This window comes from Salvelinus fontinalis, chromosome 34 (genome assembly GCF_029448725.1).
Source record: "Salvelinus fontinalis isolate EN_2023a chromosome 34, ASM2944872v1, whole genome shotgun sequence".
Taxonomy (NCBI): Eukaryota; Metazoa; Chordata; class Actinopteri; order Salmoniformes; family Salmonidae; genus Salvelinus; species Salvelinus fontinalis.
Genome location: NC_074698.1, coordinates 26,922,018 through 26,994,106, shown reverse-complemented (window position 1 = coordinate 26,994,106; position 72,089 = coordinate 26,922,018). Strand labels below are relative to the sequence as shown.

At 41.9% G+C, this 72,089-nt stretch overlaps 3 protein-coding genes and 1 long non-coding RNA gene across 5 annotated transcripts in view; all 4 read left to right on the top strand.

Moving 5' to 3' along the window:
- Positions 1 to 3,806, top strand: part of LOC129833638 (sterile alpha motif domain-containing protein 9-like) — a 5,336-nt gene extending 1,530 nt beyond the window's left edge. Inside the window, exon 1 of the mRNA XM_055898339.1 lies at positions 1 to 3,806. This exon is cut by the window's left edge and continues 1,530 nt beyond it. Within this exon, the coding sequence (XP_055754314.1) occupies positions 1 to 3,265 (3,265 nt within the window). The 3' untranslated portion in view covers positions 3,266 to 3,806.
- An 11,888-nt stretch (positions 3,807 to 15,694) lies between these two features.
- LOC129833637 (uncharacterized) lies at positions 15,695 to 17,642 on the top strand. Of its 2 annotated transcripts, none has more exons than XR_008756089.1 (3): positions 15,695 to 15,790; positions 16,821 to 16,965; positions 17,288 to 17,642. It is a non-coding gene; the product is annotated as an uncharacterized LOC129833637 (long non-coding RNA). The 2 variants fall into 2 exon arrangements; XR_008756088.1 differs by lacking the exon at positions 15,695 to 15,790 and adding an exon at positions 16,062 to 16,234.
- Positions 17,643 to 44,602: 26,960 nt separating this feature from the next.
- LOC129832775 (serine/threonine-protein kinase/endoribonuclease IRE1-like) lies at positions 44,603 to 65,106 on the top strand. Its single transcript, XM_055896771.1, has 11 exons — positions 44,603 to 44,703; positions 56,523 to 56,576; positions 56,997 to 57,245; positions 57,868 to 58,116; positions 60,650 to 60,721; positions 60,936 to 61,013; positions 61,548 to 61,629; positions 61,761 to 61,965; positions 62,762 to 62,864; positions 63,233 to 63,426; positions 64,954 to 65,106. The coding sequence occupies exons 2-11, from the start codon at positions 56,558 to 56,560 to the stop codon at positions 65,104 to 65,106; spliced, it is 1,404 nt and encodes a 467-aa protein (XP_055752746.1). The 5' UTR covers positions 44,603 to 44,703; positions 56,523 to 56,557.
- A 3,749-nt stretch (positions 65,107 to 68,855) lies between these two features.
- On the top strand, positions 68,856 to 71,237 carry LOC129833636 (serine/threonine-protein kinase/endoribonuclease IRE1-like). The gene is made up of 4 exons (XM_055898338.1): positions 68,856 to 69,061; positions 69,273 to 69,396; positions 69,684 to 69,754; positions 69,975 to 71,237. Exons 1-4 carry the CDS (start codon positions 68,966 to 68,968, stop codon positions 70,224 to 70,226), a joined length of 543 nt encoding a protein of 180 aa, XP_055754313.1. The 5' UTR covers positions 68,856 to 68,965; the 3' UTR covers positions 70,227 to 71,237.
- The last annotated feature ends 852 nt before the right edge of the window (positions 71,238 to 72,089 follow it).

The following is a 72,089-nucleotide window of genomic DNA, read 5'->3' as shown; positions in this document are numbered from 1 at the left end:
AAGCTGGATATTTTGCAATGGACGAAGCGATTACAAAGGGAATGAAATGCCCTGTGATCATGATACATGGATCCAAACAAAAGTTACACTCCTTAGGGATTCTGTGTCACTGATCTGCAAACAGATCTTGCCAAAAGGAGCATTCCTGGTGGTCTTCCTTCTCACATCCCCAGTTGAGAAACCACTTTCGGCCACCTTCTATGAGTTCTTCACAGATATGGAAGGCCATGAAGACATCATTTGCATCTCAGAATCTGAGGATAACTATCAGAAATGGCAAAGTTTTGCAGAGGGTTCATGTGGAACAGAAACTGTGAACCGTTCCAGTGTTGTCGGGATGAAAATGAGCCATGTTAATGCGACACTGCAGCGAATCCAACCTGTAACATCTCAAGCCACCAAATACTTACCTGTCTACCTGAAAGGACAGTGCCTTCTTGAAACTCGTAAGGAGGAAAGAATGTATTCCTTGGAAATCCTGAGTGTCAATCATTGTGATGGAACAAGTGACGATTTCATCAAATCAGACAAAGAAAACATTGAAAGACAGTTTTACCACGGGGGAAGAGTGACCTGGTTGAATTTCTGGCTTGCAGAGAAGAAGTTTGTTGGAGAAGTGATTCAAAGGGATGCATACAGGGATGTCTCCGGACTTCTCACTGACGCTATGAAATGGGGTGTAGACAGACCTGTGAACAGTATCAACATCTACCATCACCCAGGAAGCGGTGGAAGCACAGTGGGAAGGCAGGTGCTGTGGAACAAGAGGACAGACCTAAGATGTGCTGTTGTGAAGCCGTCATACTCAGCAGCCACTGTATCTGAACATGCTGTTCAACTCCGAGAGTATGAGGAAAAAGATCCTGAGAAATGTCTCCCAGTGCTCCTGCTGATTGAGGACTGTGACAAAGAATACCTTGATGAGCTGAGGAATGAATTAGAGTTTGCCATCAACACTAAGAAAATCAAACAAGGAACACCTTGCTTCATTCTGTTGAGCTGCAGACGATCACATACCCCAGAGAAGATGTGCAAGGACTCACCATTGCAGAATGTAGCTGTCACTCACAAACTATCAAAAAAAGAGAAGAGACAGTTTGCTGGGAAACGGCAGAAGCTTGAAGAAAAGTACCAGCCAGAATTCATCTTGACATTCGTCTTGATGAGTGAAGAATTTCAACACCAGAAGATTGTTGAGTATGTTGCGCAATTTGTGAAACATCTGCTCCAAGACATTGATCATGGAGCGGTTGTCACTCGCCTCATTCGGTATGTGTCATTGCTCAACACTTATGTTCAGAAGTCATTCATTTCCCAGTCCCATTGCGAAGCTCTGATGAAACTCACCATTCAAAGGAATCGATTCCACGAGCATGCTTTTGAGAGTTCACTGAGCAAGCAGGCCAAACTTGTCTTTATACATCTGAGAGATGACAAGACACACATTCAATCAATTCGAATCATTCATCCACTTGTTGCAAAGGAAATCCTTCAGCAGCTCCTTGGTGACCAAAAGCAGCAAAGTGAGTTGGCCATGGAGCTTCTCCACGAGGATGGGCTTTTTAATCACAGATTTGGAGAAGAATATTATGCTAAGTTTTTGCGAGCCCTGTTCATGAGACGTTGCAGAGTAATAAGTAAAGGTGATGAATCGAAAAGCTTTTTCTCTCCTCTCATTGAACATGTGAGTGAAAAGGAAACCCCTGACAAGGCAATCGAGCTCCTCAAGGAGGCATACAAACGCTTCAACAAAGACGCGTTCTTTGCTCAGCAACTTGCTCGCCTGAATTACTCCCATGAGAAGTTTGAAGAGGCAAAGGATTGGGCGGAGATAGCAGCAAAACAATTGCCAAACAACTCTTACATTCTTGACACGAAAGGCCAGGTATACAGAAGATGGTTCAATGCCAAGTGTAAAGCAATTGAGAAAGTAACAAAAACGGCAGAAAATACAGCAGACGCTGTTGAAACTGCGCTGAAAGCAATGGAGTGTTTCAGAGAATGTGAGAAATCTGCCAAATCGGACCTCGAAAACATGAACAACAGTGGCTTTTTTGCTGAAGTTGAAGTTGGCCTCAGCCTGTTGAAGCTTTTATTCTCATTGTCTGTTTTCTCAAGCAAAACGAATGGCCATTCAGAATGTATGAACTACCTGCTCACCGGATACATTCCTGAGGAACTGAAGAAGCCCTGGGAGAATTTTCACATCAATTTGAAAGGCCTTCAAATGACACTGCATGATGCCCTGGAGTGGATCTCGGAGGACCTGAGTTACTTCCAGACAGACATCAGTGCAGATGAGGAGGAGACAATTGAAAGCTCTGAGATGAAAATAAGCCATCCAATGACATGGTTGGTAAGAAAATCCTCTGAGTATGGTAAATATTTCAGTGGTTACTCTCTCAGCATTGCCCCAAAGCTGTGCCCGTCGAACCCTGGCAGTTTAACTCCTTTCATGAAACGCATGATCATTTACCAGCTTGGTGGGGGGAATATAACTTCAATCTTCTCCCTACTGACTGACCAGAAAGAAAAAGACCAAGTCAAAGTCCTAGAGACTATCATATCGCTCTACCCCAGCAACCCTCTGATGGCCAGGCTGGATCAAATGGATCAAATGGATCTCGTCAATTACATAGCAGCTCATATTGCTCTGAGTTGCCTTACAACCCAATCTCCAAAGTTGGCTGCTCTGAAAGACCTTCAGAAACTTAGTCAGCAGTTCCCAAAAGAGAAACGGAAGTGCCTGTCCAGTGCTCTGTTCCTGCTCATCTTGCTCTTCTGGCCAGAAGATCATGACACAGACCCTGAAAAGGAGACCAAATACAACATTGTTCTATCAGCTGTTGAGTACCTCAAAAGGAGCTACTGGACCAAAATGAAGGATATACCACAAAGGAAGAAAAGGATTTACACCCACTTTTTCCTAAGTAATGGAAGTGGGTGGGACAAGATTGTTCACAAAAGCAAGGTTGAAATGAATACAAAGTTCCTCTCCATCTCAGAAAAGAGAATGAAGTGGTTCAGTGGGGAGGTGTGGAAAATACCAAAGATTGCAAAACTGCTCAGGACTGTGTCTGGGTGGACAGAAGATGGAAAAGTCTACCTTGAGGGCCCAAAAGAGAAGTTCACTATTACACATCTGAAAGCATTCTCCGTGCCCTATGACAATGAATTATTACTGGACAGCAATGAAAACATCACATTCTACTTGGGGTTCACATTTAGAGGACCTGTTGCGTACAACATTACTGTGAAAAAGTAGGGTCGCAATAGAAGGCAGAGAGGTCAGTTAGACAGATGCTGCCAGACAAAGCAATCTGCTTTTGAATATTTCCTTAACATTTTGGACCAACCTAGAAATGAATGAGCATGTTTTAGAGGGTATTGTCAGAGGAATATGTCACATTTTGTGTGTGTGTGTATAAAATTCAGTTTAGTGTCAAAAGACTGAATTAAATGCTGCATGTAAAAATGTTTTTAAAGGCAATTGTGTGGATATTTTTCATACCGTAAGTGTAAAGTTATTTCTGTTTGAATGCTTTGTTGCAAATGTAGTTAGTCCATTTGAACCACATTTTCAACCATTATGTGGACTGAAAATGTTAAGGAATGTGTAATCAAGTTATGCAGTCATGAGATCTGTTGTTTTTGTTTCCTTCTTGAAGAATATTGCATATATTTTTTAAATACTATATCTTGTCTTATGCAGCAAGCCTGTGTAATATTATATATGTATTGTGCACAAAATGTGGTATTTGATGACCAAACAACTTTGTACTTCTCTCATTAATGTATTGATAGTTTTCCCAGTGTAATGTCCCCCTCTATTGGATTTTCAAATTTTTAATTTTATGTATTTTTTTCTAACTAGTTTTAATAATGTCTTTTTGTATGAAGAATGACTAGTGCAAAGTTATAGTTTTCATCATGTAATAAAAACTGATGTTTAATAAAGTTGCCATAACTTTTTGTTTGTTTTGAATGGTTATTGTGTGACTGTTTAGGAAATGTGTGAACAATGTTAAAATAGTAACATGAAATTCATGCATAAAAAAACTACAAAATTAACATTTTATTGGTAGACCAATGAACCCATAGGACCACATAATAAAAACAGTTGAGTTCAAACTACCCACAAGCAGGTATGTAGTCAATGCTTCTAACATACTTAGAACTGTGATGGACAGCGTACATTTTCTGTACAATCGTGGCCAAAAGTTTTGAGAATGACACAAATATTAATTTTCACAAAGTCTGCTGCCTCAGTTTGTATGATGGCAATTTGTATATACTCAAGAATGTCATCAAGAGTGATTAATTGCAATTAATTGTAAAGTCCCTCTTTGCCATGCAAATGAACTGAATCCCCAAAAAACATTTCCACTGCATTTCAGCCCTGCCACAAAAGGACCAGCTGACATCATGTCAGTGATTCTCTTGTTAACACAGGTGTGAGTGTTGACAAGGACAAGGCTGGAGATCACTCTGTCATGCTGATTGAGTTCGAATAACAGACTGGAAGCTTCAAAAGGAGGGTGCTGCTTGGAATCATTGTTCTTCCTCTGTCAGCCATGGTCACCTGCAAGGAAACACGTGCCGTCATCATTGCGTTGCACAAAAAGGTCTTCACAGGCAAGGCCAAGAACACAGCCATGAATAAAGAATGGTACCAACACATCCTCCGAGAACAACTTCTCCCAACCATCCAGGAACAGTTTGGTGACGAACAATGCCATTTCCAGCATGATGGAGCACCTTGCCATAAGGCAAAAGTTATAACTAAGTCGCTCGGGGAACAAAACATAGATATTTTTGGTCCATGGCCAGGAAACTCCCCAGACCTTAATCCCATTGAGAACTTGTTGTCAATCCTCAAGAGGTGGGTGGACAAACAAAAACCCAGAAATTCTGAAAAACTCCAAGCATTGATTATGCAAGAATGGGCTGCCATCAGTCAGGATGTGGCCCAGAAGTTAATTGACAGCATGCCAGGGCGGATTGCAGAGGTCTTGAAAAAGAAGGGTCAACACTGCAAATATTGACTCTTTGCATCAACTTCATGTAATTGTCAATAAAAGCCTTTGACACTTATGAAATGCTTGTAATTATACTTCAGTATTCCATAGTAACATCTGACAAAAATATCTAAAGACTGTGGAAATTAATGTTTGTGTCATTTTCAAAACTTTTGGCCAAACTGTACATTGTGTAAAGTCTACTGAAATGAACTTGGGTTGTCAACATAACTTCAGTGGTCAACGTCAACTAGATGTCCCATTCCTTCTCTGAAGAACTAAATGGCATGAAGCCAAGGTGTGTCCACGACATTTCAACAACACATAAGTGAGCATCTCATCATAGTGGCATAGCTGGATATTTTACCCTCTTGTTGCAAACTCAAGTATATTCAACAGTAGTCAAATATTTTCCTCAATATGAGTCATGCAGATTAAATATAGTAGATGTATGACCAATCAAATCAAATATAGTAGATGTATGACCAATCAGATCAAATATAGTAGATGTATGACCAATCAGATCAAATATAGTAGATGTATGACCAATTAGATCAAATATAGTAGATGTATGACCAATCAGATCAAATATAGTAGATGTATGACCAATCGTATCAAATATAGTAGATGTATGACCAATCAGATCAAATATAGTAGATGTATGACCAATCAGATCAAATATAGTCACGGCCCCTCTGCATTGCAGGGCGGTTCCTCCTGCAGGCAAAGGAGGGGTCGTTAGTGATTGGAGCCACCTGGGCTCAAGGTATTTAAACTGCTTCACTAATCCCTTTTGTCTCTCGCTGCTCCTCCAGGTATGATCCTGTTTTGTTTGTTCCTTCATAGTTTTCACACTCACAGATTCACGCATCCCTGCACTTTACATTACTTCCGGCGCCGAACCGAGATGGCCGCCTCGCTTCGCGTTCCTTGGAAAATATGCAGTATTTTGTTTTTTTATGTGATATTTCTTACATCGGTACCCCAGGTAATCTTAGGTTTCATTACATACAGTCGGGAGGAACTACTGAATATACGATTAACGTCAACTCATCATCGTTCCTACCAGGAATATGACTTTCCCGAAACGGATCCAGTGTTTTGCCTTCCACCCAATACAATGGATCTGATCCCAGCCGGCGACCCTATGCGACGCCGTAAAAGGGGCAAACGAGGCGGTCTCCTGGTCAGGCTTCGGAGACGGGCACATCGCGCTCCACTCCCTAGCATACTACTCGCCAATGTCCAGTCTCTTGACAATAAGGTTGACGAAATCCGAGCACGGGTAACATTCCAGAGAGACATCAGGGATTGCAACGTGCTCTGCTTCACGGAAACATGGCTAACTCAAGAGACGCTAACGGAGTCGGTGCAGCCAGCTGGTTTCTTCACGCATCGCGCCGACAGAAACAAACATCTTTCTGGTAAGAAGAGGGGCGGGGGGGTATGCCTTATGATTAACGAGACGTGGTGTGATCATCATAACAACACACAGGAACTCAAGTCCTTATGTTCACCTGATCTAGAACTCCTCACAATCAAATGTCGACCGCATTATCTACCAAGGGAATTCTCTTCGATCATAATCACAGCCGTATATATTCCCCCCCAAGCAGACACATCGATGGCCCTGAACGAACTTTATCTGACTCTTTGTAAACTGGAAACCACACACCCTGAGGCTGCATTCATCGTAGCTGGGGATTTTAACAAGGCTAATCTAAAAACAAAACTCCCTAAATTCTATCAGCATATCGATTGTGCTACCAGGGCTGGAAAAACCCTAGATCATTGTTATACTAATTTCCGCGACGCATATAAGGCCCTCCCCCGCCCTCCTTTCGGAAAAGCTGACCACGACTCCATTTTGTTGATTCCAGCCTACAAACAGAAACTAAAACAACAAGCTCCCGCGCTCAGGTCTGTTCAACGCTGGTCCGACCAATCTGATTCCACGCTTCAAGACTGCTTCGATCACGCGGATTGGAATATGTTCCGCATTGCGTCCAACAACAATATTGACGAATATGCAGATTCGGTGAGCGAGTTCATTAGGAAGTGCATTGACGATGTCGTACCCACAGCAACGATTAAAACATTCCCAAACCAGAAACCGTGGATCGACGGCAGCATTCGCGTGAAACTGAAAGCGCGAACCACTGCTTTTAACCAGGGCAAGGTGACCGGAAGCATGACCGAATACAAACAGTGTAGCTATTCTCTCCGCAAGGCAATCAAACAGGCTAAGTCCCAGTACAGAGACAAAATCGAGTCGCAATTCAACAGCTCAGACACAAGAGGTATGTGGCAGGGTCTACAGTCAATCACGGATTACAAAAAGAAAACCAGCCCCGTCGCGGACCAGGATGTCTTGCTCCCAGACAGGCTAAACAACTTTTTTGCCCGCTTTGAGGACAATACAGTGCCACTGACACGGCCCGCTACCAAAACCTGCGGGCTCTCCTTCACTGCAGCCGAGGTGAGTAAAACATTTAAACGTGTTAACCCTCGCAAGGCTGCAGGCCCAGACGGCATTCCCAGCCGCGTCCTCAGAGCATGCGCAGACCAGCTGGCTGGTGTGTTTGCGGACATATTCAATCAATCCTTATCCCAGTCTGCTGTTCCCACATGCTTCAAGAGGGCCACCATTGTTCCTGTTCCCAAGAAAGCTAAGGTAACTGAGCTAAACGACTACCGCCCCGTAGCACTCACTTCCGTCATCATGAAGTGCTTTGAGAGACTAGTCAAGGACCATATCACCTCCACCCTACCGGACACCCTAGACCCACTCCAATTTGCTTACCGACCCAATAGGTCCACAGACGACGCAATCGCAACCACACTGCACACTGCCCTAACCCATCTGGACAAGAGGAATACCTATGTGAGAATGCTGTTCATCGATTACAGCTCAGCATTCAACACCATAGTACCCTCCAAACTCGTCATCAAGCTCGAGACCCTGGGTCTCGACCCCGCCCTGTGCAACTGGGTCCTGGACTTCCTGACGGGCCGCCCCCAGGTGCTGAGGGTAGGTAACAACATCTCCACCCCGCTGATCCTCAACACTGGGGCCCCACAAGGGTGCGTTCTGAGCCCTCTCCTGTACTCCCTGTTCACCCACGACTGCGTGGCCATGCACGCCTCCAACTCAATCATCAAGTTTGCGGATGACACTACAGTGGTAGGCTTGATTACCAACAACGACGAGACGGCCTACAGGGAGGAGGTGAGGGCCCTCGGAGTGTGGTGTCAGGAAAATAACCTCACACTCAACGTCAACAAAACAAAGGAGATGATTGTGGACTTCAGGAAACAGCAGAGGGAGCACCCCCCTATCCACATCGACGGGTCAGTAGTGGAGAAGGTGGAAAGTTTTAAGTTCCTCGGTGTACACATCACGGACAAACTGAATTGGTCCACCCACACAGACAGCGTTGTGAAGAAGGCGCAGCAGCGCCTCTTCAACCTCAGGAGGCTGAAGAAATTCGGCTTGTCACCAAAAGCACTCACAAACTTCTACAGATGCACAATCGAGAGCATCCTGTCGGGCTGTATCACCGCCTGGTACGGCAACTGCTCCGCCCACAACCGTAAGGCTCTCCAGAGGGTAGTGAGGTCTGCAGAACGCATCACCGGGGGCAAACTACCTGCCCTCCAGGACACCTACACAACCCGATGTCACAGGAAGGCCATAAAGATCATCAAGGACAACAACCACCCAAGCCACTGCCTGTTCACCCCGCTATCATCCAGAAGGCGAGGTCAGTACAGGTGCATCAAAGCAGGGACCGAGAGACTGAAAAACAGCTTCTATCTCAAGGCCATCAGACTGTTAAACAGCCACCACTAACATTTAGCGGCCGCTGCCAACATACTGACTCAACTCCAGCCACTTTAAAAATGGGAATTGATGGAAATTATGTAAAAATTTACCACTAGCCACTTTAAACAATGCCACTTATTATAATGTTTACATACCCTACATTACCCATCTCATATGTATATACTGTACTCTATATCATCTACTGCATCTTGCCATCTTTATGTAATACATGTACCACTAGCCACTTTAAACTATGCCACTTTATGTTTACATACCCTACAGTACTCATCTCATATGTATATACCGTACTCTATACCATCTACTGCATCTTGCCTATGCCGTTCTGTACCACCACTCATTCATATATCTTTATGTACATATTCTTTATCCCTTTACACTTGTGTGTGTATAAGGTAGTAGTTGTGGAATTGTTAGGTTAGATTACTTGTTGGTTATTACTGCATTGTCGGAACTAGAAGCACAAGCATTTCGCTACACTCGCATTAACATCTGCTAACCATGTGTATGTGACTAATAAAATTTGATTTGATTTGATTTACATACACCCTACATTATGATACTTCCACACCTCATTCCTTTTTCTTTGTTTAAAGTTAATAGTTTTGGTTTAGAATAAATAACTTTTTTAATTGGCCTATACCTGTTGTTCGTGTCCCCTTATTTTTGTCACCGGCTATGAGCCGGCCTGTGACAAGTGGGGGCTCATCCGTAAGTTAAAGTTAATTGTACTTTAGTCTTACTTTAGTATTTTAGTTTTAACATTTTGTCATAGTTGGTTTTGTCTAGATTGTCTTTGTCTTATTATTGATATGTTTGTTGCCAATTTTTTTTTTTTTTTGAGGGTATGTTTTGGTTGGGCCAATATTGATGAAGAGAGCGTTGAGAGCCGTGTGTTCTTTTGGTTCAGTTAGTTTGGTAACTAAGCAATTCACTCTGTGTTTTTCTGGGTTTTGTTCAGGTGGGAGTCCTCTCCTGTTCAGGCTTATCAGCGAGTGTCAATAGGAGGCTTGTGGTGTTTTTGTTTTAGGTGGCAGTGAACGTGGGTAGAGCATCCCTTTTCCCCTACATCGGCTTGGGAGCACCTCCGTGGTTTTGGGGGGGGCCGCCAGTTTCTGGTTGTCTTTTCCACTCCACTGGTTTTGTGTGCATAAAACCCCACCACATGTGACTGCACGAAGACCAGGGCCAGTTAGTTAGTTGTTTTTGGAGGATAGTGGGGTGTGGCTCCTGTTCTTGAACCCAGACTGACAGCAGGTGAGTTGTTTTTTTTGGAGCATTTGTAATAGTTGTATTGGTTGAGGGAAATGTCTTCCGTTTTGTTCAAGCTCCTTCAGAGGTAGCCTTAGAGTTGTGTACTAAGGAGCAGTTAATTGAAATTGCTAAAATTATCAGATTTAGATTGTTGATAAAAAAAGACTTAACTAGATTAAAGCAGGGTCTTAGGGAAATGGGTGTTTTTGGGGGTCAGTCTGCTAGTAGTGAGGGTGCAAGTTTTCAGTCTAGCCCTTCATTAACTGAATCCTACAGACGAAGAACCATATATGTGACTATCTTAAAATGGAAAAATTATCAGTTATTTTTATATTATTCATTGTGTGTACCACATTAGGTGTTTTATGGTTGACAAATAATTCACCATACCTATATCTTCCAACAACAATTAATATGTTATTTCAAAAAATACTTTTTTTTTTATTGTCGTTTTAATTTTTAGAATGTGGAAGAACAGTATATCTCCAGTGATTTCAGTTTGTGGAAGAACAGTATATGTGACATTTTGCATGAGTCTTGTAAGATGTCCTGTTTTAACACCTGATATGATGTTTTAAGTACTTTCAAGTACAGATGCCCTTCATGTAAATAACTTAACTGCAATATGTAGTTAATTTATTTGTATGGAGGTTCATTTAAAGGTGTTCTATCAACTTCAGCACTGATGACTTTTCTTAAAAGTTGAGTCATGAAATCTTAGTCTCATTTAAAATGAAGCCCTCAATGTGAACGTACCATAGAATAACTACACAAATAGAATACAATTAAATGAATTCAATCAAAACAAGCACAACTTGTACATATCAAATATGGATCAATGTGATGTGCCAATATGCATGTCCATTATGCAGGTCCCTACGGTCAATATTACAAAACGTTCAGAAAACCATTCACTTTGCGTTTAACACTATGATCATCAATTAAGTTTTGAATTGGATTAAACCCATGCTAAAGGCAAGAAATGTCCTTCTGTACTAAGGTGACGGCAGTAAATAAGTATTAACTGCTTAGAGTTAATGCTAAATCTGGTGACAGACGTACTGTATATTGTAATGAATAAAAAAAGGCAATCAAGATCAAATGAATACTCACATACTGTATGTGATGACTTTGTTTTTAATTCATTCAGATTAAAAAAGGTTAAAATGATCACACACAAAATCATTCTCAACAGAACACATTGTACATAACATTTTCTACACTAGCAACATCTTAAAATTAAATGAATTCAATATATTGTGCTGGTTCAAATCCTACACAAATTGATTCACATAGAAAACACCTACTATACATTTAATTTCCTACAATAGGGGTGACATGTCTTCTGAAATGTATTCAGATTCAACATACTATACAGGTTCAGGGGATCATAAACTCACAGAAAAAACAGTTAATTATGTAGCTTGGTTTAACAACAAATTATTCACTCTGCAGTGATTTATAAAAAGAGCGTGCAGCAGCTGGCAAGTAGTTGAGCATGGTCATCAGATCTTGGTACTTGTTTTTTTTTGATGGGCAGAGGACTCTCATATGCTCTAGGGTAGTGGCTTGCAAAATGGGGTGGTTGAGGTGTAGCTCCTTGTTTTGGTTTCGAGATCAGCCACGATTTCCATCCCTCAAATAGACTGTGGCTCTGCTCTGTATGGCGTACAGATTCCAAGGATCAACTGAAATTAGAACAGAAACATGTTAAGTTCCTGACATCAATAAACAACTTTCATAGTCAAGCATTAGGATATTTTATTGTTAGAACAACATTTTGCATGTTGATGGGATGTTAGTAAACTATTCTCTGTGCAATACCTGTGACTTTTAACCACCTCACTGAGGTGATCTGTAGTCCAGCTGGTCGCTTGAGGACAGAATCTGGGAGGTGCCTGAAGTCTTCACATTGCATCCTCATCACCTTGAATGGTTTTGCTGGTTGTGCTTCAAGTATCATCTTTGAAACATCATCAGGTGTATGAAGGACTGACACCATGCGCCTCTTCTCGATGGTGGCAAAAGATCGATCACGAGGAAGAAAAGAATGACCAGAGACCATGAACTTCTGCTCAACTTGGGTAAAGTAACCCATAGAGACGAGCATCGACATCAGATTGAGCATCCGCCAGTTGTTATTCTGCCCACAGCATCTGTCACTGAAGATGATCAACTTGCGCACCTCTGGTTTGGTGAGTGGTGTGAATTTTGTCTTCACCCACTTCAATATGCAGCTTGCCACCTCAATGAACCCTCGGTGTGCAATCCCCTCATGCCAAACACACATGTATGCAGGATCTTTTCCAAGTTCCTGGATGCAAAGGTTAAAATTTGACAGCTGCCGCTGGTAGTAGACATTGGAGTGGGTCAGATTAGGGGTGTACATCACCCCTGTAGATCCACAGAAATTACATGGCAGTCAGTATTGGCTTTAGCCCACTCAGTGTCACTTTGAAGCTGTGTGTAGGCCTTTTCGATGGTGCAACTCACTTTCAACTGCAATCTTCCTCTTCAGATGTTGCCGCTGACATCTTAGTGAAGAATGCATCACATTTGCCACAGGTGTCACTCCTTGGTTGGCCGAAATTGAGACTCTGCTGTTAAATGCTGTGGTATTCTTCTCTATTCATATTTTCACTTGCCTGAAGACGGCTGTTGGTTAGCTGGAACACAGACATGAAAGTGACCTTGCACACATTCAATCTCTGGCCTGCTTGCTGTACATGGTATTTGAAGGATTTGTTTCCGTCGTTTGTTCTCCTTTGTATCCTCAGGTGTACGTCTCCGCTTCACCTCATGCTGCAATAAAAATTGACAATGATAAATTCAGAATTGAATATACTGTAGCACATTCAGGGTATTGCTTGATCAGGACCTCCATCTTTCACACACTCCCAACCTATGTCGTGGAACACGCTCTTCTTCCCTGCAGGTTACAGTGTAACGTTACATATAACTAGCTAGCTACAGTAGCCATGTCGAATCATCCGGTGGATGAAGGAAAAAGTAGCTAGCTATGTTTCTTCTATAATCTAGCAATAACATTTGTAACGATAATGTTTAAGTCAGTAGCCAACGGACTTGAGCTAATGTTTTCTCTATAGTTACAAATTAGACAACCCATAACATACATGTTAGTTACTGTACTCTATAGCTAGCTTGATTGCTTGATATACTGTTCTTCCACATACCTCTTTTGGACAGCATTTCCCAGTTTTTTTCTTTTTTTTTCTTGACCCTTAGGATTTGTATAGGGTTTTCCCGCATCCCGTAAGATCTTCCTTTGCCTGTCTTTCCATTCTTTTAGTTTTGTTTTACGTTTCTTTCCCACATTTCGACGATTTATCAGCAACAGTAAAGTTGCGCGCTTGTCCGTCCATTCTGAGTGGTGCACATAAATTGTTATTCCACGAGCCTATCTTTAAATTTAAAATTATTGTTAATTAGCGCGTGGAAAGCTTGTGTAACCGGTTCACTATAGAAAAAGGGTGTCCAATAATGATTTTTCAGGTATATCTCTTATTTTTTGTCACATATATGGTTCTTCGTCTGTAGGATTCAACTTTTGAGCAGCAGAGGGAGCTGTTGCAAATGCAGTTAGACATTGAGTGCGATTGAGAAATGCAAATAGACAGGAAGGACTACCAGTTTGATGTTTCACAGAATCTTCGTTTGTTGCCAAAATTTGATGAGTCAGCTCCAGACACATACTTTGCTTTATTTGAGCGTATTGCGGAAGCTAGAGCTTAGTCATGCCCAAATCTGACCATGTTGTTGCAATGTGTACTTACAGGTAAAGCACGTGAGGCTTTTGCAGCACTGAGTGTAGCTGACAGTAAAGTATTTGCTTAAGTTAAATCAGCAGTTCTGAAGGTCTACGAGCTTGTGCCAGAGGCATATCGTCAACGTTTTCATTACAGGAAAAAGTTAGATTCACAAACCTATTCTGAGTTTGTTCGTGATTTGACTTCTGCATTTAATTGTTGGTCTACAGCTTCTGAAATTAGTATTTTTGAGGGTCTAATTTGATTGTAAAAGAACAGTTCAAAAATTCTGTGTCTGACCAGGTTGCTACATACATGAATGAACTTAGTTAAGTCTCCAAGTGATGCAGCAATCCTTGCAGATGCTTACAGGCTAACACATAAAAGCCATTTTGAGTCAAACAGTGACAGGTACCATAAAAATAACTTTACTCCTAGGAATAGGTCACCTTTTTTTGGAGCTTCTTTCCAAAGGCCTCAGCAGAAGTTTTGGTCTGGAGGACTTAAAGCACCTGTTAATGCTAATACCTGTCGTTACTGTTTAGTTGAAGGACATTGGAAGAAAGATTGTCCTCTGCTTAAATAAAAAAAAAGTCAGGTCAAGTTAAACCTGCTGTGATGGCAGCTCCTGTTACAGCCTCTGACCACCAGGGTGAGCTGTTTCAGCCACTAGTTGAGTTTGATTCTCAGTCTTCCCACTGATTTTCAGCTTTTATTTCAGATGGTGTATTGTCCCTGGTAGATGGCAACCAAAATGTTTCAATCAAGAGCTTAAGAGACACTGGAGCTTTAGATTATTTTATTCTGGAATCTGTTTTGCTGTTCTCTAAAGAGTCTGATACTGGCAGTTGTGTAATGGTACGTGGTATGGGTTAAGTTCCATTCTCTTGTCCTTTACATAAAGTTACCCTAAAATGTGGTCTGGTAGAGGGTGATGTAGATTTTGGGGTTAGACCCCAGTTGCGAGTAGAGGGAGTCCACATGATTTTGGGGAATGACTTAGTAAGGTGTGGGCAGATGGCAAACTAAACATCTGTAAGAAGCAACCTTCAGTGTCCCCTGCAAGGGAATCTCCGGATCAAAACTGTCTCCTGAGGTATTTCCAGTTTGTGCGATTACCCGCGCGGCCTCTAGTAAGGAGATTGAGAGTAAGCCAGAAAGTCTTGAGTTGCCAGTCAAACTCCAGACAGAACAGTACAGTTGACTAGTTCTAGAGATTAATTGATGGCTGAGCAAAAGGCAGATACTACCTTGGCTGATCTGTTTGATAAAGTGGTTCCTGATTCAGTGGTGAGGAATAGTGCTCAGTGTAATTTTCTTCTTGATGGCTGTTGGTCAGGAAATGGGTTGCACACTATGATCAGGGTCTAGCCCTTTCATAATTTCATGCGTGAGTTCCAAATATCTCTAACGGTCGCCCCAGCGTGAGTTAAAAATAAATAAATATATATTTTAATTTTTAATGCACGTGATGTTAGAATGTTCTCTCCATTCCAGAATGTGATTGATACGTAACAGTACATTTTATCCGCGCTGCCCTCAAACCAAAGCACGCAGCCTGTTTATATTTATAGGCTGTTTCAACTTCAATTTCAAATTATTTTCTAACAAGTTTTTATTTTCTAAAAACAGTTTGAATTTAGGTGTGTTCCGCCTCCTCATTCATTCACATAAAAATAGTCATTTTTACTTTGGCGGACAATTACATTTGTGGGACATTTCTGACACGGACAAAATTCCCCCAAGCACTTCCCAATTGTTTGTGCAGTTCACGTCTGCAGACAATTGCTCATCTCCAGTCAGAACATGATCTGCACACGTGTTCACATTTTCTATCTGTTGCCCTCATTGCAGTCGTTGTTTTCGTTAATAATAATAACTTTGGAAATGTGTGCGTTTCTATCAAAGTAAGTGCATTATTACGTTGTAATAGTTTCTGTATGTCGTTTCTATTGTAGCGTACTGTATGTATGGAGCATAATATATTTGTGTATATTCTTTATAACCGCGGACACGTGAGGTAACGTTAATCATTTTATAACCTTTATGGTGTTATAGTCAATCGTGCTTATGTAGCTACATTATTCTATTAGCTCTGTAAAACAATGCTAATTGCGTCAGAAGTACTATCTTGTGTTGTATTTTGAAGCTACATGGACTTATGACTCCCAAGTGGCGCAGCGGTCAAAGGCACAGCACATCAGTGCTACAGGCGTCACTACAGACTTCCTGGTTCAAATCCAGGCTGCGTTTCTATCAAAGTAAGTGCCTTATTACGTTATAATAGTTTCTGCTGTAGCTCACTGTATGTATGGATCATAATATATTCCTTATAACCGCGGACACGTGAGGTAACGTTACACATTTTATAACCTTTATGGTGTTCTAGTCAATCGTGCTTATTATTCTATTAGCTCTGTAAAACAGTGCTAGTTGCGTCAGAGAACTATTAGCTTGTGTTGTATTTTGAAGCTACCCTGACCTTATGACTCCCGAGTGGCGCAGCGGTCTATGGCACTGCATCTCAGTGCTAGAGGCATCACTACAGACACCCTGGTTCAAATCCAGGCTGTATCACAACTGGCTGTGATTGGGAGTCCCATAGGACAGCGCACGATTGGCCCAGCGTTGTCCGAGTTTGGCCGGTGTAGGCCATCATTGTAAATAATAATTTGTTTTTAAATTACTTGCCTAGTTAAATAAAAAATATGACCATGGTTTGTTTATTTGGTCTATTCAGCATAGCTCTGTTCTGCCCTGCCTTGCCCCCTTGTGGAGCTCAAAAGTTAGTTTCTTACTGTTATAACTCAAATTTGTGATTTTGTCAATGCAATAAACTATTTTTTATAGCAGTGTTTGTTACTACTTTGTAGTATTGTTTTATTGCTATACCCTTATATTGTATTCTAATTAATAATTCCTCTTCTGTACTTTCAGAAACCACAAACATTATTTGCCAATATCATAACTGGAGCTGGACATCTTTGGAGCAGAAGCACGAGGACAGCTTTTGTATGCTAACGTACACTCCTTAACAGTCTTACTGGATGAAAACACAGCAAGAAAACACATATGCCAATATGTAATAGTCTATTTTATTGCAGTATTGGTAGTTGGTTCAACAACTTGTTATACTAGAGGACAAAAAACTGAATATGCATAACCCATATTTAATATTCATGCAGTGACTGAACAACTGCATTCCCCCCCCCCCCCCTCTAAAGGCATAGTATCATGGCAGGTCACCTGTCAGGTCAGTCAGTCACTTATTGCTGCAGATGTGCTCAATAGTGCTTGAGCATATGATACTCCTCAAAGCATGGTGAAATACATAGAGGTGTATCACAAGCTAAACACATGTATTTTGTCATCTTCCTCTGCTTACTTCTCCTGGTGCCAGACAGGCAGACTTTGCAGTGCCTCCTTGTGCGACTACCTTGAGCAGCAGTTTGAGGGACTTTGCAGGGAAAATGCCGTGAGGCGTAAGGGATTGTTTACAGCAGGACGACCCCCAGTGGATGGGCGCCGAGGGGTGTGGTGCTCCTCCAGCAGCTCTCTCATGAGGTTCTCTGTATTTTTGGTAGGTAATTACTTTACCTAAGAGGGAGTGGGGAGGATGAAGAAAGTTAGAGGATGAGGCAGTGGGTAGGTGGGTGAGATATTGTCACTATAATTGCATAATGGATTTGTATGTGAACTGTACATCCAATTACAAAAATAGCTTGTTCAGTAATCATCTCACCTGTTAGTTGGCGGTGAACTATGCTGCCGTTGAGGGCAGCAGTGTCGATCAGATGGAAAAATATCTTCTTATACCACTTGGTTGTTTTCCGAGTGCATTCCACAAAGCTGTTTATCATGTCTGCCTTATCCACTGCCCCCATTTTGAGGTTATAGTCAAGCACACAATCTGGTTTGATCTTTCTCTCTCCCGTCAGGTGGTCCACCTTCCCTGTGGCCGACATAGTTGCTGTATGGACAGTGGAGAGGACATGGACGTCTCTTTTGTCATGCCACTTTACTGCCAGCTGTTGACCATTCTCCTGGAACTCCACCTCCCCTCTCTGCATCTTCCTGCATCCGAATGCCGGCATCCCCTTCCTGTTCGACCTGACTGTGCCACAGGCCCCTGTGCTGTTTGGAGAGCAGATGCTGGAAGAGTGTGGGACTGCTGTACCAATTGTCCACGTACAAAGTGTGTCCCTTGCCGAGATGAGGAGCCAGCATGGTCATCACTACGGACCCGGACACCCCAAGCCCCTCATAATGTTTGATGTCAGTGGTGGACCCTGTGTAAACTACACTGCTCAAAAAAATAAAGGGAACACTTAAACAACACAATGTAACTCCAAGTCAATCACATTTCTGTGAAATCAAACTGTCCACTTAGGAAGCAACACTGATTGACAATAAATTTCACATGCTGTTGTGCAAATGGAATAGACAAAAGTTGGAAATTATAGGCAATTAGCCAGACACCCCCAATAAAGGAGTGATTCTGCAGGTGGTGACCACAGACCACTTCTCAGTTCCTATGCTTCCTGGCTGATGTTTTGGTCACTTTTGAATGCTGGCGGTGCTCTCACTCTAGTGGTAGCACGAGACGGAGTCTACAACCCACACAAGTGGCTCAGGTAGTGCAGCTCATCCAGGATGGCACATCAATGCGAGCTGTGGCAAGAAGGTTTGCTGTGTCTGTCAGCGTAGTGTCCAGAGCATGGCGGCGCTACCAGGAGACAGGCCAGTACATCAGGAGACGTGGAGGAGGCCGTAGGAGGGCAACAACCCAGCAGCAGGACCGCTACCTCCGCCTTTGAGCAGGAGGAGCACTGCCAGAACCACTGGAAAATATGCAGTATTTTGTTTTTTTACGTGTTATTTCTTACATCGGTACCCCAGGTAATCTTAGGTTTCATTACATACAGTCGGGAGGAACTACTGAATATACGATTAACGTCAACTCATCATCGTTCCTACCAGGAATATGACTTTCCCGAAACGGATCCAGTGTTTTGCCTTCCACCCAATACAATGGATCTGATCCCAGCCGGCGACCCTGTGCGACGCCGAAAAAGGGGAAAACGAGGCGGTCTCGTGGTCAGGCTTCGGAGACGGGCACATCGCGCTCCACTCCCTAGCATACTACTTGCCAATGTCCAGTCTCTTGACAATAAGGTTGATGAAATCCGAGCACGGGTAGCATTCCAGAGAGACATCAGGGATTGCAACGTGCTCTGCTTCACGGAAACATGGCTAACTCAAGGGACGCTAACAGAGTCGGTGCAGCCAGCTGGTTTCTTCATGCATCGCGCCGACAGAAACAAACATCTTTCCGGTAAGAAGAGGGGCGGGGGGGTATGCCTTATGATTAACGAGAAGTGGTGTGATCATCATAACAACACACAGGAACTCAAGTCATTCTGTTCACCTGATCTAGAACTCCTCACAATCAAATGTCGACCTCATTATCTACCAAGGGAATTCTCTTCAATCATAATCACAGCCGTATATATTCCCCCCCAAGCAGACACATCGATGGCCCTGAACGAACTTTATCTGACTCTTTATAAACTGGAAACCACACACCCTGAGGCTGCATTCATCGTAGCTGGGGATTTTAACAAGGCTAATCTAAAAACAAAACTCCCTAAATTCTATCAGCATATCGATTGTGCTACCAGGGCTGGAAAAACACTAGACCATTGTTATACTAATTTCCGCGACGCTTATAAGGCCCTCCCCCGCCCCCCTTTCGGAAAAGCTGACCACGACTCCATTTTGTTGATTCCAGCCTACAAACAGAAACTCAAACAACAAGCTCCCGCGCTCAGGTCTGTTCAACGCTGGTCCGACCAATCTGAATCCACGCTTCAAGACTGCTTCGATCACGCGGATTGGAATATGTTCCGCATCGCGTCCAACAACAATATTGACGAATATGCTGATTCGGTGAGCGAGTTCATTAGGAAGTGCATTGACGATGTCGTACCCACAGCAACGATAAAAACATTCCCAAACCAGAAACCGTGGATTGACGGCAGCATTCGCGTGAAACTGAAAGCGCGAACCACTGCTTTTAACCAGGGCAAGGTGACCGGAAGCATGACCGAATACAAACAGTGTAGCTATTCTCTCCGCAAGGCAATCAAACAGGCTAAGTCTCAGTACAGAGACAAAATCGAGTCGCAATTCAACAGCTCAGACACAAGAGGTATGTGGCAGGGTCTACAGTCAATCACGGATTACAAAAAGAAAACCAGCCCCGTCGCGGACCAGGATGTCTTGCTCCCAGACAGGCTAAACAACTTTTTTGCCCGCTTTGAGGACAATACAGTGCCACTGACACGGCCCCCTACCAAAACCTGCGGGCTCTCCTTCACTGCAGCCGAGGTGAGTAAAACATTTAAACGTGTTAACCCTCGCAAGGCTGCAGGCCCAGACGGCATTCCCAGCCGCGTCCTCAGAGCATGCGCAGACCAGCTGGCTGGTGTGTTTACGGACATATTCAATCAATCCTTATCCCAGTCTGCTGTTCCCACATGCTTCAAGAGGGCCACCATTGTTCCTGTTCCCAAGAAAGCTAAGGTAACTGAGCTAAACGACTACCGCCCCGTAGCACTCACTTCCGTCATCATGAAGTGCTTTGAGAGACTAGTCAAGGACCATATCACCTCCACCCTACCGGACACCCTAGACCCACTCCAATTTGCTTACCGACCCAATAGGTCCACAGACGACGCAATCGCAACCACACTGCACACTGCCCTAACCCATCTGGACAAGAGGAATACCCATGTGAGAATGCTGTTCATCGATTACAGCTCAGCATTTAACACCATAGTACCCTCCAAACTCGTCATCAAGCTCGAGACCCTGGGTCTCGACCCCGCCCTGTGCAACTGGGTCCTGGACTTCCTGACGGGCCGCCCCCAGGTGGTGAGGGTAGGTAACAACATCTCCACCCCGCTGATCCTCAACACTGGGGCCCCACAAGGGTGCGTTCTGAGCCCTCTCCTGTACTCCCTGTTCACCCACGACTGCGTGGCCATGCACGCCTCCAACTCAATCATCAAGTTTGCGGATGACACTACAGTGGTAGGCTTGATTACCAACAACGACGAGACGGCCTACAGGGAGGAGGTGAGGGCCCTCGGAGTGTGGTGTCAGGAAAATAACCTCACACTCAACGTCAACAAAACAAAGGAGATGATTGTGGACTTCAGGAAACAGCAGAGGGAGCACCCCCCTATCCACATCGACGGGTCAGTAGTGGAGAAGGTGGAAAGTTTTAAGTTCCTCGGTGTACACATCACGGACAAACTGAATTGGTCCACCCACACATACAGCGTTGTGAAGAAGGCGCAGCAGCGCCTCTTCAACCTCAGGAGGCTGAAGAAATTCGGCTTGTCACCAAAAGCACTCACAAACTTCTACAGATGCACAATCGAGAGCATCCTGTCGGGCTGTATCACCGCCTGGTACGGCAACTGCTCCGCCCACAACCGTAAGGCTCTCCAGAGGGTAGTGAGGTCTGCAGAACGCATCACCAGGGGCAAACTACCTGCCCTCCAGGACACCTACACCACCCGATGTCACAGGAAGGCCATAAAGATCATCAAGGACAACAACCACCCAAGCCACTGCCTGTTCACCCCGCTATCATCCAGAAGGCGAGGTCAGTACAGGTGCATCAAAGCAGGGACCGAGAGACTGAAAAACAGCTTCTATCTCAAGGCCATCAGACTGTTAAACAGCCACCACTAACATTTAGCGGCCGCTGCCAACATACTGACTCAACTCCAGCCACTTTAAAAATGGGAATTGATGGAAATTATGTAAAAATGTACCACTAGCCACTTTAAACAATGCCACTTAATACAATGTTTACATACCCTACATTACCCATCTCATATGTATATACTGTACTCTATATCATCTACTGCATCTTGCCATCTTTATGTAATACATGTACCACTAGCCACTTTAAACTATGCCACTTTATGTTTACATACCCTACAGTACTCATCTCATATGTATATACCGTACTCTATACCATCTACTGCATCTGCCATGCCGTTCTGTACCACCACTCATTCATATATCTTTATGTACATATTCTTTATCCCTTTACACTTGTGTGTGTGTGTAAGGTAGTAGTTGTGGAATTGTTAGGTTAGATTACTGTTGGTTATTACTGCATTGTCGGAACTAGAAGCACAAGCATTTCGCTACACTCGCATTAACATCTGCTAACCATGTGTATGTGACTAATAAAATTTGATTTGATTTGAAGGTTGGGGGGCAGCTCCTCACTGTCACTGTCAGAATCTGATTCCTGACTTTCATACTCAGACTCATTGTCAGAATGTAAAAAAATCTCCAGAATTTCCACATTTTGTGAGTTGTCTCCTTTTGAAAGACATTGCTAATGCTACAGCTTAGCTCACTAGCTACATACAACAACACTGAATGGCTCAGAGTGAGAGGGTACGTGTTTGACAACCGGCACGCGCCACTTGTATCAATAAATCACTATTAGAAAATGTTTCGTGTGGCAATTATTTGTGTATTTACGGTTTTATTCACATGTTTTCAATTCTAGGTGACAAATCTTGCATTCCGATTCTTGCACAGATTGTAATGGGAACATATGTGTGTAAAATACTTTTTTTGAAGGTTGTACTGATTATAATGAGCTAAGCTAATTCCAGCTGTGTAGCCATGTTTGTTGACATACAAGGCATTCTGGGTTTCACGTAATCGTCTGTTTGACCAAAGATGTTATAACAAAATGAGGTGAGTAAGAGTTCACATTCTTTGAGGACTTCCGGAAATGAATGGTGGGATGTGAACGACGGTAGATGACACACCCCTTCAACATGCATACTATAAACACCAAACTCATCTCCTCTTCTCTTATTATCTTCGGTTTCTGTGAAAAAATGCATGGCTGCGCGCTGAAACTAATCATCAGATTACTTTCGATTTCTATAAAGTGTTTTACCTAATTATTTCGATCAATGGTGAGCTCTTCCGTGATTTGATTAATTATACATAGTAATTGCTATTAGCTAATTTATATTGTAGTTTGTGTCAGCCGACAGTTAGAAAATATGACTGACTGCTTGTGTTGGGTCAATCTTTCCTCAGTGCTAGTGTAACGGATGTGAAATGGCTAGCTAGTTAGCGGGTACGCGCTAGTAGCATTTCAATCAGTTACGTCACTTGCTCTGAGACTTAAGTAGGGTTTCCCCTTGCTCTGCAAGGGCCGCGGCTTTTGTGGAGCGATGGGTAACGACGCTTCGTGGGTGTCAGTTGTGTGCAGAAGGTCCCTGGTTCGCGCCCGTGTTGGGGCGAGGGGACGGTTTAAAGTTATACTGTTACACTAGGACAAATGTAGCCTACATTTTCCCGGTTAGGATGATTGTGGTATGCTATATATACTTCTGTGAATATCTGAACATTGAATCCAAAAATAAACTACTCACATTCTGGACATAACTTTGTAAGGACTGTGGTTGTGTAAATAGTTTCTGAAAAAAGTGTGGCCAGCTCAAACGCTGATTGTTGCGTCATTCGAAACTGGGCGTTCTAAATGAGTGTACGCTTCAGGGACCACTGTAGAACGATCACACCCGTGTGATGGTACGTGTGAAAGGGTTCTAGGAGAACCAATCTTTCAAGTAGTTGTACCTACTACTTTGCGAAATAAAGTGTTGCAAACTTCACATGGTGATGTGGCAGGTCATATGGGTGTTCTAAAACTTATGATCGCATACTCCATAATTTTTTTCTGGACACATTTAAAGCGGGATGTAGCTCAGTTTATTAAACCTTGTCATACGTGTCAGCGCACAAGTAAACCGAACCAGGTTGTAAAGCCAGAACCTTTGTATCCAATACCAGCCGTAGGGCAACCTTTTGAGCATCTTATTGATTGTGTTGGGCCATTACCACGGTTTAAGTCAGGTCATAGCTACTTATTAACTGTTATGTGTCAAGCAACTAGATATCCGGCAGCTTTTTCCTTGCGTACCATAACTTCAAAATCAGTAGTTAAAGCGTTAACTCTATTTCAACATTTGGGATTCCAAAAACCATCCAGTCAGATCAGGGGTCTAACTTTACCTCCCATTTATTTGCTCAGGTTCTCAAACAGCTTAAAGTTAAACACAACAAGTCTACTGCGTTCCATGCCCAGAGCCAGGGAGCTTTGGAACGTTTTCATCAAACTTTAAAATCCTTGCTTCGTGCATACTGTACAGAACTGTCTGCAGATTGGGAGGGGGGGGTTACCTTGGCTGTTACTAGCTGCTTGTGAAGTAGTGCAGGAAAGCACAGGGTTTAGCCCAAATGACTTAGTGTTTGGTCATAAGGTGAGTGGGCATTTAGCAGTGTTGCAGGATGGTTGTTTGCCTGAGGAACCACCTCGGAACCTTATTGACTATGTTAATGGTTTTAGATTGAAGTTGTATAGGGCTGGTGAACTGGCGAAAGAAACTAAAATTCTCAAAAGAAAATGAAATTGAAATATGGCGGACAGGCTGAGCTGCGTGAGTTTAGTCCCGGTGATCGTGTACTTGCTCTTCTGCCTCTTGTAAGTTACCTTTTCAGGTAAAATACTGTGGTCCTTTCACTGTGTTGTGTAAAGTGTCAGATTTGAACTATCTTATTGAAATGCCTAGTCATAGGAAGTCCTCGATTATGCCATGTGAACCTGTTAAAATGTTATCACTCCCGTGATCTAAGCAAAGTTGAAGGCACTCTAGCGGTGAGGTCAGCGTTGACTGCTGCTCCAGTTACTGCATCTTGTGGCTTTAATTTGGTGGAGGGGAGAGAAGAGGAAGTTAGGGTTTCGGATGAGGTCTTACAAGGTCGGTTGAAAAACCTTGGTTTTGGTAGATCATTTAGACTCTGAGAAACGTGATGAATTGGTAGGTCTAATTAGAAACTACCCTGTTTGGGTTTCTGACACTCCATCGCAAACCCACTTAATTGAGCATGATATAGACATCGGAGATGCTAAGCCTATCAAACAGATTTTATTGTGTATCTGAGGAGAAGAGATTGAAAACAGAGGTGCAGTATATGTTGGACAATGGTATTGGGGAGCCATGTTCAAATTGGGCTTCACCCTGTCTTTTGGTCAAAGAGTCTGATTCCACTTTCAGACCTTGCACTGATTATAGAAAAGTTAACACTGTTACTAAAGATCTTCCTAGGATGGAGGACTGTAATTGATCAAGTTGGGTCAGCAAAGTATGTTAGCAAATTTGATCTTTAAAAGGGATATTGGCAAGTACCCCTTACCAAAAGAGCTTGTGAGATTGCTGCCTTTATAACTTCATCTGGTTTGTTCTCTTATACAGTGATGCCTTTCGGCTTGCGGAATGCTCCAGCCACCTTCCAGAGGCTGATGAATCGGGTGGTCTCAGGTCTGGAAGGGTGTGCCGTGTATTTGGACGATGTGGTCGTCTACTCAGACTCTTGGGAGGAGCATGTTCGGAGAGTGCAAGCCCTGTTCGAAAGACTGGTGTGGGCCAGGTTGACTATCAATTTGGAAAAATTGAGTTTTCCAAAGCTACAGTCACATACCTAGGCAAGGTTGTTGGTCAGGGTTTTGACTGTCCCGTGGAAGCCAAGGTCCAGGCTTGTGTTTGGCACCTGTTGGCAGCACAACATTTTGGTTAACTTTTCAAATTGCAGGTAGACGCCAGTCAAATCAGTGCTGGGGCTGTGCTTCTCCAAGAGAATGACAATGTTGAGTGTCCAGTCAGTTTCTTCTCCCGGAAATTTAACTTATGGCTGAAGGGGCAGTATTACGTAGCTTGGATGAAAGGTGCACAGAGGTGCCCAGAGTAAATGGCCTGCTCCTATGTCATAGTTGCTAATATATGCATATTATTATTGGTATTGGATAGAAAACACTCTGAAGTTTCTAAAACTGTTTGAATTATGTCTGAGTATAACAGAACTCATATGGCAGGCAAAAACCTGAGAAGTTCCACTTCCTGTTTGGATATTTTCTGGGGGTGCCAGATTTTCAACCAAGCTCTCATTGAAAATACAGAGATATGGATGGGTTTTCACTTCCTACGGCTTCCACTAGATGTCAAAAGAACTTTGTCTGACTCTAATGTGAAGGGGGGCCGAAGGAGACAGGAATGAGTAATCACTTCCATGAGGTGCCCACGCATTGAACTGGCGCGTTCACGTGAGAGTGAGCTCCGTTCATATGTCAATTGAAGTCGATGTAATTCTCCGGTTGATTGATTCAGTACATCGTTTGACATGTTTCTACTGACTAATGGAACTTTTGGACATTTCGTCACGTTATAGTGAACACGCTTTGAGACTTTGGTTAGGGGGTTTGGTAAACAACTCGGAAGTAGCTAATTGGACATAAATAACATTATCGACATTATCGAACAAATCAAGCATTTATTGTGGACCTGGGATTCCTAGGACTGCATTCTGATGAAGTTAATCAAAGGTAAGGAAACAATTATGTATTTTCTGGGTTCTGTTGAGTCCAACATGGAGGCTAATTTGGCTATTGTTCTGAGCGCCGTCTCAGATTATTGCATGGTTTGCTTTTTCCGTAAAGTTTTTTTTAAATCTGACACAGCGGTTGCATTAAGGAGAGGCATATCTATAATTCCATGTGTATAACTTGTATTATCATCTACATTTATGATGAGTATTTGTTGAAACGATTTGGCTATGCAAAATCACTAGTGAATCTAATGTAAACTCAGATTTTTTTATATGAACTTTATCAAACAAAACATGCATGTATTGTGTAACAGGAAGTCCTATGAGTGTCATCTGATAAAATTAATTACTAACCTTTGATTATCTTCATCTCTTTCTGGTTTTTGTGAAAGCTATCTTTCGCTGGAAAAATGGCTGTGTTTATTGTGGTTGTGGTGACCTAACAATCTTTTGTAGTGCTTTCGCTGAAAAGCATATTTGAAATCGGACACTTTGGTGGGATTAACAACAAGATTACCTTTAAAATGATTTAAGACACATGAATGTCTGAGGAATTTTAATTATGAGATTTCTGTTTGAATTTGGCGCCCTGCACAATCACTGGCTGTTGTCATATCGATCCCGGTAGTGGGATTGCAGCCATAAAAGGTTTTAATAAGTATCAGAAAAACTATTCTGTAATTGAAAAGGAGGCTTTAGGTCTCATTTGGGCTTTACAGCACTTCGAAGTCTGTTGGTTCTGGTTTGACCCCTTTAACTGTGTTCACTGACCACAACCCACTTATTTTTCTGAGGTCCCTGCAAAATCCCAACCAGCGCCTGATGCGTTGGGCTTTGTTCTTGCAACCATTCAACCTTGATATTAGACACATTAGTGGTAAGGATAATATCATTGCTGATGCTCTGTCCCGTGCTCCTTTTAACCTAGTTTGTATCTTTTCTCTGCTGACCCCTACGGGCTGTCTGCGCCTCTTTCCTCTTAAATTGCTCCCCAGGTACCAGGGCTGCCGCGTTTGAGGGGCGGACAGTCAGCTGGGGGACACAGGGCTACTGCTAGGAGCCGGGACTGGTATCCTTTTCTGTTTGGGGAAATTTGTATTGTTTTGAATATGTTGGAGAAATTTGGGTTGCGGGTGGGACCCTCATTTTAAGGAGGGGTGTGTCACGGCCCCTCTGCATTGCAGGGGCGGTTCCTCCTGCAGGCAGAGGAGGGTCGTTAGTGATTGGAGCCACCTGGGCTCAGGGTATTTAAACTACTTCACTAATCCCTTTTGTCTCTCTCTACTCCTCCAGGTATGATTCTGTTTTGTTTGTTCCTTTGTAGTTTTACATAGTTTTCACGAAGTCATATTCGCACACAGATTCACGCATCCCTGCACTTTACATACACCCTACATTATGATACTTCCACACGTCATTCCTTTCTTTGTTTAAAGTTAATAGTTTTGGTTTAGAATAAAGAACCTTTTTGATTGGCCTATACCTGTTCGTGTCCCCTCATTTTTGTCACAGGCTATATAGCCTGTGACAATACCCAACATCTTTTATATAGTAATGGTTGTATATCAATTACAACTACTGTAGTTGAAAAAAGCTTGTCCAGTTTTCCAGTTTGCAGGTTTTACTTCTGTTTTTCATCACCAGGTGGAGACATTGACCACAGCACACCACACCCTGAGTAACAACCTGTATGGTCTACCACACTTGTTCCTCTCAAATTGTGTGCACACATTTGTATTTCTCCTTTGCAAATATAAATCATCCATCTGAATGGTGTGGCATATCAAGAAGCTGATTAAACAGCATGATTATTATACAGGTGCACCTTGTGCTGGGGGCAATAAAAAGCCACTCTAAAATGGACGATGCAGGAATGTCTACCAGAGCTGTTGCCAGAAAATTTTCTACCACAAGCCACCTCCAACGTTGTTTGAGAGAATTTGGCAGTACTTTGTCTAACTTGCCTCACAACTGCAGACCATGTGTAACCACACTAGCCCAGGACCTCCACATCCGGCTTCACCTGCAGGATCGTCTGAGACCAGGCAGCCAATGAAACTGAAGAGTATTTGTCTGTAATAAAGCCCTTGTGTGGGGAAAAACTCATTCTGACTGTGCCTGGCTCCCAAGTGGGTGGGCCTATCCCAGGCCCATCCATGGCTGCGCCCCTGGCCAGGCATGTGAAATCCATAGATTAGGGCCTAAATCATTTAGTTCCTTATATGAACTGTAACTCAGTAAAATCTTTGACATTGTTGCATTTACATATTTTTGTTCAGTGTAGAATGGGGAGTGATGCCAGCTCTATACAAAACAAAAACATGTCTATCTACAATGTTCAGATCATTCCACTCTCCTGAGAGAGGTCCTAGAGACCTCTAGCAGAGATGATGGCTGAATGAAGATCTCCCACTCAGGCCGTTTACTTATTTCATTTCATGAAGGGGTTGCTGAAATTAGTATTCATCAGCAGAATAGTGAACTAGAGACAGTTGGCCTCTTCTCAATGAAACCAGATGTCGGTTTTGTGGGAAAAGTTAAAATCATCAATCTTCTGGTCCTGCAGGAATACAGGTTTGGACTATTGTTATTCACTCAACAATACAAACATCAGGACTACTGAGTGAAATAAAGAAACTAAATTGTATAATCATTTCAAACATGTTTTTCTCATTGTCTATAGAAACTCGATTTTCATTGAATAGGGCCTTATGGCCGGCTCTTATCCCACTCTACAGAGTACTGTACATCGGTTTTCTCTGTCACACTCTGTTTCTACCTTCCTTATTTACATTAAGGGCTTATGACTTCTCTACATTCCCTACAACAGTATATCACACCCTGCGTTGTTAGTGTTACTGATAAACCTGAACTTCTCAGACAAGCCTCTAACCCACATATGTCAGAGTCAAGGCCCGCGGGCCACATCCGGCCCGCGAGAAGGTTTTTTACGGCCCCTGGGATGATCTTGATTTATTATTAGAACCGGCCCGCAGACCGCAGCAAGCCGGCAGCCCGCAGATCTTTTACACGCACCAATACTACATTTCCCACAATGCAACGGTGACGCACCGAGCAGTAGGCTGCTTCATTTCAATATTTATTGGCACAGCAGTCGTCAGCATCACAGTAAAATTAACTTTCAGATACCCATCAAAAATGGCAAAACGGAAGGTGGACACTGAGAACCGGGGGTTTCAAACAAGGTGGGAGTCGGAGTATATGTTCACGGAGGTAGCTGGAAAACCTGTGTGTCTTCTGTGTGGAGAAAGTGTGGCGGTACTGAAAGAGTATAATCTGAGACGACATTATGAAACGAAACACGCGGACAAAAACAAGAATATGGACATGGAACAAAGGCTACAAAAGGCAGAGGAATTAAAACGAGGCCTCAAATCTCGACAGGCTCTGTTCAAAAAAGCCAAATCACAAGGCCAGGCTGCTGTCAAGGCCAGTTTTATTTTGGCAGAAGAGATCGCTAAATCAGCCCGGCCATTTACGGAGGGGGATTTCATCAAAAACTGCATGATTAAAGTTTGTGACGAAGTTTGCCCAGAAAAAAGGCAACTCTTTTTAAATGTGAGTCTGAGCAGAAACACCATTGCCGAGAGAGTAGACCAGTTGTCCATCAATCTAAAAGAGCAGCTTGTGAAAAAGGGAAAAGATTTCATTGCATATTCCTTGGCTGTGGATGAGAGCACCGACATTTCTGACATTGCCCAGTTGTCAATTTTCATCCGCGGAGTGGACTCCAGCCTAAGCGTGACAGAGGAGTTTTTGGCTTTACGTCCTATGCATGGCACAACTACGGGGCATGATTTGTATGAAGAGGTGTCAAGATGTGTAAATGAGATGGAGCTGCCTTGGGAAAAACTCGTGGGTTTGACAACCGACGGAGCACCTGCGATGTGTGGACACAGGAGCGGACTGGTGGCGAAGATACGGGAAAAGATGCAAGAGGAAAACGCGACAGGTGAGCTGACAGCTTATCATTGTATCATACACCAGGAAGCGTTGTGCGGTAAAGCCTTGAAAATGGAGCATGTAATGAGCATCATCACGCGCACAGTTAACTTTATCAGAGCCAAAGGTTTGAATCACCGCCAGTTCAAGGCATTTCTGACGGAGTTAGAAACGGAGCATGGTGATTTGCCTTATCACACAGAGGTGCGATGGCTAAGCCAGGGAAAGGGGCTTCAAAGATGTTTCGAGCTTCGTGAGGAGATTTGTCTGTTCTTGGACAGCAAAGGGAAAGACACAACACAACTCCGAGACGAAATGTTTCTGTGTGAAATGGCTTTTCTGTGTGACATTACGAGTCATCTGAATGCAATGAACTTGCAGCTGCAGGGTCGGGATCATGTCATCTCTGATATGTACAGTACAGTGAAGGCATTTAAAACCAAACTGACTCTGTGGGAGACGCAGATGCGGAAAGAAAATTTGAGCCACTTTCCCAGCTGCCAGACCATGAAAGAGAAGCTCTCTACCAGTGCGTTCCCGAGCGCACAGTTGGCTGATAAAATAGGTATGCTTGCCGCTGACTTTCGACGCCGATTTGCTGACTTTGAAGCACAAAAAAGCAGGTTGGAACTGCTCGGTAACCCATTTGCTGTTGACGTGGAAAGCTCACCACCAAACCTCCAAATGGAGTTGATTGACCTCCAATGCAATGATGCACTGAGGGCAAAATATGCGGCAGTGGGTGCTGCGGAGTTCGCCCGTTTCCTCCCCGACACAATGCCCCAGCTGCGCATCCAGGCTGCTCAAACGTTGTCTATGTTTGGCAGCACATACCTGTGTGAACAACTGTTTTCTTTGATGAACCTGAACAAAACATCACACAGAAGTCGACTTACTGCTGAACACCTCCACTCAATTCTGAGGATTTCCTCAGCTCAGAGCCTTACCCCGAACATTGATGAACTTGTGGAAAAGATGGGACACCACCAAGTATCACCCTCAACCTCAAACAAGTGAACATTACTGTGCAATCACATATTTAGAGTTTTTACTCAGTTCAAGTTTAAAAGTTAAAGTTTAATATTTGTTTTCACTGCATGTTACTTCTCCTTAAACAAAGTGTTGTTTTTGATTAATAGATTTTTGCACTTTATTTTATTGTATTTCAATCCAATTATATTTTAAAAATATTTCAGTTGAGTGGATGATAGAAAATTGCTATTATTGTTTTTTTCTTTGAAGTAAATTTAGCCCACTTTTGCTAAAATAGAAAATATAGGCTACTGATGGTGCCTTGAATACCGGTTTCTTTCATTTAATGTTCATGTTATGGGGATTTTTATATAAAGGAAATTTGTCTTTTGTGTCTGTTGAAAATTAAAGATTACTGACAGAGCCATAAGAAAATATTGCTTTATTTATCTGATCATATTGGAATATATTTGTTAGGTTTTCAGTAGGTTCAATTAGGTTCACTAGACTATATGCGTCATTTAAAAATTTTTCAATGAACATTCGAACAGTCCGGCCCTCGGCTTGTAGCTAAATTTTTTATTTGGCCCTCCGTCCATTTGACTTTGACACCCCTGCCTAACCCATCCCACTTCCAGCGGAATTATATCCTCATTCTGTTACGTCTCACAAGCTATCAACATCAGCGAGAGCAGAACAAGTTATCTGGTACCGTAAGTAGTATCCCTTCATTCTATTAATACTGTATACTGTTGAAGTCGGAAGTTTACAAACACTTAGGTTGGAGTCATTAAAATTAAAACTTGTTTTTCAACCACTCCACAAATTTCTTGTTAACAAACTATAGTTTGGCAAGTCGGTTAGGACATCTACTTTGTGCATGACAAGTAATTTTTCCAACAATTGTTTACAGACAGATTATGTCACTTATAAATCACTGTATCACAATTCCAGTGGGTCAGAAGTTTACTTACACTAAGTTGACTGTGCCTTTAAACAGCTTGGAAAATTCCAGAAAATGATGTCATGGCTTTAGAAGCTTCTGATAGGCTAATTGACATAATTTGAGTCAATTGGAGGTGTACCTGTGGATGTATTTCAAGGCCTACCTTCAAACTCAGTGCCTCTTTACTTGACATCATCGGAAATTCAAAAGAAATCAGCCAAGACCTCAGAAAAAAACTTGGAGACCTCCACAGTTCTGGTTCATCCTTGGGAGCAATTTCCAAACGCCTGAAGGTAGCACGTTCATCTGTGCAAACAAGAGTACGCCAGTATAAACACCATGGGACCACGCAGCCGTCATACCGCTCAGGAAGGAGACGCATTCTGTCTCCTAGAGATTAACCTATTTTGGTACGAAAAGTGCAAATCAATCCCAGAACAACAGCAAAGCAGCTTGTGAAGATGCTCGAGAAACAGGTACAAAAGTATCTACATGTATATCCACAGTAAAACGAGTCCTATATCGACATAACCTGAAAGGCAGTTCAGCAAGGAAGAAGCCACTGCTTCAAAACCGCCATAAAAAAGTCAGACAACGGTTTGCAACTGCACATGGGGACAAAGATCGTACTTTTTGGAGAAATGTGCTCTGGTCTGATGAAACAAAAAATAGAACTGTTTGGCCATAATGACCATCGTTATGTTTGAAGGAAAAAGGCGGAGGCTTGCAAGTCGAAGAACACCATCCCAACCGTGAAGCACGGGGGTGGCAGCATCATGTTGTGGGGGTGCTTTGCTGCAGGAGGGACTGGTGCACTTCACAAAATCGATGGCATCATGAGGAAGAAAAATTATGTGGATATATTGAAGCAACATCTCAAGACATCCGTCAGGAAGTTAAAGCTTGGTCGCAAATGGGTCTTCCAAATGGACAATGACCCCAAGCATACTTCCAAAGTTTTAGCAAAATGGTTTAAGGACAACAAAGTCAAGGTATTGGAGTGGCCATCACAACGCCCTAACCTATATTCCATAGAAAATGTGTGGGCAGAACTGAAAAAGCGTGTGTGAGCAAGGAGGTCTACAATCCTGACTCAGTTAAACCAGCTCTGTCAGGGGGAATGGGCCAAAATTCACCCAACTTATTGTTTTGACCCAAGTTAAACAATTTAAAGGCAATGCTACCCAATACTAATTAAGTGTATGTAAACTTCTGACCCACTGGGAATGTGATTAAATAAATAAAAGCTGAAATAAATAATTCTCTCTACTATTATTCTGACATTTTACATTCTTAAAATAAAGTGGTGATCCTAACTGACCTAAAACAGGGAATGTTTACGAAGATTAAATGTCAGGAATTGTGAAAAACTGAATTTAAATGTATTTGGCTAAGGTGTTTGTAAACTTCCGACTTCAACTGTACATTGTGATTTTTATCAGACTTCTAGAAGTGTCACAGATATGGTTATATGTGAAATGGGATAAAATACCACTCTTATAGGACAGGATTAAACTGGATGTTTTATGGGTGTAGTTAGGAAGTTAGTTGTTTCAAGTAGAAGACCCTCATGAGACCGTAAAACATGACTCAAACACATATCTGGAGACAAAAAGTAAACATTGTCAAAAGAAGACTAGTGAGAGGAAAAAGGAAGTGTAGAAAAATAAAGACAGAAAGTTGCATATATACAGAGTGTGAGACTTTCTTTCTGTATTTTTATACAGTTTACTCTCCGTTAGTCAGCACCGCTACATACATAGGGTGTGTGTCAGCTCATGCTTTTTACAGAAAACAGGAAGTGAACATAAAGGACAGACAGTATATCACTTCTGTGTGATAAATAAAAATAATCAAATCTGGTCTTGCAGGAATGCAGGTTTGGACTCATGTTATTCACTCAACAATACAGTGTAGGCCTACTGAGTGAAATAAAGAAACTCAACTGTATAATAAATGTCAAACTTTTGACATTATCCATATAAACTTTTATTGTCTTATTCTGGTTACTTTTTTTCATTTAATTAGGGGCCAGCTGTTTATGTACAGTAGCTACTCTACAACCTACTGTACATCTATAGTGTACATCTGTTTTCTCTCTCATACTGTTTCTACCTTCCTTGTTTACATTAAGGGCTTATGACTTGTCTACATTCTACATTCCCTACTACAGTAAATCACACCCTGCATGGTACTGGTAGACCTGAACTTATCAGACACTTCTCTAACCCATCTCACTTGGGTATAAGCTGACTCAACATTAGCAAGAGCTGAAGACTATCCGATCCTGTAAGTAGTATGGGATATGTTGTGTGTAATGAAATAACGATGTGAAATGATGAGAAAACCACCCTTAGGACAGGATTCAACTTGATGTTTCATGGTGTAGTCAGGTAATGAGTTGTTTTGAGCAGAAAACCTCATGAGAGCTAATAACATGAACCAAAAATAGATCGATCTGGAGACAAAATGTAAACATTGATGAAAGTAGTTTAGTGAGAGGATAAAAGAAGGAGGCACTAAGTAAAGTTTGGTTAGTGTATTGTAGACTTCCTCAGTTGTGCTTGTGAAGTTTAATGCATTGTATTATTTTCAGTGTGAACATTGTTTCTGGTGATTGAAATAAATAAGTACATTGTCTTTATAGGGAGTACAACAAACTTTTATAGTCAATGTACAGTAAATATGAATACAGCTCTGGCAAGAGTGAAAGTGAATCATCAAGTCCGTGCTTCCTAGCAAAGCTTCCAAAAGCACACACAGCAAGCCCAGGTCTACCCCAGCCTGTTCTGCTGTGTGATGCCCTAAAACAAATTGATCTTGTACACTGTCATTAATGAGGTTTTTAAAAACTACTTAAATAAGTGCATGTGACATATGAGAAATTTGTTTAAAAAAAAAGTATGATAGTAACAAGTTGGTGGGCATCTTAATAACCCCTCTGGCCACCAAGGCACCCAGATCTATTAAGGCTTAATAACCCCTCTGGCCACCAAGGCACCCGGATCTATTAAGGCTTAATAACCCCTCTGGCCACCAAGGCACCCGGATCTATTAAGCACATTTTATTTATGGTAGTGCACCTTACCTCAGGGCATTTCGGACCTGCCCCATTATCGATATATGTATATTGGTCATACAAAAACCCATTGGATCTGTTTGGAATAGCAAAGCTCCTATTATCGATAAATTCTAAACATTTTAGAACATCAAATCAAGGATAACTTAAATCATTCCCCCCAGAATCGAAAATAAAGGCTACTGACCTTGCCGTAGACTGGGAAAAGCAATGTAGGTTGAATCTCGTCACCACCTCTGTCGTGTACCAGTTCACCACTGGCCTGAAATAAACCCTCAAGTCAGAGGTCAGGTCTTTGTCTTACGGATCCTGGATCCGCCCGTGCACGGTTTTCAGCAGTTCCTTGGAACGACAGAGGTAGGTCTTGGGTTCCGGTTCGAAGGACCAAATTGTTAAAGGAATTTCATTCCTATGTGTTCATCAACCAATTCAATTAAAATACTCTGCCCATTCATAAGAATTTGTAAGATACTTATTTGCATAAAATGGACAGAAACCAGTCTCAAAATCAATCAATCAATAGCGTTTATTCTCGAGAGTACTGATCATAGTACAATTTACATCAGGTTATATAATAAAAATGACGTCATAGGTTTTAAAATGTCCTTCCTCCTCTCGGATACAATGGCAATACAGTTCACAAGCCTTCTCACATTGTTTAACAGGTGGCAGACAATCTCCTACCAGCCCAGGGTCTCTCCCCTCCCTGGGTAGAGACAGAATGTCCTGTAAGGAACACAGCATTCCAGCCTGTCTGACGATAGCTCCATTCGTTTCTAACAAGGAACAGACAGTCCTTGTTCTAATTCTTGATTAAAATTACACACATTATATTCAGGACTATGATTAGAATAATGTTCATACATCCATACAGTAACATAGTAGTATTGTCACGTTCTTTCAAAATCGAACCCAGAAGCAGACCAGGACAAGGAGAGTAGTAAGAAGGTGAGTATTTATTTACAAGTGAATGTGAATGGGTAGATATATCCAGGTGGCGTAGCGGGCAGCGGTGGTGAGTTGATGGGAGTAAATAGGTGGATCCAATGGGGTAGCGGAATCCTCCGACGACCAGGCGGGAATGGGGTAAATGATCCGGGTGAGTAATGTTCATGGCTAACGATCCGGCAGGGAATGGATGTCAGGTCCGGGCTTATGAAGAGGAGAGATGATGATCAGGACCAGGTGTGCAGATAGCTGATGGGATACAGGTGCGGGTAATCAGAACTCCCAACTGGCTACATTGCCCGGCAACCAGACAGGGTGCGTTCCAGGACGCCGGAAAAAAACACTCCAGGACAGAACACAGGCAAAAAAACGACTCAGGAAACGGGATTCGTGACAGTACCCCCCCTCCGACGAACGCCACCGGGCGGACTACCCGGAGCGCCAGGGTGGAGGCGGTAAAAGTCACGAAGCAGGTCATCGTCAAGGATCTGACGCCGAGGAATCCAACTCCTCTCCTCAGGACCATATCCTTCCCAATCCACTAAATACTGGAACCCTCGACCCCGCCGTCTGGAGTCCATGATGCGGCGCACCGTGTAGACAGGACCACCTCCGATCATCCGAGGAGGAGGAGGACGAGGAGGAGGGGGCAACAGAGGACTGAGGAGAACCGGCTTGAGGCAGGAGACATGAAAGGTGGGATGTACTCTTAGTGTAGCAGGCAACTTGAGTCGGACCACAACAGGATTAATGATCCTCTCCACTACAAACGGACCAATGAACTTCGGTGACAGTTTCCTCGACTCAGTCCGTAGAGGAAGATCCCGTGTAGCCAACCAAACCCTATCTCCGACGGTATAAGCGGGGGCAGGAATACGGCGACGATTTGCCTGGATCTGATACCGGTCAGAAACCTTAAGGAGGGCCTTCCTGGCCCGATGCCAGGTGCGGTGGCAACGACGAATGTGGGTCTGGACAGAAGGAACCGAGAGATCCCGCTCCTGAGAAGGAAACAAGGGAGGTTGGTAACCGTACAGGCACTGGAAGGGAGACATCCCAGTGGCAGATGAAGGGAGAGTATTATGAGCATACTCGACCCAGGGTAATTGAGAGGACCAAGAGGTGGGATCAGAGGAAACAAGACAGCGCAGCGTGGACTCCATCTTCTGGTTGGCCTCCGCCTGACCATTAGATTGGGGGTGAAATCCAGATGTGAGACTGACTGTAGCTCCAATGGCCAAACAGAAGGATTTCCAGACAGCAGAGGTAAACTGAGGACCACGGTCAGAAACAATGTCACAGGGCATCCCGTGGACCCTGAACACCTCCCTAACCAGGATCTCGGACGTCTCAGTGGCAGAAGGCAGCTTGGAGAGGGGAACAAAGTGGGCAAACTTGCTGAATCTATCCACAATGGTCAGAATAACCGTGTTACCAACAGAAGAGGGCAACCCCGTGACAAAATCCAGGGCCAGATGCGACCAAGGTCGCCGGGGAATAGGTAGGGGGTGAAGAAGCCCAGAGCTGGCCCGATTGGTACTCTTATTCTGCGCACAAACAGGACAAGCGGCAACAAACCTCCGGGTATCTTCTCCCATGGCAGGCCACCAAAATCGTCTGCGCAGTAGCGCCATAGTCCGAGCAACGCCAGGGTGACAAGCTATCTTGCTGGCGTGGGACCACTGAAGGACAGCAGAACGAACCGACTCAGGCACGAACAACCGACCGGGTGGACCGTTACCGGGCCCGGGCTGTGTCCGAAGGGCTGCCATCACATCCTCCTCAATCCTCCATGTAACGGCTCCCACGACAACGTTCTGGTGAAGAATCGTCTCAGTCTTGGCCCCACTCTCCTCCGTCTTGGAGAACATCCGGGACAGGGCGTCCGCCTTCCCGTTCTTCGACCCAGGTCGGAACGTCAGGGAAAAATTGAAGCGTCCAAAAAACAAAGCCCACCGGGCCTGACGGGAGTTGAGACGTTTAGCCGATTGCACGTAAGCCAGATTCTTGTGGTCAGTCCAGACCACAAACGGTTGCTCCGCTCCCTCCAACCAGTGACGCCACTCCTCCAAGGCAAGCTTCACAGCGAGAAGCTCCCGGTTACCCACATCGTAGTTTCTTTCAGCTGGAGAAAGACGACAAGAGTAGAAGGCGCAGGGATGGAGTTTACCGTCAGTGGAGCTACGCTGGGACAGGATGGCGCCCACCCCCACATCAGACGCATCCACCTCCACAACGAACTGACGGGAAGTGTCAGGTTGAGAGAGAATCGGGGCGTTGGTGAATCGGCTCTTCAAATCTAGAAATGCTCGGTCTGCCTCAGGAGACCAACAGAACTTTCTGGTGCAAGACGTCAGTACAGTTAAAGGGGTGGCCACCCGGCTGTAATCACGGATAAACCTCCGATAAAAATTCGCAAACCCCAGGAATCTCTGGAGCTGCAATCTCGTACCGGGCTGGACCCAATCCCGAACCGCCCGAACCTTCTCTTGGTCCATCTTGATCTCTCCCCTGGATATGATGTACCCGAGGAAGGACGTCGTGTGGGCGTGAAAATCACACTTCTCAGCCTTCACGAACAGACGGTTCTCCAATAACCGCTGCAGGACCTGCTTGACATGCTGAACGTGGCTAGAAAGCTCCTTCGAGAAGATGAGGATATCATCCAGGTAAACGAACACAAAAATACCAGTCATATCTCTCAGAACGTCATTCACCATACTTTGGAACACAGCAGGAGCGTTGGTCAGTCCAAACGGCATCACCTGGTACTCAAAATGTCCCATCGGAGTATTGAACCCAGTCAACCACTCGTCCCCCTCTTTGATCCGAACCAAATGATAAGCATTATGTAAATCAAGCTTCGTAAAAACCGTAGCACCCTGTAAGGAATCGAAAGCCGAGCTCATCAAGGGCAGGGGATACTTGTTCTTGACCGTAATATCATTCAAACCCCGATAATCAATACACGGTCGAAGAGAGCCATCCTTCTTGCTCACAAAAAAAAATCCTGCTCCCAGAGGTGATGACGAGGGCCGAATGAGACCTGCAGCTAGAGACTCCTTTATGTAGGTCTCCAAGGCCTCACGTTCAGGTCGAGAGATACTGTATAACCGTCCCTTGGGAAAGGCAGCTCCAGGAAACAGATTAATCGCACAGTCATAAGGTCGGTGGGGAGGAAGGGACAGAGCCTTCTGTTTACTGAATACTTCACCCAACTCGTGATATGTTTCTAGAACCAGGGACAAATCAGGAGGAGCAGAGTCATTGACCTGACTGGAAACAGCAGGAGAACAGGCAGTCCTAAGGCAGTTAGCATGACACTCAATGCTCCAACTAGTTACCTTACCCGTCACCCAATCAAACGAGGGATTGTGTTCCTTCAGCCAGGGGTAACCAAGAACCAGAGGAACATGGGGTGAGGACAGAATGAAGAAGGAGATAAACTCTGAATGATTCCCCGACACCAACATCTTAACCGGTTCAGTCCTCATAGTGATCCGTGCCAGACTACTGCCGTTCAGAGTGGTTGCTTCAATGGCTTCCGGCAATTGCTCCTTGGAAAGCCCCAGCTGTTCCACCAAGTCGGCATCAATAAAGCTGCCATCGGCACCTGAATCGATAAAAGCGTTCATCTCTAAGCTCTGATCCTTATTCATAAGGGTCGCAGGAAAAAGGGGTCTGACAGGATCTTTGAGAGGTTGAAACTGGCTCGCTAAAATTCCTCCCAAAACTAGCGAGCCGAGCAGTTTAACGGGCGCTGTGGACAAGCGGAGATGTAATGTCCCGAGCTACCACAGTAGAAACAGCTGTTGGTCTCACGTCTACGTTGGCGCTCCTGCTTAGTTAGCCCGTGTCGCCCCACTTGCATTGGTTCAGAATCTGTTGGCAAGACCCCTTCACTAATCCCGTGTGGGGAATAATGATCAATACGTTCTGGTTCACTTCCTGAACCGAATGGTAACCGAGATGCTGATTGATTGGATGGACCCCACTGCTTCTCCCTCCTCTCTCGGACTCTATTATCTACCCGAATAGATAAAGTGACCAAGCTGTCTAGGTCACTAGGCTCTGGATAGGATATCAGCTCGTCCTTGAGTTGCTCCGACAACCCCTGGTAAAAAGCTGCTTGTAGTGACTCCTCATTCCAACCACTCTCCACAGCCAATGTCCTGAACTCGATCATAAAGTCTGCCACACTGCGAGCTCCTTGGCGAAGAGTGAACAAACGTTTAGCTGCGTCCTTACCTCGGACTGGATGGTCAAAAAGCTTTCTCATCTCTCCCGTGAACTCCTGGTATGAAGCCATGCAGGTCCCCTGTCGTTCCCAAACGGCTGAAGCCCATTCCAGAGCTCTTCCACGCAGCAGTTCAATAACAAAGGCTATCCTAGCCTTGTCAGTGGCGTAAGAATGGGGCTGCAGATCAAACACTAACCCACACTGCATAAGAAACGAACGGCATCTTCCCAAATCCCCTTCATATTTATCAGGCGTCGGTACCTTGGGTTCACGGAAGGAAACCGCTCCAGACACGGCAGGTGAGATGGGTGAAACAGGTGGTGAATGAATCGCCGGCAAACTGAGCTGATTCTGGATTTGTGTCAAGCTAGCAGATAAGTTCTGGATTGAACCCGCTATCTCCTGTAGCGCCGTCTTGTGTTGTCCCAATGTCTTCCCCTGCTGGGTAATGGCATGGCAAACGGAGTCCAGGTCCGCTGGGTTCATCCTTGGCCGGATCGTTCTGTCACGTTCTTTCAAAATCGAACCCAGAAGCAGACCAGGACAAGGAGAGTAGGAAGAAGGTGAGTATTTATTTACAAGTGAATGGGTAGATATATCCAGGTGGCGTAGCGGGCAGCGGTGGTGAGTTGATGGGAGTAAATAGGTGGATCCAATGGGGTAGCGGAATCCTCCGACGACCAGGCGGGAATGGGGTAAATGATCCGGGTGAGTAATGTTCATGGCTAACGATCCGGCAGGGAATGGATGTCAGGTCCGGGCTTATGAAGAGGAGAGATGATGATCAGGACCAGGTGTGCAGATAGCTGATGGGATACAGGTGCGGGTAATCAGAACTCCCAACTGGCTACATTGCCCGGCAACCAGACAGGGTGCGTTCCAGGACGCCGGAAAAAACACTCCAGGACAGAACACAGGCAAAAAAACGACTCAGGAAACGGGATTCGTGACAAGTATTCTGTTTAGTTATAGTGTTAAGCTAAATGTATACATAATTTATTCATTATTCATCAAAATCCCATAACAATGAGGTCGGGAGCCCTTGGCACCATGGGCTGGAATACCCCAGAGGTCCTGGATGACAGCAGGGAAGTAAACCCTGTGAGTGGCTCCTGATCTTTACACTGGACCAGAGAACTGTTCAAGTCAATACGGATTCAGATAATCCAGAAAGAAATGTGATGAAATAGGCTAATTGGGATTTCCTTACAGGAGTAAAACAGGATTGATCCATTGCTCAAAGGAACAGTTCACCCTAAAATCAAAGTTGATCATCTGTTGTGGAGATCAAGCTACAGTATATTATACATACATAAGAAAGATGGGCACCATCTACACAACCATGGTGTGGGATGTGGACTATGCTCGACATTAGACCACTTTTGGGGATAAAAGATTAACCACTTTCCATCCACAGGTTTATGCCAGTAAAGTCATATTATATTTAAAAAAATGTGATGGAACCAGGAAGTTTAGGTACAATTTTATGAATGCCAATAGATAATTTGTTCGTTCGACATGGTGGGATCTTTTTGTGCCTGTAAAATGAATTATGCGAGAAATGGCAGTGGAAACGGCTTTATGTGCAAATATTGATATAATAACAATCATATCGAAGTAAACTTGGAGTCACCCGATGATATGTTGTGTGGTCCTCCCACTATGAATGTGTTGGCTAGAGAGCACGTGCCAAGACCAGAGTAGGCACATTCCTATTGAATTCAACAGTTTTTGTGACAAAACTATGGGTAGAATTGAAAATACAATGGAAACACATTCAACTTATGAGTTTTATTTGGTACATGAAAACTTAAGTGAAAAAGTACATTTTGTGTACACTATGTCATCACACACTGATTTTTATACACAGATTTTTATCCTTAACAAGTTTTTATCCTCAACATATTTGCTTACTTAATATGCTACCTGTATATGAAATAAATGTTGTGACTGTTGCATTCATGAGTTTTTAATTTGCACTATATATTAATTGTCCTATTTAGCTTGTTGGTATGTTTTAATTTTTATGCCTTGTGGAGAACTAGTCGGCTGAAGATTTCCTGAGAGGTAGACTATATTTATAGACTTGACTAGGGGATTGGTTTGTTTTACAGATTTTAGAATAAATTATTAGAATGTACTGTGTGGATTACTCATTGCATGTATATTCTCTTGACAGATCTATGTAAATTCCGGTCGTATAAAGGAGGGTCCGTCAGAGATCTTCTCCGTGCCATGAGAAACAAGGTATGGGTGTCTTTCCAGCTAAATGGAACAACAATACTTTTATGATGTACTATTTATGGCTGGAGGGAAGGAGTGACAGAATTATAATTTGATGTAACAGTGTATGCATACCCTTCTCTGTGCAACAGCCTCTTATGTGTGTTTACCTGATTAATGATGGACGTTTATATTAATCGTTCTTCTTTTGTCTTCCTCCTATAGAAGCACTCTGATTAAATGTTCTCTTACCTCCCCTCCCTAAGGCATAACTGTCGTTTTCTACCAAACAAAACATACAGTGCTCAGACAAGGGAAGGGCAACTTCTTTGACAGCTGTGATTTGGGCCATTACTTTATTTCACAGCTCTTATTCCACAGCTCTCACTCTCCACTCCACAGACAGGACAGAGCCCATCAGGTGCTGCTTTGTTCTTAGCCTACAATACATTTAAACACAGTGATAAAGTGTTGCTTATTTTTTTTGAGGTAGTTGAAAACATGAATTACTTCTGTATTTAGACAGTAGCAGCTCTTTGGCATTAAAGCAATTACACGCACACACCCTGTGCCCAAGGCCACAGAGCCACTGCAGACGCTGTGGCTCTGTCCTATACTGGTGAGGACCAGGCCTGCATTGCCTGGGAGCCGCCGACAGGGGGGAGCAGCAGCACATACCAGGCTCAGAATGTTTCCGTCCTCGAGGTGCCCCGACGCATCAAGAAGCCAGGGTGGAAATGAACTAGTTTAGGCCGTACTGTGTAGTACAGAGATAATCTTTTATTTTCACTAGAATCTCTCCTAATGTCAAGTATTTTGAGGTATTTAAGTATTGTCATTATCTTGAATAACCGGTGTACATATTACATTGACTCTATACTGGTACTCCCTGTATATAGCCTCGCTATTGTTATTTTACTGCTACTCTTTAACTACTTGTTACTTTTATTTTTTATATTTTACTTATCTATTTTTTACTTAACACTTATTTTTCTTAAAACTGCGTTGTTGGTTAAGGGCTTGTATAAGTAAGCATTTCATAAGTAAGCATCTACACCTGTTGTATTCGGTGCATGTGACAAATACATTTTGATTTGACGTGTTGGGCACAAAATACTTGGCAAAGCAAGGGAGGAATTGTGTGTTGATGTTTTTGGAAGACTTAAGTTGACAATTGTTACGTGTGCTCCCTCTCCGGCCTCTAGGCCACCAGGCTGCTCGTTATGGCACACATCTGTCACCATCGTTACACGCATCAGCGCATTATGACACTCACCTGGACTCCATCACCTCCTTGATTACCTGTCTTATATATGTCACTCCCTTTGGTTCCTTCCCCAGGCGTCATTGTTTCAGTTTCATGTCTGTGCGTTGTTCATGGTTCTTATTATGTTTTATTGATTAAATCACTCACTCCCTGAACTTGCTTCCCGACTCTCAGCGCACATCGTTACACAATGGTCGTTTTATTGTGCAACGTTCCCTCAGTGAGCCTATTTCCTGTAAATAGGTGTATATTTGTGTATAGGTGATGACTTGATCATTGATAAATCATGTGATGTGGACATTGTGCCTTTTTAAATAACACTGTGTTATGTATGTGAGCTCTGTGAGTGTAGACTTCTCTGAAATTGTTTTGCTTACTGCTGCACATGCTGATAGTGACAGCTTTTCTCTCTTGAATCAAGACTATTTTAGTGCCTGTCTTCCTGTGCAGGCTAGGACAGATATGCCAAAGGGTGTTTGAAATATCAGCTTGTGTTTTAATTGCAGGGTGTCACCCAAAGTGCATAACTCTTGTTTTCTACAAAGCGAAACTTACAGTGCTCAAGACAAGGGAAGGGCAACTTATTTGACAGCCATGTGATTTGGGTGGGACAGAAAAAATGTCATTTATTTCACAGCTCTCACTCTTCATTTAAACACAGTGATACAGTGTTGCTTATTTTTTGAGGTGAGTTAACATTAATTACTCATGTATTTAGACAGATATTCCAAAGGGTGTTTGTACTGAACACTGGTAAAAGCATAATGTGTTTATCTTTTCTACTTTTATCTCTGTTAGCGTTGTGCTGTACATCAGACACAAAGAAATGTGATCTGATTGTGTTTTTATTGCAGGGCGTCACCCAAAGTCTTGTTTGCTTGATCGCTGACACACCAGAGCTGTGTTGAATACTCACACTACTCACACTAACCGTACTATGTGTGACGTGAATTGAGTATATAGTATGCCTATTGGTCATTGTATGGATATAATTAGTATGCCAAAAGTTCCCGGATGTCGTACAAAATTCGCAAAATATGAAGCAGAGTACACTATTTCCAAAGATGTTCTATCAGTGCTATTTCTGTACTTTAGGGCCATAAGGCAATTCTTCAGGAAATGAGCGTGGCTTCACATCGTTTTCAGATTTGAAGAAAATGGTGGAAAATATGCAGCCGAAGTACGAGTGCGGATACAAATGCATTGCTTTAACTAATTATGAGAAATGTTAAGGAAATGTTGAGTAATGTAAAAAAGTTATTACTTTTCAAATAAGTTACCTTACACGTTATGTTGGCTGACAATTTGTTAGCTATGCTATCCTCACGAACCACATAACATATCATTACATCAGTATGTACCGGTATGTTAGCTAGCTACCTAATGTTAGTTGGCTAACGTAAACTCACCCCATTCCGTACAAATGTGCGCAACCGCAACATTCAAACGAGGCTACAAAGAAAACTAATGCGACTGTAGCGACTGTGTTGACTTCAAAATCGGGGGTGTGAACTACGTTTCTATTCAAGCGTTGATCGACACGGTAATGGCTCTATAGTATTGGAGAAAAGTTGAAAAAAACGGACCCTCCGTTACATCATGACGTGTCATGTCGTAACGTACAGCACGCATAAAGCAACTATTTCTGTCTTAAAATATCTCTCCACCAGGTGTAGCACTTCTCTCATCGTTTAAAAACAAGAAATGGACAGTGACGGGGGTAATGGGGGATACCTAGTCATTTTTTGCGTCATCATTGCATGCGATCATCATTCTCAAAGCCGCTGTTTACTTCTAAGATCACTTTAGCACTGCCCTAAAAACCCGATTCAAATTCGACACAAACCTTCAAATAGGTATGTAATGACACATTATATAAACTCTTTATAGTGTTTTATTTACATTTTAGAGGCGATAAGGTGATAAGTTGGACAGATCGAGTGAAAAAAAGCAATTTTCCCACAACATCTCTCCTTCTCACTATCACGCATTATTTTGGCTTCCCCACCCACCATTTTTAAAAAGACCCGACGGGGCTCATTGCCTTCTTGAATTATGCCGAAACGGGCAGCATTTAGGTCATGTAATTGATTATGTTGGAAAGGGGAGAAATTGTGCTTTACAATGGTATTGCCATTACAGTTGATCTGGAAGGATTACGTTTTTGGGGCGCTAAAATAAGGGCAATTGTACGGACCAAGGCGATGTACGAGTTTACGTTACTTATACATCAAACTTGCCGGTATATTAACTATAGGCTAACTAACTACCCAACGTTTGTTGACTTGATTATTCCCGCCATTCTTAGTTTAGCTAAATGGTATAGTCGTGCGTTCTCAATGGACATTCGCTCTGGCTATCTACTCCGATTCCAGAGCACTCTCATCTGAGTGTTTCCGAGCGCAGAATAATGAATTTAGGAGCCCTGGTTGAATATGGTCAGTGTCAGTAAATGTCGGCAAAAAAAGTGTAATTAAATTGTTGCCAGCAGCACAGTTAGTCACTAACGCCCTGGATAACATGAAAACTGCCTAACCAGCTCTGTTAGGGCGAGTAGTTGTTACTTTTATTTTGTATTTGTAGCCAAACTAGGTTACCTGGGGTGGCAGGTAGCCTAGTGATTAGAGCGTTGGGCCAGTAACCGAAGGTTGCCAGATCGAATCCCCGAGCTGACAAGGTAAAAATGTCGTTCTGCCCCTGAACAAGGCAGTTAACCCACTGTTCCTAGGCCGTCATTGTAAATAAGAATTTGTTCTTAACTGACTTGCCTAGTTAAATAAAAAAAATATAAGTAGAGTGGTCACTCTCGGTTGTGTCTAGAAGTAGCTGGCCAATGTTAGCTTGGGTGCTTGACTGCCCTTGTAAGGTCAGAACGCTCAAATCAACCCTCCTTGCCTGAGCGTCCAGTGTTTGCTCCGAGAGCGAAACGCTCTGAATTTACGAGCGCACTCCAGATTAAATTTAAGAACACACACGAAGTTTTAAAATGTCTAACTAGTCATTTGTTATGCTAACTAGCTAGCAAGAGGTTGCATAGCAACAGCATCAACTTCTGGTAGACTGGTGAAGAGCTAGTACACTCAACTGAAATGATACTGTTCGTTTAAAAAAACTAAAAACTAAAATGAACTAATGGTATGTAGTATATACTCATTAAGTTTGTAGTATACAGTATGTTAGTATGGTTATTTGAACACAGGCCTTGGTTTGGCTACAAGTCATGATAGGATGATTACAAAAAGTATTCCCTTTACATTCCGGGTTATGGGCTTTAGTTTTTTTGTCCATTCTTTGATGGAGAAATTATATTTATTTTCTCTCATCCTATATTCCTTAATGATGATCCAATGCAACATGTTTTATTCAATCATATCCATTGTCAGTGAATGACAGATGAATAGGTATTTAATGTATTACAATTATTAGCTGTAATAGTTTGTAGTAATATTTGATTTATTTTCTAAGTGGAAATAATTTACTTCAGGTGGGTATTTTGTAATATTCATATTACACCGATCAAAAATATAAACGCAACATGTAAAGTGTTGGTCCCATGTTTCATGAGCTGAAATAAAAAAGTCAGAGGAATTTCCCACATGCACAAAAAGCTTATTTCTCTCAAATTTGGTGCACACATTTGTTTCCATCCCTGTTAGTGAGCATTTCTCATCCACCTTACAGGTGTGGCATATCAAGAAGTTGATTAAACATCATGATCATTTCACCTTGTGCTGGGAGGCTAATCAATATATTTCTATATATACCTAATAATCCCCAGTTTATAATTGGCTCATTCATCCCCCTCCTCTCCCCTGTAACTATTCCCCAGGTCGTTGCTGCAAATGAGAACGTGTTCTCAGTCAACTTACCTGGTAAAATAACGGTAAAATAAAAAATAAAATAAAAATAAAATAAAAATTTCAATTGACTGATTTCCTTATATGAACTGTAACTCAGTAAAATCTTTTCAATTGTTGCGTTTATAGTTCTGTTAAGTATATTGTACATTCTAAGTGATTTCAATAGGTCTTTCTCCATTCTGATTGTTTTGTACTGTTCAATTCAACTTCACCCCCCCCCCCAAAAAAAAATCAGCATTGTCACCCATTACTGCACGATATGGGAAAACAATCTAGGCTTTTTTTTAACCATGTGTTGCAATTGCGATTTGACTTGCGATTTAGAGCAAAACACTTGGTTGAACTGTTGGAATAATGGAAATAGAATGATTATTCTAATTCTATAGTTAGAATATAGTAGTGGGCACTTTGAATACAGATAGTATTTGACATGACAACGAATGAAAATGCCAAGGAGGCGTTATGTTGACAGGGTAGGAAACAAATAGTTTATAAGTGTTTCCCAGGGGACCCTATAATTTTTGGCTACATTGAATGTTTTCTCTTAGCTACTTCATGTAGATAACATATTATTGCTTTGCGCATTCCTCTTTGATTTAGAAGATACTGTTACACACAAAAAAAAAATCAGATTTAGGTCTACACCATCACTGGTATTATCATGCTGCATCGCTAATTACGTTTGCTCTGACTCTACAATTATTAGCTAGCTAGCAATTAGCATTAGCGGCTAACAAGATTTATTCCTAACTTGCTAAGAAAAGACAAACTAGCTGTTTGCAGATATGAAACACAAACTAATGGTGTAATTATAGAACACTAGTGGATTTCTATTATGAGCAAAGTGAAAACAGCTTCGATGCCATGTTCTGCATTAACCATGCAGAGGCTGAACGCAAGTGTCTCGTGGTCGAGGAACAACAAATGCACTTCTGGAGCGACGGGGCGGGGCGGGGCTAGGTCTGTGTGGCATGGACAGAGAGAGAGTGGAGAGAGTTGACTTAAGTAGCGAAGTAAACTATACAAATGGACGTTACACGACGTATCACATTTAACATACCAAACATTCAAATACCGTTATAGAAGATAAAGTAAAAACCGTAACGGGTCCGTGCATCAATACAGGTACAGTGGGGCAAAAAAGTATTTAGTCAGCCACCAATTGTGCAAGTTCTCCCACTTAAAAAGATAAGAGAGGCCTGTAATTTTCATCATAGGTACACTTCAACTATGACAGACAAAATTAGAAAAAAAAATCCAGAAAATAACATTGTAGGATTTTTAATGAATTTATTTGCAAATTATGGTGGAAAATAAGTATTTGGTCACCTACAAACAAGCAAGATTTCTGATGGTAGGCTTTGTTACTTTGGTCCCAGCTCTCTGCAGGTCATTCACTAGGTCCCCCCGTGTGGTTCTGGGATTTTTGCTCACCGTTCTTGTGATCATTTTGACCCCACGGGGTGAGATCTTGCGTGGAGCCCCAGATCGAGGGAGATTATCAGTGGTCTTGTATGTCTTCCATTTCCAAATAATTGCTCCCACAGTTGATTTCTTCAAACCAAGCTGCTTACCTATTGCAGATTCAGTCTTCCCAGCCTGGTGCAGGTCTACAATTTTGTTTCTGGTGTCCTTTGACAGCTCTTTGGTCTTGGCCATAGTGGAGTTTGGAGTGTGACTGTTTGAGGTTGTGGACAGGTGTCTTTTATACTGATAACAAGTTCAAACAGGTGCCATTAATACAGGTAACGAGTGGAGGACAGAGGAGCCTCTTAAAGAAGAAGTTACAGGTCTGTGAGAGCCAGTAACACACTACGCCGCCAGGGACTCAAATCCTGCAGTGCCAGACGTGTCCCCCTGCTTAAGCCAGTACATGTCCAGTCCCATCTGAAGTTTGCTAGAGAGCATTTGGATGATCCAGAAGAAGATTGGGAGAATGTCATATGGTCAGATGAAACCAAAATAGAACTTTTTGGTAAAAACTCAACTCGTCGTGTTTGGAGGACAAAGAATGCTGAGTTGCATCCAAAGAACACCATACCTACTGTGAAGCATGGGGGTGGAGACATCATGCATTGGGGCTGTTTTTCTGCAAAGGGACCAGGACGACTGATCCGTGTAAAGGAAAGAATGAATGGGGCCATGTATCGTGAGATTTTGAGTGAAAACCTCCTTCTATCAGCAAGGGCATTGAAGATGAAACTCGGCTGGGTCTTTCAGCATGACAATGATCCCAAACACACCGCCCGGGCAATGAAGGAGTGGCTTCGTAAGAAGCATTTCATGGTCCTGGAGTGGCCTAGCCAGTCTCCAGATCTCAACCCCATAGAAAATCTTTTGAGGGAGTTGAAAGTCCGTGTTGCCCAGCAAAAGCCCCAAAACATCACTGCTCTAGAGGAGATCTGCATGGAGGAATGGGCCAAAATACCAGCAACAGTGTGTGAAACCCTTGTGAAGACTTACAGAAAACATTTGACCTCTGTCATTGCCAACAAAGGGTATATAACAAAGTATTGAGATAAACTTTTGTTATTGACCAAATACTTATTTTCCACCATAATTTGCAAATAAATTCATAAAAAATCCTACAATGTGATTTTCTGGATTTTCTTTCTCATTTTGTCTGTCATAGTTGAAGTGTACCTATGCTGAAAATTACAGGCCTCTCTCATCTTTTTAAGTGGGAGAACTTGCACAATTGGTGGCTGACTAAATACTTTTTTGCCCCACTGTATATTGTAAAATACAGTATACCGTCTAGGCCTACTCAGCACACTTCAGATAAGATGCACATTGCTCAAAAGTGTGACAGTTTTGTCCTACATTATTTTACTGTAATTGTACATGATAATGGCATGCTTACAGGCTCTCACAGTTTCAAACAATTTACATTTTGTCAGGAGTCACAATTAGAATGTGTTCTTGTTATGCCACCAACTTGCTATAATAAGGGATGTTTGATTATGACTATCTTTTGTGGTAAGGTATAATTAATACCAGTGGTGGCTGCTGAGGGGAGGATGGCTCATAATAATGGCTGGAACTGCATGAATGGAATGGCATCCAACACAATGAAAACATGGGTTTGATATCATTCCACCAATTCCTCTCCAGCCATTACCACAAGCCCGTCCTCCCTAATTAAGGTGACACCTACCTCCTGTGTTTAATACATAACATTATATTTATGTTCAGAATACAAACTAGTTACATAGATGATTAATGTCTGCAATGTCCTGTCATGGAATCCATCTGGGTTGAGTTAGACTTTACAGAATGTTCAGATGGAAATACTGAAAATAAATACTGTATATTATGTAGAACAGACATGGTTCTCTGTCATGTAAAATGGGGAATGATGCCAGTTCTATACAAAACATGTCTATCTACAATGTTCAGATCATTCCACTCTCCTGAGGCCCTAGAGACCTCAAGAAAAGTTGATGGATGAATGAAGATCTCCCACTCAGGCAGTTTACCATTGAAAATAATTGTCACAGTTCCGGTCTGCTTAAGGGGTGGCTCTCCCATAGGGAACAATGCATTAACACCCTCAAACTCAACTCAAATCAAAATCAAATCAAATCAAATTGTATTGGTCACATACACATGGTTAGCAGATGTTAATGCGAGGGTAGCGAAATGCTTGTGCTTCTAGTTCTGACCGTGCAGTAATATCTAACAAGTAATCTAACAATTTCACAACAACTAACTTATACACACAAGTGTAAAGGAATGAATAAGAATATGTACATATAAATATATGGATGAGTGATGGCCGAACGGCATAGGCAAGATGCAGTAGATGGTATAGAGTACAGTATATACATATGAGATGAGTAATGTAGGGCATGTAAACATTATATAAAGTGGCATTGTTTAAAGTGACTAGTGATACATTTATTACATCCAATTTTTAATTATTAAAGTGGCTAGAGATTTGAGTCAGTATGTTGGCAGCAGCCACTGAATGTTGGTGATGGCTGTTTAACAGTCTGATGGCCTTGAGATAGAAGCTGTTTTTCAGTCTCTCGGTCCCAGCTTTGATGCACCTGTACTGACCTCACCTTCTGGATGATAGCGGGGTGATCAGGCAGTGGATCGGGTGGTGTAGGTGTCCTGGAGGGCAGGTAGTTTGCCCCCGGTGATGCGTTGTGCAGACCTCACTACCCTCTGGAGAGCCTTACGGTTGTGTGTGGAGCAGTTGCCGTACCAGGCGGTGATACAGCCCGACAGGATGCTCTCGATTGTGCATCTGTAAAAGTTTGAGTGTTTTTGGTGACAAGCCAAATTTCTTCAGCCTCCTGAGGTTGAACGCTGTCTGTGTGGGTGGACCATTTCAGTTTGTCCGTGATGTGTACGCCGAGGAACTTAAAGCTTTCCACCTTCTCCACTACTGTCCGGTCGATGTGCATAGGGGGGTGCTCCCTTTGCTGTTTCCGGAAGTCCACGATCATCTCCTTTGTTTTGTTGACGTTGAGTGTGAGGTTATTTTCCTGACACCACACTCCGAGGGCCCTCACCTCCTCCCTGTAGGCCGTCTCGTCGTTGTTGGTAATCAAGCCTACTACTGTAGTGTCGTCTGCAAACTTGATGATTGAGTTGGAGGCGTGCATGGCCACGCAGTCATGGGTGAACAGGGAGTACAGCAGAGGGCTGAGAACGCATCCTTGTGGGGCCCCAGTGTTGAGGATCAGCGGGGTGGAGATGTTGTTTTCAACCCTCACCACCTGGGTCCTGTACTATCTGATGGGCCGCCCCCAGTTGCACAGGGCAGGGTCAAGACCCAGGGTTTCGAGCTTAATGACGAGTTTGGAGGGTACTATGGTGTTAAATGCTGAGCTGTAATCGATGAACAGCATTCTTACATACATACATTTGAAGTCAGAAGTTTACATACACCTTAGCCAAATACATTTAAACTCAGTTTTTCACAATTCCTGACATTTAATCCAAGTAAAAATCCCCAGTATTCGGTCAGTTAGGATCACCACTTTATTTTAAGAATGTGAAATGTCAGAATAATAGTAGAGAATTATTTCTTTCAGCTTTTATTTCTTTCATCACATTCCCAGTGGGTCAGAAGTTTACATACACTCAATTAGTATTTGGTAGCATTGCCTTTAAATTGTTTAACTTGGGTCAAACGTTTCGGGTAGCCTTCCACAAGCTTCCCACAATAAGTTGGGTGAATTTTGGCCCATTCCTCCTGACAGAGCTGGTGTAACTGAGTCAGGTTTGTAGGCCTCCTTGATCGAACACGCTTTTTCAGTTCTGCCCACAAATTTTCTATGGTATTGAGGTCAGGGCTTTGTGATGGCCACTCCAATACCTTGACTTTGTTGTCCTTAAGCCATTTTGCCACAACTTTGGAAGTATGCTTGGGGTCATTGTCCATTTGGAAGACCCATTTGCGACCAAGCTTTAACTTCCTGACTGATGTCTTGATGTTGTTTCAATATATCCACATAATTTTCTTTCTTCATGATGCCATCTATTTTGTGAAGTGCACCAGTCCCTCCTGCAGCAAAGCACCCCACAACATGATGCTGCTACCCCGTGCTTCACGGTTGGGATGGTGTTCTTTGGCTTGCAAGCATCCCCCTTTTTCAGCAGTTGTGGCTGCTTTGTGTGATGTATTGTTGTCTCTAGCTTCTTGCCTCTTGTATGGTTGTCTGTGCCCAATAATGTTTGTACCATGTTTTGTGCTGCTACCATGTTGTGTTGCTACCATGTTGTTGTCGTGTTGTGTTGCTACCATGCTGTGTTGTCATGTGTTACTGCCTTGCTATGTTGTCTTAGGTCTCTCTTTATGTATTATTGTGTTGTCTCTCTTGTTGTGATGTGTGTTTTGTCCTATATTTATATTGTATTTTTTATTTATTTTTAATCCCAGGCCCCCGTCCCCGCAGGAGACCTTTTGTCATTTAGTAGGCCGTAATTGTAAATAATAATTTGTTCTTAACTGACTTGCCTACTGTGGTTAAATAAAGGTAAAATAAAAAAAATATATAAAAAATCCACAGATGACGCAATCTCTTTTGCACACTACCTTCTCCCACCTGGACAAAAGGAACACCTACGTGAGAATGCTATTCATTGACTACAGCTCAGCGTTCAACACCATTGTGCCCTCAAAGCTCATCACTAAGCTAAGGACCCTGGTACTAAACACCTCCCTCTGCAACTGGATCCTAGACTTCCTGACGGGCCGGCCCCAGGTGGTAAGGATAGGTAACAACACATCTGCCACACTGATTCTCAACACAGGGGCCCCTCAGGGGTGCATGCTCAGTCCCCTTCTGTACTCTCTGTTCACCCATGACTGCATGGCCAAGCACTCCAACACCATCATTAAGTTTGCCGACGACACAATGGCGGTAGGCCTGATCACCACCAACGATGAGACAGCCTATAGGGAGGTCAGAGACCTGGCAGTGTGGTGCCAGGATAACAAACTCTCTCTCAACGTGATCAAGACAAAGGAGATTATCGTGGACGACAGGAAAAGGAGGGCCGAACACGCCCCTATTCTAATCGACAGGGCTGTAGTGGAGCAGGTTGTCGTGAAGAGGTCACGACAATGCTTATTCCCCCTCAGAAGACTGAAAAGATTTGGCATGGGTCCTTAGATTCTCAAAAAGTTCTACAGCTGCACCATCGAGAGCATACTGACTGGTTTCATCACCGCATGGTATGGCAACTGCCCACCTCCGACCGAAAGGCACTACAGAAGATAGTGCGTACGGCCCAGTACATCACTAGGGCAAAGCTTTCTGACATCCAGGACCTCTATACCAGGCGGTGTCAGAGGAAGGCTCTAAAAATTGCCAAAGACTCCAGCCACCTTAGTCACAGACTGTTCCCTCTGCTATCGCATGGCAAGCGGTACTGGAGCGCCAAGTCTAGGTCCAAAAGCCTTCTTAACAGCTTCTACCCCCAAGCCGTAAGACTCCTGAACAGCTAATCAAATGGCTACCCTACTGTAACTGTCTGCATTGCCCCCCCCCCCCCCCCTTCCCCTCACCCCCATTTTTACGCTGTTGCTACTCTCTGTTTATTGTCTATGCATAGTCACTTTACCTACATGTACATATTACCTCGACTAACCTGTTCTGGCGTATGTGACATTCGGCGCATGTGACAAATAAAATTTGATTTGATTTGAAATTTGATTTATCTGGTACCATAAGTACCATCCCTTTATTCTATTCATGCTGTATACATTGTGTATTTTGCCCTTGCAAATAGTCCCCTTCTTAAGCTTAGCAGATAGATAAACTCTTTCCAGCTATTGTAGTATTAAATAATGCTTTATTACCACCAGTTCGTAGGTACAGCATTAGAAACAGAGTAAAACTTAAATTGTAGAAAGAAAACAACCATGTAGAGGTTCATACATTTTGTGAAATAGCACAGTTACAAATAGAAACTGGATGGACATCAGAAATAGAGGAAGGACTAAAAACAAACTAAATATAACTATTGGAAAATAGATTGTGTCTGTAAAATGTGTATAATATGTATAAACTGAAGGTAGAAGCCTACAGTTGAAGTCGGAAGTTTACATACAGTTAGGTTGGAGTCATTAAAACTCATTTTTCAACCACTCCTCAAATTTATTTTCCCACACATGGCAAGATCAATTAGCTACATAGAACAGATATCTCCAACCATGCAGATATTACGAAATTACGTAAATCCTCTACTTAAATGATCATCCATACAAAATATCATCATGAATTGTAACGCTAACAAGGATTCTTGTTGGGGCAGTAGGTACCCTGTGGTTAGAGCGTTGGACTAGTAACCGAAAGGTTAGAAGATTGAATCCCCAAACCAACAAGGTAAAAATCTGTCATTCTGCTGCTGAACAAGGCAGTTAACCCACTGTTCCTAGGCTGTCATTGAAAATAAGAACTGGTTCTTAACTGACTTGCCTAGTTAAATAAAGGTATAATTTAAAAAAAATCTTCTCTTACAGGATATAGAAATTTAAGCAAAGTACAGACCTTATCAGTGAGCAATTGACCTTAAAATGAACTCAAACCAACTACAGGAGCCAGAACATTGTGATTTTGACAAGGTTTATCAAACTTTTAGAAAGGTCAAGGATATGGTTATATGTGAAATGGGATAGAATACCACTCTTATAGGACAGGATTAAACTGGATGTTTTATGGGTGTAGTTAGGATGTTAGTTGCTTCAAGTAGGAGACCCTCATGAGACCGTAAAACATGACTCAAACACATATCTGGAGACAAAAAGTAAACATTGTCGGGAGAAGATTAGTGAGAGGAAAGAGGAAGTGTAGAAAAATAATGACAGAAAGTTGCACACTTTAAATATGCTCCCAGCAATTAAATGGGTAAACCCATAGGTTCACTCATTAACTTGTTGGAAGAATATAGAGTGTGCAACTTTCTTTCTGTATTTTTATTCAGTGTACTTTCTTTAATCAGGACCTCTTTAAAGATTGGGTATGGTCAGCTCATGTTTGTTATAGGAAAAGGGAAGTGGACATAATGTGTGTAAAGTTTGGTTATCAGTTGTAGGGGATAGCCTATACCCTTTTTCTGTCCATGTGAAATGTTTAGTGCATTGTTACTCACTCACTCATTCTGTCCTTCTCTCTCCCTCTCCAGAACCAGCTACTTCTCACCATTCTTAGTTTGCTGCCATGACATCAAAAGAGGATGGTAAATGTGACATATTTGCTTTGGGATCAACTCAAAAATAATATTATTGACTTGTGCAAGTTGCAGACAACTGCTGTAGTTCACTTGCTGTATTTGTATATAATTTGTCTACCATGTTTTGTAGTTATAAAATAAAAAGGCATCCTAAAAGATGCACATTGTGAGGAATGATAACAAATGACATTAAGGTAGCAAGAATCATACTGCTAGAGAGCATTTATACTACACCATTGATATTACATGGACAAATACTACAGTATGATGACAATTTGATGTTGTGTGTGTCGAACGTGAATGCAGACAATACTTCCCAGCTTCCTACATGTTTAGTCTTGTCCATTTAGGACCACATACACCAAGTGGGATGGTCTAATATTGTCTTGATAACTGTAACTCTTTCTTCTCTAACCTGACTACCAGCTGCTGAGTTTGTGGATAGACACAGGGCTGAGCTCATCCAGAGGGTCCACATGGTGATGCCCATAGCAGATGATCTGCTCAGAAGGGGCATGATCAAATATGAAATGTTTGCTAATATTACAACTTCCAAGACCAACCAAGGCAAGATGAGAGAGGTGTACAAAGCATTGCAGTCAGGAGGGACACCACTTAAAGCAGCCTTCTACAGGATTCTGCTGAAAAATGAACGTGTTCTGGTCATCAATCTGGGTAAAGTCCTCTCTCTTCCTCTTCTTGGTGCAGTTTGTAGGACTACTGTAGAATATTGCATTTTACACATTTATCATTTGTCACACTCTTCCCCATTCTGTGGGCAAGAACATAGGCTACACTCTGATGTTCGTTTAATTTTGGTAAAGTAGAAATGTAACCCAGTCACAACTCAAAAGTGAAATCTGTAAGTCTCTGTAAGTGGTTGTCTTAACAGACAAAAGAGGCAGACCATAACTGACCATTATACTCTCAATGTTAATGTCATTAAGCAGCAGAATTTCATTACCACCCAATTTTACCAGAGTACAGCATCCTCAGCAAGGTAGAGATAAGCAGTTGGAGATCAGGGTTAGGGTTAACCCTACCCTCACCCTAACCCTACCTTAATCGAGCCAGCAAACTCAGTCATTTCTTTCTCCCTCTTACTAGGACAACATAGTAACAGACAAGGCTTACTGGCCTATAACTAGAATTTCACATTTGTCCTGTCCTGAATGCAAACAATACTTCCCAGCTTCCTACATGTTTAGTCTTGTCCATTTAGGGCACATACACCAAGTGGGATGGTCTAATATTGTCTTGATAACTGTAACTCTTTCTTTTCTAACCTGACTACCAGCTGCTGAGTTTGTGGATAGACACAGGGCTGAGCTCATCCAGAGGGTCCACATGGTGATGCCCATAGCAGATGATCTGCTCAGAAGGGGCATGATCTATCCTGAGGTGTACTCTAATATTCAAACTGCCAATACCAGCCAGGACCAGATGAGAGAGTTGTACAAAGCCGTACAGTCAGGAGGGCCAGAAGTTAAATCAGCCTTCTACAGGATTCTGCTGAAACAGGAACCTCATCTGGTCATCGATCTGGGTAAAGTCCTCTCTCTTCCTCTTCTTGGTGCAGTTTGTAGGACTACTGTAGAATATTGCATTTTACACATTGTCACACTCTTCCCCATTCTGTAGACAAGAACACTCTGATGTTTGTTTTATTAAGGTAACGTAGAAATGTAACCCAGTCACAACTCAAAAGTGAAATCTGTAAGTCTCTGTAAGTGGTTGTCTTAACAGACAAGAGGCAGACCATAACTGACCATTATACTCTCAATGTTAATGTCATTAAGCAGCAGAATTTCATTACCACCCAATTTTACCAGAGTATAGCATCCTCAGCAAGGTAGAGATAAGCAGTTGGAGATCAGGTTTAGGGTTAACCCTAACCTAACGCTAACTTCATCATGCCAGAAGACTTACTAGGACAACATAGTAACAGACAAGGCTTACTGGCCTATGAATGAAATGTCAAATGTTCCTGTCCTCTGGGGAAGGCAATCAATGTATTGAAAGGTAATGAAAGTGCTTTGAAAGTGTCTGTTTTGTCAAACAAAAGAAGCTGTCTGATCATAACTGGTCCTTCAATTCTGAATGCATGCATTCTTCTCCATTTTACCCCATCAAAAGCAGATCCATTTCCTTACCTGCCATGTTCCCTCTAGGTGAATAATACTTAGTAAGAATACTCAGTAAGACAAATGTTCTTGTGTAATATTCTGTAATACAGGGGTCTTCAAACTTTTCTTGCCCAGGGACCCACACCCAGGCAAATCGGTGACCCAGGAACCCCCCTTAAGTTTACAATTTTAATTTAGAAAATAAAGACAATGGCATGGACAAAATTATTAACAGCCAACAAATGCTTCTTGTAGCCATCAATGAGCTTGCTGCTCCTTTCTACTGCAATTTGTCCCACTCTTCAGAAGCAAACTGCTCTAATTCTTCAACGTTGGAGTGGTGGCCTCCACCAACTGCTGTTTTTAGATCTTACCATGTGGATGTGATTCAGATCTGGACTCTTCACTGGCCCCTCCAGAACACTTCAGTGTTTCTTCTGGAACCATTCCAGGGTGATTTTTATGTGTGTTTGGGGTTGTTGTCTTGCTGTAAGACACACAACATTCAACCGAGACACAGTGTTTAGACACTGGGTTGAACAATGCGAAAGCTTGATAATCTGCTGATTTTATGATTTATTGCACATGTTCAAGGCCCCCAGTACCAGAGGCAGCAAAGCAACCATACAGCATTAATGAACCTCCCCCATAATTGATTGTAGGGAAAGTGGTATTTTCTTAGGAATGCTTCATTTGGTTGTTGGTAACCAGAGGAAGGCCCCACTGCTGAAGGAGAAAGCCTGATTGAATTGCTCAAAAACCCACCTAAACAAGCCTGTATCCTGGGGAAAATGTTCTGTGTACCAATGAAATTAAATTAGAGCTCTTTGGCAATACAGATCAGCGCCGTTTACTGACAACCAAATGAAGCATTCAATGAAAACAACACCCAATCAAAGATGGAGGAGGTTTGATAATGCTGTGGGGTTGCTTTGCTGCCTCCGGTGCTGGGGGCATTGAACGTGTGCAATGCATCATGAAATCAGCAGATTATCAGGTGTTTTGGAGTCCAATGTTCAACCCAGTGTCCAAAAACGCCTCTAAAAAAATACATCAAAAAGCACCCAGGATGGTTAGGAAGAGATGCTGGACTGTTCTGAAGTAGCCAACGAAGAGTCCAGATCTGTAAACTCATGGCAAGATCTGAAAACAGCAGTTGGTGGAGGGCAGGCACCCCTCAAACATTGAAGAATTAGAGCAGTTTGCTGCTGAAAAGTTGCCCAAAATGTCAGTAGAAAGGTGCAGAAAGCTCATTGATGGCTGCAAGAAGCACTTGTCTGCAGTTATATGGGCCAAGCTCCAGGATTTAGTTTTATATTATTTTAACATCCCCACATTATAATTGGAAGAGGAAGTGTAAACTCTAACATAGCCTATTAGATAGAAAGGTAACTCCAAACACATTTTCTCAAGTAGCAACTGTTTAGCTGGTTAAACAAAGGTTAGCCATGTGTTGGCAATAATGAATGTCCAAGTCAAAAAAGATACTCGTGGGTGCTTTTTCAAACCCTATGTCAGATGCTTTGTTGAATATTAGGAGTTGAGAACTAAAGTTGACATGATAAGAAATAACATATTCACCTCTTTTATATTGTAGTCATGCAATGTACATTTAGTTTATTATGTTATTACTAGCAATATCGATTTTTTCTAAATCCACTTTATTAAAAAATATATTCGTGAACCACGTGCAGTACATGCGTGGACACCTAGGGGGGTGCAGACCCCAGTTTGAAGACCCCATGTAATATATAGACACGCCCTTTATCATGTAGTAATTCAATGGGATATATCAGATTATCCATTCGTTGTGACTCTCTCTCCTGTCTCTCTCTCTCTCTCTCCTCTCTTCTCTCTTCTCTCTTCTCTCTTCTCTCCTCTCTCCTCTCTCCTCTCTCCTCTCCTCTCTCCTCTCTCCTCTCTCCTCTCTCCTCTCTCCTCTCTCCTCTCTAGAGGACGCTGTTGGAGATGGAGAAGATGGTTTGAACATTGGAGAATCTTCTTCAGAGAGCACTTCATTGGAAGGTAATGACGTTATGAAGATATCTTCAGTCAGGTTTAAATGACTTAAATGTCTTGTATTGTATAAAGACACACAGCCTGCTAGTGTTTTATATCTATAAAATAGATTTTATACAGTATATCTACCATTGTGCTGGTATGATAGTTCTCAATGACATGATGTTGTGCATTATATACAGTCAGGTCCATCATTATTATCACTCTTGATATGTGTGATGTTATGCTATTTTAGGTCCTGCATTACCTCCTGCCTCCAATATATTGCCTGGGACTGGAAGAAAACCTGCTGCACTTGGTGAGCTATCAACCATTTTGACAAGTTTGTTAAAACCTAAAGATCCAATTTGGTTCCCAATTTACATGAGCATGTTTGCAACATAAATCCAATCATTTCAATACTCCTTACAGATTACGTTAAAGGAAAGACAGCAATAGGTGCAATGCTCCCAAGTATGCTAATACAATGTGTAATTGTAGCTAGAGAACTTTCTGCAATGTGGGAAATGTAAAACTTGTAGTGTATTTGAGGTTTAAAAAGGCTTCTGAAGTTTGTAAATTCCACTTAGAAATGTCAGTCTTGATTGTCCCGACAAATCTATCAACCCCTACACAAATGTCTATTAATTATAATCCATATAATAATTAACATTTCCTGTTGCTGCATGATTATTTTCCTGCTGTAGCAAACTTGCTCAAATTTAAATCCTACATACAGTATGTATAATTCTCATAAGCCTTTGATTTAACAGATAAGGTTCTATGTCTTGACAACAAAGGTACAGTAGGGTGGTATTTTCTGTCTGAACACAGCATTTTAATTTTGATACAGCATCAGATGAGGAATCGGTTGGAAAGATCACATACTACACCAATAACCATCTTGGAAAAGGTGCCGATGGAATTGTGTTCAGGTAAACTAGCTTAAACGTTATTGTGGAAATGTGTTTGTAACCCTAATCCTCTCTTTGCTCTTTGTAGAAAAAAGGTCTTTACGATTGGTTCATTGACTAGATGTTTATCTTTCTCTACCTCTATCCTCCAGCGGTTACTTCCTTTGTGATGATGCCAACAAGCGTCCTGCGGCAGTGAAGAGAATTGAACTAGCAAAACAAAGCAGTGCTGATCGAGAGGTCGCTTTGCTTCTTCAATTGGACGACAATCCCCATGTCGTCCGGTACTTCTGCACTGAGAAGGACGGGCAATTCCTATACATTGCCATCGAGCTGTGTGCCGCCTCTTTAGATAAGGTCTAATTCAATGACTCACTATTTTATTCTCTGACTCATCCAAGGGGATCAAACTTGATCATATAACAGTCTCACATCATGATTATCTGTGTTAGAATATATACTGAACAAAAATATAAACGCAACAAACAACAATTTCAAAGATCTTACTGAGTTACAGTTCATATAAGAAAATCAGTTAATTGACATAAATTCATTAGACTCTAATCTATGGATTTCACGACTGGGTTACAGATATGCATCTGTTAGTCAAAGATACCTTAAAAAGGGTAGGGGTGTGGACCAGAAAACCAGTCAGTATCTGGAGTGACCACCATTTGCCTCATGCACTGCAACACAAGCTGTGGATTGTGGGCTGTGGAATGTTGTACCACTCCTCTTCAATGGCTGTGCGAAGTTGCTGGACACTCCCTCAAAAGTTGAGACATCTGTGGCATTGTGTTGTGTAACAAAATTGCACTTTTTAGAGTGGCCTTTTATTGTCCCCAGCACAACTTGCACCTGTGTAATGATCATGCTGTTTAATCATCTTCTTGATATGCCACACCTGTCAGTTGGATGGATTATCTTGGCAAAGGATAAATGATCACCAATGAATGTATACAAATTTGTGCACAAAATTTGAGAGAAATACGACTTTTGTGTGTAAGGAACATTTCTGTTTTTTATTTATTTCAGCTCATGGAACATAGGCCCAACACTTTACATGTTGCGTTTATATTTTTGTTCAGTGTACATTCCAAGGTTAGAACGCTTGGGGTTCATCAGCCCACTAATACATGGGTGTCTCTTCCAGTGTTTTACTAAAGAAAAACCTTTTGACCTTCGTGGACTGAAACCAGTGATGCTGCTGCAGCAGACCATGATAGGACTGGAACACCTGCACTCTCACAACATAGGTTCTAATTTTAAAAAATTAATTTGTAATTTAACCTTTATTTAACTAGGCAAGCCAGTTAAGAAACCACTTGGCCAAACCCTAACCCGGACGACCCTGGGCCAAGTGTGCGCCGCCCTATGGGACTCCCAATCACGGATGGTTTATGATACAGCCTGGAATCAAACCAGGGTCTGTAGTGACACCCATAGCACTGAGATGCAGTGCCTTAGACCGCTGCACCCCTCAGGAGCCCAGTATATGCTGTAGACTGTAGATAATCTTAGTGAAGTTACAGTATTGATGACTTTTCCTTATATTATCATTGATCAGATCTATGATCTTCCCTCAACTCCAGTAGACTGATTCATCCTGATCTTTTCTCCCCAGTCCACCGTGATGTGAAGCCCCACAACATCCTGTTGAAAGACCACTCTGACTCAGTCACGGTCAAGATCTCAGACTTTGGGATGAGTAAGCAGTTGGCGGACGGCAGACAAAGCTACAGCATGAGGTCGGGAGCCCTTGGCACCATGGGCTGGAATGCCCCAGAGGTCCTCGATGACAGCAGGAAAGTAAACCCTGTGAGTGGCTCCTGATCTTTACACTGGACCAGAGAACTGTTCAAGTCATTACAGATTCAGAGATAATCCAGAAAGAAATGTGATGAAATAGGCTAATTGGGATTTCCTTACAGGAGTAAAACAGGATTGATCCATTGCTCAAAGGAACAGTTCACCCTAAAATCAAAGTTGATCATCTGTTGTGGAGATCAAGCTACAGTATATTATACATACATAAGAAATATAGGCACCATCTACACAACCATGGTGTGGGATGTGGACTATGCTCGACATTAGACCACCTTTGGGGATAAAAGATTAACCACTTTCCATCCACAGGTTTATGCCAGTAAAGTCATATTATATTTTAAAAAATGTGATGGAACCAGGAGGTTTAGGTACAATTTTATGAATCCAATAGATAATTTGTTCGTTCGACATGGTGGGATCTTTTTGTGTCTGTAAAGTTAATTATGCGAGAAATGGCAGTAGAAACGGCTTCATACGCAAATATTGATGTAATAACCATCATACTGAAGTAAACTTGGAGTCACGCGATGATATGTTGTGTGGTCCTCCCACTACAACTTCAGAAACCAAGCCGTTTATTCAGCTACAGATGAAATAAATTAAGATGAACTTCACAGGAGGGTGATTTTTATTTATTTTTTTACCTTTATTTAACCAGGCAAGTCAGTAAAGACACATTCTTATTTACAATGACGGCCTAGGAACAGTGGGTTAACTGCCTTGTTTAAGGGCAGAACGACAGATTTTTACCTTGTCAGCTCGGGGATTTGTTCAAAGGCAGAATGACAGATTTTCCCTTGTCAGCTCGGGAATTCGATCTAGCAACCTTTCGGTTACTTGCCCAACACTCTAACCACTAGGCTGCCTGCTGCCCCCAAAAAGTGAAAGTGCACGGTGATGAGCTTGATGCTCCTTTCCAATAAACATCGAGGGTCTTATTCTGGTGACATGATGATCGATGCTTGACTGCCATTTGACCAAAAATATTCTCACTCTTAGCCATCATCATCTCATCATGTAGACTAGCCTACCCACACTGTATCTGCTAGCTGTTGGCTAGAGAGCACGTGCCAAGACCAGAGTAGGCACATTTCTGTTGAATTCAACAGTTTTAGAGCACATGCCAAAACCAGAGTAGGCACATTTCTGTTGAATTAAACCGTTTTTGTGACAAAACTATCAGTAGAATTGAAAATGCAATGGAAACACTTTTGAGTTTTATTCAGGACATGAAAAAAAAAAAAAAAAAATGACATTTTGTCTACTTCATGACGCACTGATCGTTATCCTTAACAAGTCCGTTTGGTGGAAACACTACAGGCGGGAAAATGCAATTTTTTTTCTTTATGTAGATTTTAGAATATGCGCATGAAAATCTGTTGCCAATTGGATGGAAACCTAACTATAGTCTGACAAATTTGTGAACTATTATTTTAGGTTGTCTGTAGATTAGAACTAGTAGTGATTGTGGTACTGTTCTTAAACAACTATTATTAAAGACACTCCTTTCCTCTACAGACCAGTGCTGTGGACATCTTCTCTGCCGGCTGTGTGTTTTACTATGTGTTGACAGGAGGAGAACATCCATTTGGAAAACCCAATAGGCGGGCTGGTAACATCGAGGATGGCAAATACAACCTTGACAGATTACAGAAAGAAAAACATGGTTAGTGTACAACTGAAAGGTTGTTTCTGAAATGATCATCAGAGTACTTCTTAATTTAACATTGTTGAAGGACTATGAAAATGGAAAAAAGGATTAGCATACGGATTAATAAAATAACAAAAAGAAATGGGAAAATGGGAGCGGAGAAATAACTAGAGACAGTGTTGTTTAACTCACTGACCATGATCCAGTAGTTATTCTTACCTTTGTTCAGTAGAAAAGTCTCCAAAGTTTAAAGGTTGACCCATAGACCGGAAACTCTTCATGGACACACAGCTGGGTACAGGGAAGGCTGGTCTCTCCTGCTTGATTGGGCTTCAACACAACAGAGACAAACATTACATCTCTCATCTACTCTGAGCTCAGAGGGGGAATGAGTTTCATTCCAAAACGCTACATATCCATTTTCAGAAATGTTTGTGAATTTTATTGTTGTTATTGTATCCAACCAAGCAGAGGCATCACGAAAGTCAGAAATAGCGATACAAATAAATCACTTTCCTTTGAAGATCTTCATCTGGTTGCAATCACAAGGGTCCCAGCTACATCACAAATTGTTGATTTGTTCGATAAAGTCCTTCTTTATATCCCCAAAAACTCAGTTTGGCTGGCACGCTTCATTCAATAATCCACCGGTTTCCCTCCTTCAAAATGCATACAAAATGAATCCTAAATGTTACCAATAAACTTCTCCAAACAAGTCAAACAACATTTATAATCAAACCTCAGGTACCCTAATACGTAAATAAACGATAACATTTAAGACGGAGAATAGTTATTGTCATTACCAGAGATAAACAACAAAGTACGCGCATTCACAAGAACGTGTAAAAAACACTACAGCCAAAATGGGAGCCACTTAGAAAAACTACAAATTCTAGCTCATTTTTCCAAAAACAAGCCTGAAACTCTTTCTAAAGACTGTTGACATCTAGTGGAAGCCCTAGGAACTGCAATCTGGGAGGTATTCCTTTCACATAAAAAATGACAGCCATTGAAATCAATGGTAGGGTGAAAAAAATAAAATTCTGAATCGATTGTCCTCGGGTTTTCGCCTGCCATATCAGTTCTGTTATACTCACAGACATTACTTTAACAGTTTTGGAAACTTTAGAATGTTTCTATCCAATACTACCATGCATATGCATATCCTAGCTTCTGGGCCTGAGTAACAGGCAGTTTACTTTGGGCACCTCAGTCATCCAAACTTCCGAATACTGCCCCCTAGCCTTAAGAAGTTTTTTTGAATTTCACGCTCTGCCTTTTCAGCGGATGTTGTCAAGGGGTTCCGCTAGTGGAACAGGGAGGCAGGGAGACAGGTTCCGCTAGCGGAGCCTTAAGAAGTTTTTAACAGGGCAAATTAAAGGTAAACATACTTTATCAATCATATGTCATCCATGATGCTATTTAGGCTTATAAACCAAGTCATCAACAGCTATTGTTTAAATTCAGCCCAGGATTCAACTAAAAATAGACAATACATATAGGCCTAGGGTTTCAAACTTTGGTTAATTTCAAATTTAATCTACAAATTAATAATGAAATCAAAATTTATTTAAAGTGGCAAAATTTAACTTTTTGGGCGACCCGACCAAATTCACATAGAAATGTGAGTTATAAATCTATCATTCTACTTGAAAGCAAGTCTAAGAAGCAGTAGATCTGTTCTATGAGCTTTATTTCTATACTTCCTGTTATTAAATTTAGTTTTTGCGTCTTCTACTTTGGATTTGTAAACCAGTTTCAAACAGCTGAAACAACAATATTTTTGGCTATGGTAATTATACTTCACAGCAGTTTAGATGGTACAATGATTCTCTACACCCCTCAAACTGAACTCTGGACCTCGAAGCTAGTACCACTACGTATTGCCCCTATAATCAAGTTCTGATTTAGACCTGGGACACCAGATGGGTGCCATTACTTATCAGGTAGAACAGAAAACCAGCAGGCTCTGGACTTCGTAGGGAAAGAGTTGAATACCCCTGCTCTACACTATACTAGCTTATTTTGTAACAAACTGAAAGTAGGCAGACTATTCGAGTTTTAACAACCAGGAAATGAAGGAGCGATTTCTGCATAGTGCACCTTTAAAGTGCATTTAAAAGTTGATCTGATTTTGATTTTGTCCTATTTCTGTAACTTAGATTTTTGGAGACGCATATCCAACATCTAAATTATTAATTAGTAGCCAGCTAAACCAGACTAAGTCAGTGGCACCGATGGAACTATCCAAGCAGAAGATAATCTCCTTCAAATGAAGAGTTTATTTCCAAAACGCTACAACCACCAATTTTTCACATTTGTGTTTTTTCTTCACAAATTATTGCTTATGGGTACCTTCATGTGTGTGTAAAATGTTACTGTTTTTATTCATAGATTTGTATGATGTATATGAAAATGTTTATTTATTTTTTGCTAAACTATATATGTCCATTATTTAGCTGAAATGGATATTTGACTGTGATTTGTGGTTGTTTCACCTAGTTATCTTAAGATGAATGCACTAAGTAAGTCACTCTGGATAAGAGCATCTGCTAAATGTCTAAAATGTTAATGTAAATGTTTGACATACAGATATTACTGTATTGAATAATACAAAAAAACGTTTTAAAATTGATGTCACAAAGTATCATTTGTACATTTCTTTATTAAACAATTCGTTATTTGTGACATTTGCATGTGTAAAACCTAGCAGTACAAATAATTTATCTTTGAGTGAGACAGTTATATAGCATTTAGCAAAAAAACTCAAATGAAACCATCAAAGTGATATATTTTTAACAAACACTTGTCTGTCATTGAACAACCCCATGCCATGATTAGATTGTGAAAAAACACACCAATCTATTTCATAATTTCTTTAAACAATAAAAGCTAATTTACCAACATTTCTGAAAATGGATATATGGTGTTTTAGAATGAAACCCTTCAAATGTTGATATTTGGTTGTGTTGACAACCAAACACAAATTCATTATAACTTTCGCGATACAGTAAATAGCCTATTAACTCGTCGACCAGTTAATAAATGATATGTTGGATTCACGTCTCTAACTCAACCAAAAATAAAAGGATGAAGGATTAAGCTAGTGGCTCAGATGGAACTATCCAAACAGTAGATACAGTACATCTCATTTACATGTTTGTCAACCAAACACAATTCAAAATTACTTTTGTAATATAGCCTTAACTTTAGGCTATCTTACAAACTATTGTAACAGTATTCATTCAACCTTAAAATGAGTAACACATCCATGGCCACATTTTGATGTAACTGTAACAATAAATATCTTCCTATGTAATCTGCGCAGAATTTCGAAACGGCATTGATCACTTGCACCATTTACTTTTAATGTAATCAACTGCAATCCAGTTCATTTGATTGTGCTATTAGATGAAGCACAGTAATAACACATTAAGTAGTTGTATAAATAAACAAAATATCTGACATTCCCATTTGAACTTCGTTGTGCTTTTAAATGTTTGAAAGTGCAGTGATAACACATTTAGGTAACAACAAACCAAAAATGGACATTATTGTTCCATTGTAATTTGGTTGTGCTTTTACAGTAGATGGTTCAAAGCTTAGTGATAACAACAAACTTTCAACAACTGTTGGCTGTCTTTTTAGGGTGAATATACTGTAGGTTATATTCTCATTGATCAAAATCTCCACCAAATATTACCCAGTTGTCCAGTTGTTTCAAATGACGTGGTGTGCCCGGTGTGGGTACTTTCATCACCATGTTTTTGAATGAACAAAGTGCCTTGGCCTTGAACCTGCCCATGGTTACTGTGTCTGTGTGTGTGTTTGGTCTTGTCTTTCCCAGAGGACATCGTGGCCACAGACCTGATAGAACAGATGCTGAACATGGAGCCCCAGAGGAGGCCTTCTGCTGAGAGCGTGCTCAAACACCCCTTCTTCTGGAGCCTGAAGAAACAGCTGCAGTTCTTCCAGGTCACAATCAAGTATAATCAATGCATAGTTAGTGTCAGTTAGCTAGATTACAATATCATTTAATTATAGTAGGGACAAATGTAACTGCAACAACAGAAACAATGGGTATTCTATCAATAGAATATATAGCAATAGTGGAGTCCATTGAGCATACAGCAAGAGGGTGGTAAATGAGATGTTTGATTAATTAAAGTACTGTCTTCCCCTGTAGGACGTGAGTGACAGAATTGTAATGGAGACATCGGATGGTCCAATCATACAGCAGCTGGAGTCAGGGGGAAAGAAAGTGGTGAAGAATAACTGGATGGAACACATCACAGCAGTTCTGCGGAAAGGTTAGTGACTGGTCTGAGATCAGCGTTTGAACAGCGACACTTTACAGCCTGTAAAGCCATTTTCTATTACAGTATATTTCTAGTAGCATTAACATCCAGATCAGAGGTGTCATGAATGACAGGACTACATTTGCAAGATGAGTTTATTACTGGACCAGACAACAGCCACATCTCTTTTTTGTTGTTGTATTATATTACACTAATGACAAACTTTCTTGATATCATAATTCTGTATCTTGATAGAATTGTTGTTGTTTGTTTACTGGCTGTGTTTCCTCCTTCTGCAGATCTAGAAACACGTAAAGGAGCATATGAAGAGGGCTCTGTTAAAGGTCTTCTACGTGCCATAAGAAACAAGGTGTGTTCTGTCCAAATACAATTGCCACACTATATTAAAATACACAAATGAAGCATAATAATAATGTGTTGGTATATTTGCAAAACATTATTTAATTAGTCAAAAACATGACCACCTACTACCCCCATAAACCTGTTAAATGTAGTATTTATGTAAATCTGACACAAGAAACTAAATGTGTGTAAATTACATTTTATAAGCAACATGTTGTTTCTTATAGAAACACCATTACCACGATTCTCCTAAGGAGGTCCAGGAGACTCTGGGCTCCATCCCTGATGACTTTGTCTCCTACTTCACCTCCCGCTTCCCCCACCTGCTGCTGCACACCTACCTCGCCATGCGTTCCTTTGCTGAGGAGCGGACTTTCCAAGATTACTACCTCGAGTTCAACACGAGACTTAGACGGCAGAAGAGAACACACCCAGAGCCTGACGTGACGACAACCAAGCCAACAACTAAAAAAATGTGACCATAGTGTGACCTCAGGCGCTCCGCTGAGAAGTACTCCATCCCACACCAGCAAACCTCCAATCTATGTCAGTACACTGTATTGTCACGGTTCTTTTTACATGAACAATATTGGTTTATCTGAAGAAGAAGCAATCACTTTCACTTGTATGCAGATGACACTGTTGTGTATGCTATTTCCCCGATGGCTGACCAGGTTCTGTCAGAGCTTTAATCTGCCTTCATTGCCTGGCAGTAAGCCTTTATTAACTGAAATTGGTACTTAATGCAGGTAAAACCAAGTACATGTTATATTCCAAATCACATAAAAATGTATCTGATGATTTATGCATACGTACATTGGATGGTGCCCTCATTGATTATGTCCCCAACTAATAAATATCTAGGCATCTGGATTGATGATAGGCTGTCCTTCAAAAAGAATGTTGATGAGTTCGTTAAAGGTGCAATATGCAGAAATCACTTTGCCATTTCCTGGTTTCTAAAATTGCAATAGTTTGCCTAATTTCAGTTTGTGACAAAACAAGTAATATACTGTATAGTGTAGAGAATCATTGCACCATCTAAACTGTGGTGAAATATCTTTTCAATAGTAAGAATATTGTATTTCCAGGTGTTTGAAGCGGGTGTACAAAACTGAAAGTAAAAGGAGCAAAAATGAATGCGGTAGTAGCCTATCCCGGGGGATGTACATGTTTATATCCCAGGTTGTATTGATGCTTAAAGCAGGTGAAGCCCCTTTTTGATATGTGTGCATGTATACTGTATATTCAAGTATGTTTATGATCTGAAGACATTTATATTATAATTCATGTCTTTTGAATGTTGATTGATCAGTGTGTGAAATGCCTTGTTTTTATTGGTTAAATGCATTATGGGTAGGGGTATAAGAACCCTGTATTCTCATGGTTTTAGAGACAGACAGGGTAAGGTCCTATTTATTTGATTGTGTAAATAATTGTACAGTTTGCCGGCTCTTTATCCTCAATTTGCAAATAAAAGCCTCACTCTGGGCAGGAAAAATCAGTTCTGAATTCTTGCCTCCTCACTGTTAAAATCCTACCACAGGGTGTTTCTCACACTATCCCAGAGAACTTGGCCAAACACCTGATAGAATACATGCTGATTATAGAGCCCAAGTGGAGGCCTTCTGCTGAGAGCGTGTTCAAACACCCCATCTGGAGCCTGGAGAAGCAACTGCTGTTCTTCCAGGTCACGATCAAGTATAATTGGTCACCTTTAGTAATAGTAGAAAATCAAGTCATTTTATTCCCTGAATAAATCTTACCAACAATAACTACAATGGGGATACAGTAAATATAACTACAAGAGGCAATACTGTAGCCCTCTTTCTTGATGACTGGAATCTCTTTCTGGAGTCTGTTTGGCCTTGAGTCATTAATTAGAGCATTATGCATACCATCAACCTATTAAGATTTAATTATTGACAAACAGGGACAGTTTTGTTGCAAACTAGACACAATATTAGGAAGGTGTTCTTAATGTTTTGTGCACTGTGTATATAATGCTGTGTATAGACAGTATGGACAGTATATGAACAGAAAAGGTGTTTACATCAGGATGAGCCTTGACTAGAATACAGTATATACATATGAAGTTGGTAAAACAGTATGTAAACATTAAAGTGACCAGTGTTCATTGACTATGTACAGTTGAAGTCGGAAGTTTACATACACCTTAGCCAAGTTCATTTAAACTCAGATTTTCAGAATTCCTGACATTTAATCCTAGTAAATATTCCCTGTGAAATGTCAGAATAATAGTAGAGAGAATGATTTATTTCAGCTTTTATTTACTTTAAATACTCCTCGGTTTCATTAGCTGTCCGGGTTGCTGGTCTCAG

Excerpts from the sequence above, each read along its gene's own strand:
- LOC129832775 (XM_055896771.1), top strand. Across the intron at positions 61,966-62,761 it reads GTGCCGCCTCTTTAGATAAG|TGTTTTACTAAAGAAAAACC; the intron begins GTCTAATTCAAT and ends TGTCTCTTCCAG. Across the intron at positions 62,865-63,232 it reads CCTGCACTCTCACAACATAG|TCCACCGTGATGTGAAGCCC; the intron begins GTTCTAATTTTA and ends TTTTCTCCCCAG.
- LOC129833636 (XM_055898338.1), top strand. The coding sequence starts at position 68,966 with ATGCTGAACATGGAGCCCCAGAGGAGGCCTTCTGCTGAGAGCGTGCTC. Across the intron at positions 69,062-69,272 it reads AACAGCTGCAGTTCTTCCAG|GACGTGAGTGACAGAATTGT; the intron begins GTCACAATCAAG and ends CTTCCCCTGTAG. Across the intron at positions 69,397-69,683 it reads CACAGCAGTTCTGCGGAAAG|ATCTAGAAACACGTAAAGGA; the intron begins GTTAGTGACTGG and ends CTCCTTCTGCAG.